We start from the raw sequence: 72,089 nt of genomic DNA, 5'->3' as shown, positions 1-72,089 counted from the left end.
TTTTGTAATATTTGATATGGATCTTGATTATTATTTTCATAATTGTAATCACACTTAAAAACATCCATACCAGTTTTTGACTTACCATTTCAGTGAATTATTATTGGAAAAATAATGTTACATACAATCATGATTTATGCAAGCATCTCGCCCTCATTTTACAAAAGAGTGAAATCCACCATTAAATAAATTAATTAAGTATGTAGCATTAGAAAAATAAAAATAAATAAAATAAATTAAGTACTTTTTACTTGGCGGCTTAATCATATCTTATAGATAGTGAGTCACTAAGTGATTGCATTAATTAATATGAATCTCTTTTGTATTTTGGACTCTAGCAACTCTAGGGATATCCAAAATAGCTAGCATGTTTTTGCTTTCTCAAGCTTTTTGGATATTTTGTTTTGATGTTCTTAGCTTTTGGAAACCCTACTAAAATTTTTATATTATCTGCCATGAAAATCTTGAGAGGGAACAACCAACTATAAAGGTTAATTAAGAATTCAGGTTCGGCTTCAATGGTTGAGGCAATTTCTAAGCCTACTTGTGTGAATCTTGCTATGGATAAGCCCCATCTTGAGTTTTTGGTAGCATTTAAATAGTGCTTTTTGCTTTTCTAGACAAATTTTTAAGGGTCAAAAAGCCTAGTAGTTTGGGGGTTTTGAACGTCTAACCTTGAATCCTATGGTCCCTTATATTTATGTTGGTAGACGATTTCTTTCTTGGAAAAGTGTCAATCAAACATTCACAACTTCTTTGACAACACAGACAGAATATATAGAATATATATGATTGTGGTAATTTATATCCGGGTTGGGTCTCGTTTATATCTCATTTGGAAACCACTGAAGATGTATTGTGATAGTTATGAAACATTTGCTTTCTCTCAAAAGGATACTACATACATGCTCCGAACATATTTGTAATAAAGAGTTGAGGGGCACTCTTAGTGGGCAAGCCCCTCACCCTTTGTCCTGCTAGCCAATAAGGACTAGTATTACTCCATGCATTATGCCTGTGGGGAATGAATGCTGGCCTTTTAAGGTCAGGCGAAAGTTACCATGAAGCTCTTTTTAAAAAACTCAGTCCCTTCCCTCATCTTAGTAAGTGTCTTGGGACTGACCTTTGTTCTATCTAAACAAAACTTCTAGGGTGTGGGTATTTTGATTGTATCTTTGGTTTATCTTATATATAACACTCGCACATTGTGTGGAGACGAACGTGGATCGATAGAGAATTGGTAAACTGGATTCACTTGTGGAACAACTACAAAAACTAAGTTTCAAGTGTTTTTTTCGTCTGATGTAAATATTTTTCTTGAGTCCTAATATTGGTGTCAAAGCATGATTTGTTCTTCCCTGTGAAATATATGCCTCATTTCTTTCTCAGCCGAGTTTACCTTCATGAATAAACCTATGTTTGTTTTTCATTTTTTATGAACTATTATGAATTAGTTCCTCCGTAAATAATGTTTTTACAAACGCTAAGATTGACCTATTAACCATTTAGGAATTGCGCACCAGACATACAAAAGCACATGGCATCAAGAGGTATGGCACGCACTTGGTGCGGTGCGTACTAGGAGGTGCACTGGGCAGCAAGGTACCACAAGCACTTAAGGGTGTTGATGTACCAAGAAAGCCGAGCCATACCACATAGAAGCAGCTGTGGCAGGCGGCGCTTCACACTGCAGTGAATTTATCTTCTTCATGACCACTTTTTATATGAACAATGCCATGAAACTAAACGAAGAAGATGAATTTTTTTGTGTCTTTGCACTAACTAGGTTATTGGACCAAGTTGTTGATAAACCTGCCCATATTGTGTCTTTAAAAAAAAAAAAAAAGGCTTGAGACTGTTTTCATGAGGCCCATTATCTGGGTTTGGCTCATTTTAATTGAAGATTTGATAAATACATGGAACAAAAGGCATCCATGGGTTTTCTTGGACAACTAAGTGCACCACTGGGCTATTACCTTGCTTTGTTTTAGGTGGGACACAAATATTTTATTTCTTATCTATTATGCTGAAAAAAAACTTGATTATTACAAAATTTTTGACATAATTATTTATTCTCTTATATTACTATTTTTTTTTTATCTATGTATTCTATGTTACTACATGAGAATCGGTGAGATTACTTATTTGATTTGAAATTACATGTGATTTTTTTTTTGGTGAATTGATAACATGTGATTATGAAACTATTTTGTCACAAAGTTTTTTAGGTTATTTCTTTTTTAGCCTTTAAATGTATTTAGATTGATACATAGTGGGATTATGGTTGAGACGTTGAATTTTATCTTTAATACAATTTAAATTTGTGCAAAAACTAAGTTAAAAATTAATAATGAGACATTATGGCACAAGAGATAATTATAAAACCTTGCGAATTTTCGATCTTGCAACTTGTCTTAATTGCTTTTCCTTTACTTAGATTGACGTTGTAAATTTAGGTGTGTGATATCTTATTTATGCCTTTTTGTGGTGAAATGACATATACGAGTATTGTTGTCGACTTGAACAAATGAAAGAAATTGGATAGGGAGAACTATGACATTTGGTATCACATGATCCAATATGTGACTAATGAGCCTGAGAAAGGGGACTCAGAACAACATCGAAGGATCGTGAAACCTTTAATTGGCTCAAAAAAGATTGATGTGCATGTTTTACCATGTTAAGCAGCATGCACAACAATATTATCAGTAAGTCTGAGGAGTATAACACTGCTTATAATTTGTGACAAGCACTAAAAGTAAAATTCTGGGGAACGTCAGACATGAGGTTCCACAGGTTGACCAAGAGGTTTAACTCCTATAAGATGTGCTCTAAATACAGGATAAAGTAGTATCTTAGAGTGATATCATTCATGATCAGTAATTTGAACAATGAGCAACAAGTTAGGCAGTAATATGCTTGCTACCCAAATTTTGGAAAATAATTAATTAGAATTGGACACACAATGAGAACATCAAAAGCTTTGATGATGTTCCACGTTACTTAAAGCTTGAGGTTGAGCGCTTAGAAGCTGTTAAGCCCAAACATTCAAGCTATGTGCCTGAGTTTGGCTCACACAAGGAGTTTAGATCCAAACACAATAACACCAGGATTGAGGTAGCTACTGGACATGTGTAGAAGTGGTCAAGATCTTCTAAGCACGACAAAAGAGGGAAGCGCGAGAAAAAACAAGTTCAAGCTAGACTGCTTCAATTATGGAAAGAAATGACATTTTGCACATGACTATACTAAGCCGAAGAAGGTATAGCTTGACTATTCTCTTTTTGTTTATGTAACAAACCATGTGATGATTGCTCACTTATGCCCTTTATGGACTATTGATTTAGGAGCAATCGAGCAGATAGCAGGATATAGAGTCAAATTTGTTGAGTATTGTCGGATTCTAGTTGGAAGTCGTGATATCATCCAGTTGGAGAATGGAGCTAGCATGAAGTTATTGGGAGTTGATACCTACAATCTAGACTTATGAGGTGGTTGCACTCTATTGCTCCTTGATATGTTATACGCTCCGAAAATTCAACAAAACTTACTTTCCGTATTTACTTTAGTTGGACTTGATTTTTGTATTTTGTTTGAAAACAATGGTGTTCTATCTATTTGGACAATATCTTTTTCTGGTTATCCTTTTTTTTTAGACGGTTTTATGATAACGACTTTGGATTATTCAAATATGAATGAATCTACTAATTTTCTTTTTGAATATGATAACCTAGATTCAAATAAATGGCTAAGCTTGGTCATATTGGATAAGAAAGGATGACAATATTAGTTGGAGAATGCCTTATAGACAATCTCGCTAAAATCTCATTGCTCGCATGTGAACATTTTTTTAAACCTCAATCCATTCCATCGTCCCACTAAGTGTCTTGGGGGTCACATGTATTCTTTCTAAACGAAACATCTATGGTGTGAGTATTTTGAGTGTCTCTAATTTATCTATTTAGAACACATGCACCGTGTGGAGACAAACTCGGATCGATTGAATATTGGTAAACTGGATTCACTTCTTGTGGAACAACTACGAAAGTAGAGTTCTAACAATATGATATACAAATATCCACGTGTAATAGAGAACTCTTTTGGATCTTATATTTATATTGGTTATATCTATTGAACACATATTAGTTGACCCATTAACCAATAGTTTAGTGAAAGTTTTTAGGAGCATATGACTCATAGAATTATTATTTTTTTATTTATGAAGCTACCGAGAATTATTAGGAAAACTATAAGTAAAAGGGCAACTCTAAAAGCAAAAAATAAAGGAAATACTCACAATATTTTTTTACTGTTCATTGCATGGCTTAATGAATAGTGAAATATTGAACGGTGTAATGAGCAATAACAATATTGTGCAAATTCCATCTTTTTGTCCTTGAGATTACCCGTACTTGATTATTACTCTTATTCATATTGTTAATTATTATTTATAAGAGTTATTTTATTTGAAAACCGATGTGCAAAGCACACCTTCCATTTTATTGACATGGAAATACTTGATTTGTAAGAGATTTTAATTTTAAATTTTTTTAATAAATCAAGTTTTGCCATGTCAATAAAATAGAGGATATATTTTGCACACAAACTTTTAAATAGAATTTTTCTATTTATAATTTTATATTATTATGCTCATGGCATTATTGATAACATGATATGAGATCTTTTGTTTTCTATCAAGACCCTATTAATGTATTGGTAATAAAACTGAGTGCTTGCAAACACTTTATGGATGGACAAAGTATTATAATAGAGTTTTTTGTACCATCCAAAGGCTGATAGCTGTATTATTGAATTTTATTTTGTTTTCTAATTGACATAGGCATTGGGAGTTGATAATGGGATGGGACAACTCATTTAGAATTTTTAAAAAATATATATTCAAAACAAAATAACGTCTGAGAAAAATTAAAACCTTAGATTCCCTCTACCCTTTTATATTTTTGTCGTTAAATTTTATTTTTAATAAGTCATGTAGTACTACAGTGTGGTGACACATGTGTACATCAAGAGTCAAAGTGAGTGGCATAAATTAAGTAGCATAATAACATATATATATATATATAGGTAAAAATTGACCTATTAAGCTGAATATTTCGCTCTTATGAAAGAAAACCGATGGAAGAGAAGTAGTTATATACTCTTTGCACAAATACCATTTAAAACCTTATAGCAAATTTATAGAAATAGAAGAAACCATCATTGTGTTGGACATGGAAGATGAACCCACCACCTTCTCCTTATCCAATTGCTACACTTATGTCTTTATTATTATTTTTTTCAATGATTTGACATAAAATCTTTGTTTTAGGATTCTTGGAAATCCAACACAAATTCCAAACAGTTCATCTTGATAGACAGAGTCGTCCTAATTTATATATTCTTTCCATGATCAAAATTACCATCACATGTGCCTCTTGAGCTTTTCTTACAATACTAAATACCACTATTTTCCTAGTTTATCTGGAAAACCATTTAAATATCCATAAAAATTTCTCAAATAGCACTTACCTAGAATGTTAATGTAGTCTCAATAATTTTGCTATCAATTATTTTCTCTTTCTTTGCTTTGTTTGCTCACCTTTGGTAAGATAGAAAGTTTTTGAAATAAGGGAAGAGTTGATCACTAAAGCTTGATGTTACAACGATTTATTCAAAAATGGAAACCACCAATTGCTTTCATTGGTTAAAATCATTTTGACTTCCTAAAAACTTTATCATAACTTTCTTTAAGGTGTTCAAGGGAGACATAATGAGATTATTGTTGAGACAATTTTCTACCAATTTATCACCACCACAGAGCCACATCGTAGGCCACATGTGAAACACAGAGAAGATACCGGGTGATTCCAGTAGGGATACTTCCAATGCCTAAGTTAGAAGATGATACTAGGGTTTCTGTAGAGTGTATTCAATGAATAAAGTTTTACTTGCAATGGTATTTATAAAGAATGAAATACATAATTTAGGAAAGGTAACCCATCAAAGTAGATTTCTCAATGCAAGTGTCATCCCGATATAGACCTCTTAGCATGGGATCTCTTGTTGGAGTAGGTCTCTTGCAAGAGGTGTCCTACTAGTCTATTGGACAACACGCTTTTTCCGTTGTCCAAGAGCGATCCTCGCCTCGAGATATTTCATCAACATCCTTTTTCTTCGGGATATGCCTTGCAGATTATCTGGAGTGCATCCTTTAACACGTGCCCTCTCACACGCTTTGCTTTAGTCGTCTCATATGTCTTTCGTTGCCTGCACTATACTTTTCATACTTGATCCCATCACAGAGAAAGAAAGCATCAATCCAAGTGCAACATCCACCGTTCTTTTCCTCTAAAGCCATAAAGACTGCATCTTTTTTTTTTTTTTTTTTTACTGAAGTTGTTCCAAACACCACAAACGATTTCTCGAATGTTGGAATTTATCAGGTTTCCAAGTAGTTGGACTCTACTTGAGAATGAATGAATTGTAATATCATGTATGCAGTGCAACAACTTTGTCAGTTCATGCACTCACCTCATGATACTCTTTTACTTCTCAGGTGGTGGCAAAGAATGAAGCTTGGGGATGTGCCCCCTGAAACGAGTTAAAGAAAAAACATTTATAATATAAAGAAAATGTTGAAAGCTAAAATCTTGACATTGGCACATTTGTGATTGTTAGTAGTGGATACCCCATGATCCATGTTGTGTTCACATGGGTGAGGAAGTTACAAGTAGCTAATTAACTCCACTCCATTAAGAGTTAATTAATTCTCCACTACTAGCATTTAAAATCAAGAAAATTAATTAACAACTCATTAAAAAACTCTAGAAGTGAGAGTTTTACATACATTAATTATAAGAGAGTGAAAAAATGAACGTACAAAAAAGGCTCTCCTCTCTGTAAAAGTTTTTAGAGCAATCATCTTGATTAAATCTTGATCTTGAAGTATAGAATTATTTTAGGAGACTCTAGTAGCCTCCTAAGTGATGTAGAGATACAATCACAACAAAGTATCGTGGGCTGTAAGACCAACAAAGATATGGACTTGTGGAAATTTGGCTCCACTTGAGGTCATTCGAATTAATAGTATTTAACATTGGTATAAGATCTTATGCTGTTTGTTCTCACCCATATGAATATGATTACATGTTGTTTGACTCTTTAGAATGAGTTTATAAGCATGTAATTGATGATCTGTCATGATTGTTAAAGTTTCGGATTTTTTATTAGAGGTTATTCTATGACATGCTTAAGATCGAATTATCTATATGAAAACATTCCTTATAATGTCAGAAATATGTCTCTTAAATTTGGTGAAATTTTGTTGCATGTAGAGGAAGAAATCCGAAACGCTAATTCTAAAGTTAATGTTTGGACAATTAATTTAATCCAAATTTTAACAAACCAAATGTTATTTTCTGGAAATGAATTTTATATGGTTAGAAATCTGTGTTTATAAGATTTAATTTGACATATCATACATTTATTTAAACTTAATATGAGTAAGTTATGATTGATTGAAAATAGATGGTCGAAATAGAAAAAAATTAGACAATTGGGTTGAGAAAAACCAGAAATGTATGTATTGAATTGTTATTATTAAATGCATGTCCACATCAAGGATAGCTTAAAGGGTAGGCAACCTCTAAGGCTCCAGAAATATTAAATAATTTTTAAAAAAATAAATAATTTAAAATCTACCATGTACGTTGCTAGTAGGAATAGCGAAAGCTTTTATTGCATTGGAATAAAAAAAAGTTGACTTGATATGATTAATTCATTGAAAATTAAAAAAAGTAACTTTCTTTGGTACAACATGTATAGAGTACTTCTGTCGATTTATTTAGGGAGCAGATAATGTTTATTGTATGGTTTCCCAACACTACTATTCAACCTTATTGATCTCATTTGATATTATTGTCATGGTACCAAGTTCTATTATTCTAAACTTTATATTTTTCTTTGTTATTCATTTGTTCATTGATATTAAAATAATATTGTTTATAGTTATTTATCGTAAGTTTATTTATTTTATTTGTGTGGTTTTTAAATATGTCTAATAGAAAGTATAAATCTGAATATGAAAAGCTTTTTTTTTTTTTTTTAAAGAGAGATAGAAAAATCGATTCAATCTAAAAAAAAAGTAGCCCTTGATAAATTTGTTATTAATATTAGCCAAATTTTAGGTTAAAAGTATTAAAAGAAGTTTTGCAAATAGATACTGGTACTCCCATAGAAACATTAGATTATATTAAAAAGTTAGATTCTTTTTCAAATCTATGCATTTCTTATAGAATAATATTGACAATACCTATGACCGTTGCATCCACGTAAAGAAGTTTTTCAAAATTAAAACAAACTTTTATATGCAGTTATTTTTGCGTGTCCTTGCATACTCCACTTATATGATTTGTTGAGTCATTTTTTAAATATAAAATAATTTTTTTGGCCAATCACATCATTAGAGTGCACAAAAAATACGCAAAAGTAATTATATGTAGTAAAACTCTTATGATAATACTACACTACTATTCATTATTTTATCATTATTTTTTACCTATTTTACATTAATTTTTATTAATTTTTATTACTATTCATTACTATTCAATATTTTATTATTACTTTTTTACTATTATTCATAAAATACTTGAGATTACCTTATTACCCAAACACAACCTAAATGGATTGGCAATCTTATTTATCGAAAATAACATATTAACAAATATTGAATATAAAAATTTATTAAGTTGTTTTGCACCTCAAAAGGGTGGAGGAATGATTTTTAAATAAATTTTAAATAAATTATTTTTTGTATAGAAATTATTTAATTATCTTAAAAAGTCCCATTTTGAACTTTCGTTTAAAGCCCCATTTTATGTTGAATCGGCCCTGGTCCATATTGAGAATATATGTCCTTAAATTTGATGATCTACTAAACCCTTTTCATTAGTTGAGAATATGAATTCTCTATCCATTGAACTAACATGCATACCACTATGATTAAATAGATAAAGTTAACATTAGTAATTTGTTATACTCATGTATAATAAATGTATTTATTTTTATGTGAATGGATAAAGTATAGCTTATAAGTATATCGGTGACATGACATCCTTATTTATTTATTATTTTTCTAGAAGATTCGTAGAGGATTTTCTTCGAAAATGTAATATTGGAAGTGTAATTTTATTATTGAGACAATGTAAATGGATGTGTTTCGTGTCTATCGATATACTTTAAGGCCACCTTAACATGATGCACCAAATTATCAATGAGGTTTCGAGTGGAGCCTATGCGCAATGTGTTTAGCGCAATAATTATGAATTTTTCATATTTGATGAATGAAGTATATGTGCGTGAGTCTTGAGCTTTTTTAAGACTATTCTATAAATTTTATTCAAAATTAATTAGATATAGTATTTTGACTTATATGGTGGGAGATGATTACTAACGTTTAGGCCTCATTTGGATAGTGAGATCAGATGAGACTGTTTTAGATGAAAGTTGAATAAAATAATATTAGAATATTAATTTTTAATATTATTATTATTTTGAAATCTGAAAAAGTTGAATTATTTATTATATTTTGTGTGAGAATTTGAAAAAATTGTAATTATGACATGAGATGAGATAAAACCATTTCTGTATCCAAACGAGGCCTTAGCAAAATTTTCGATCTCACTATGTAGAAAGGAATTCCATGGTCTAGTTAAATTTTGGAATAAAATTAAATATATGTTAATGTTAATCTCACACGATGAATTCAATGATAATGATCACTAATAACGTAGTTACTGACCTTATTAAATGAGAGAAACTAGATGAGACTAATTATGACATGTGGTATAGGAAAATCCAATATTTGCTTAATGAATAAGAGGTCCTAGAAAATTTGACTCACCTTACAATACCACTTAAAAAAGAGAATAATTTCCAACATCGTCGTGATATGGAAGCCTATCAAGTTTGGACAAAGAAAGATCGGTGCGTGCGTTTTACCATGCTTACTAGCATGCATAATGATTTTATTGGGGAGTTTGAGAACTGCCAAACTATTCAAGATATGTGGAACTAGCTGAAAATTGTCTATCGGGAAACATCAACTACTAGGCTCCGTGCTCTCACTTTAAGGTTTGAGCAGAATGTTAGGGACCCTAAACATACCATGATTGAACATTTGAAGTTGATGACCTTGATTCATGACCTAAAGGTTGCTTGCAAAATTTCAATGATGAATAGCAAGTTATCATTGTTATACGATTTTTACTTGAGTCAATATAGGGGCAAATGAAGCTCTTTTTAACATAGAATATTAAGAGTTTTGTTGATATATCTCGCCATTTGGTAGAGCACATAGATGTGCACCGTAGTACTCTTCTTATTTTTCAAGCTAGAAAGCGTAAGTCATTCAGGCCTAAGCACAATCAACATGGGAGATGTATCGGAGCGGCAAATAGTCTTGGGTCAAGAGATGGAAATGTAGTAAAACGTCATAGAGGCAAGAGTACTGGCAAGAACAAGTCCAAATTGAAATAATTGTAAAAACGTGGTACACTTTAATCGTGAGTACAGAGGTGAAGAATTTATCCACTAAACACAACTCTCTCATTACTTATGTTTTTTCACATATTTTTACTGCTATATCAATCCCTGAATGTATTGTAGACACAAGAGCAACCAAACATGTAACTTGAGATCGAGTTAGATCCATAGATTATAGAAGAATACCAGTTGGCAGACAGTATGCTATATTAGCACCTACCAACTCAAGATGCATTTGAGGCGCCTCTTACTTCTGCATGATGTGTTTTATGCACCTGGTGTTCAATATAATCTATTTTCAGTCATATCTTTGTTGAAATTTGATTTTACTTTTCATTTGATGAACCTCAGCTGGACTTTTATTTGGATAGAGTTTTGTATGGACATGGTTTTCTTTCGAATGGTTTCTTTATGTTAGATTTAAATAATTCGTCATTTTCTTTTATGGCTTCAAATGATAATGATGTTTTTTCTATTTCATTGAATGACATGCTAGACTAGGTCACATAGAAAAAGATAGAATGACTAGACTAGCTAGAGAATACCTATTAGGGTCTCTAGCTAATATAAGCCTACCGGTGTGTGAGTCTCGTTTAGCTAGGAAGGCATGTAGAAATCCTATTGGAAAGGCTCATAGGACATCTTATTATTTAGATCTACTCCATTATGATATTTGTATACCTATGAATGTGAAAGCACAACATGGTGCATCTTATTTTCTCACATTTATAGATGACACTCACGTTTCAGTTATGTCTATTTGATCTCTCATCTCTTTAAAGTATTAGACTGCTTCAAGTGTATTGTGGCTGTGGTTGAGAATCAGAAAGAAATGAATTTAGAAATTCTACAAACTGATCGAAGTCGTGAGTACTTATCTAAAGAATTTGAGGGATTATGTGAGGAAAATGACATAACGCAGGCAATTAAAGATTCCTGGTACACTATTACAAAATGGTGTTGCGAAAATAAGAAATCATACCTTATTGAAAATGGTTTGATCGATGATAGTACAAGCTAACTTGCCAATATCATTTTGGGGGATGCTCTTCTAGCTGTTGCCTATATTTTAAATTGTGTGCTTTCTAAGTCTGTTCCTTCAGCCCCATATGAATTATGGAATGATGCAAAATTAAATTTGGAACATTTGCGGCCTTAGGGTTCTACAGGTTATGTTTACACTACTTCCCATAAATATGAAAAACTTGGCCCTAGAGCAAATAAGCATATCTTCATAAGATATTCAGAGAGTTCATAGGGCTATATAATGTATGGTAAACATCCTAATGGACGAATGAAGAAAATATAGTTGCGTGATGTCACATTTATTAAGAATGATTTTTCTAATACTAGTAAAGCAAAGAAAAGTATTGAGCTTTTTCAATTGCAAGAACTTGAGGGAGTCACACTATCTTTTGGTGAGGGTGGAGAATTATGACATCTCAGAATTGCAAAAATAGTGGGAATGACTTGCCTCCTAGTGGGAGTGTTCCACTAATGTGAGTGAAAATCTTTTATGTGTGCTCCGTGTGACTTTGATGAGCTTGCATCTTATAAGGAAGGACTAAGTTCACATGTTTCAAATAAATGAATGGCTGCTATGAGAGATGAGATGAGTTCTATGGAAAAGAATCAAATTTGGGAATTAATTGATCTTCCAACTGGGCGCAAATCTGTTGGAAATAAATGAGTTTTAAAAATTAAGCGTCAGGCAGATGGATCAACTGACAAGTATAAGACATGACTCGTGACAAAGGGCTATGACCAAAGAGAGGGTATATATTATGAAAAAATATTCTCCCATATGGTGAGATTTGCTTCCATTTGCCTCATTCTAACTATATTTGCACATTTAGATTTGGAACTTTTCTATATGGATGTGAAAACCATATTTTTCAATGGAGAACTAGATGATGAGATCTATATAGACCAACCTGTTGATTTTGAGGTTGAAGGACAAGAGCATAAAGTATGCCAACTGAAACATTTCATTCATGACCTTAAACAATCATCTAGATAATGATACTTTAGATTTCATGAGACCATTACTTCAATTGGCTTTGAGATGCTAGAAGAAGACCATTGTGTGTATGTCAAACGTATAGGGAAGAGTTTTCTAATTTTATCTTTGTACATGAATTAAATTTTCTTAGTTGCAAATGATATGAAGATAATTATCACCATAAAAGAGTGATTTTCCTCTACTTTTAGATGAAGGATATGGATAAAGCAAAATATGTGCTGAGAGTTAAAATTCAAAAGACCGATCTAGAAAGCTTCTTAGTTTGTTTCAAGAAACTTACATTAAGAAAACTCTAGAACGATTTTGTATGCATAACTCTAAACCCATAGACACTTCAATTAAGAAGGGTTATACATTGAGCCTAGATCATTGTCCTAAGAATGCTGAGGAAAAGAAAGAGATGATCAAAGTTCCTTATGTAAGTGCAATTGAAATTTTGATGTACGCTATGTTATGTAAACAAACCTCGTTCTTCGATAAGATGATTTTTCGATACCTTTGTGGAACAACAAACCTCGTTCTTTGCTATCAGGGTGAAGACATGATAATGAAATTTTTTAACGATGCTGATTGGGCTAGTGATAAAGATGAGTGTAAAGCCACAACAGGTTATTCATTTATGCTTAGTAGGGAGTTGTTTCTTGGCGTAGCAAGAAACAATCATTCATTATTTTGTCAATAATAGAGTTAGAGTACATTGCTTGTTTAGCAGCTGTACAAAAGACTGTTTGGTTGAGGAGATTTCTTCAACGCCTAGAGGTTACGGCTCTTGTAAATGAAGTCGTTAAGATAGACAATGATAATATGACAGCTTTGACATATGCCAAAGATCCCAAATACCATGGCAAAACCAAACACACACACACACACATATATATATATATATACATTTTTACTACATTCGATATGTTGTTGCGCAAACTGCGATAATCCTACAACATATCTTTACTAGGAAGATTGATCCTCTTATAGTTACTAGTAGAAATGTTTTCCAAACTCCTAGGAGTTTGGGCTTCATCGGATTTTATATATGTTGTATTAAGTATAATTTAGACTTTATTGTACATTTGACAATATTAGTATCTATTGCACCGGTAAGATTATTGTGTTTTTCTTATATTATAAGTTAAGTGATAATAAGTTAAAAACACACATTATAAAGATGTCACCAGGAAAATATTAGTCCACTCACATGGATGATCACCTTGGCACTTGAAGAGCGAGCAAGATGGTACAAATTAATTATTTTGAATTTTGGAAAGCGAGCAAATAAACATCTTAATGCTTCGGTAGCATTCAAGGTAAATTTAAAAAACGGTTCCTTAGCTTGGCTAAGACGAGACTTTTAAGAGTTGTTTATGAACTATTTGCACAACTTCATAAAGCTTGGTTAAAGTGAAATGTGAGATTTTAGAAATGCGCTAGATGATTGATTGTGCAAAGAAATTCAAGTTAGAGCCACTTTGTGGCGACTAAACTAAGATTCCTATATCATTTGAATGTGATAAGCCCAATTGAGTGGAAGTTTAGCCATAACATACATTCATATTATATGCAATATAGATGACCTTATTAGGGAGTGTTTGGATGAGCTCCTACTCCATCACTATGTGAGCCCTAATAGATCAATAAATGATATATTCCTATGCCATTAAACCTGGAACTATGTCATGGGATGAAGACTTGATGTTAGTACTTTAGCATGTTCTCTTGGGGCCACAAATGATACAGTCTCACGAAGAGTGTCTAGGAAAGCAATTAAGTTTAGTTGAATTGACATGAGTGTCTAGAGAAGATCATTTAGATTCTTGTTATTTTATGTATCATAGCCTGGGCGATTATGCCGTTTTGACTCAATATTATCATGGGCATATTATATAATATATGGTCAAGAATTGCTGTAAGTTGCAAATATGAATGTTCACCCAACCTAACCCAACTCGAAAATACCATTTCGACTCAACTTGAACCAGGGCCATTCCGTTTAGTTGTTACCCGATTAACCGATTTAGCCGACCCGAAAATACTTTCGAAAGATTGGGTGTTCCGACCTGATCCGTTTTTAAACAATTTTTTTTTTAATTTTGTTTTAATATAAATAATATATATATATATATATATATATATATATATATACTAGAAATCAAGTTAATGAAATGAGTCAACAAATCACCTTTATAAGTCTAAAGCTTGGTAAACTAGCAGAATTTTATCTTCACAACAAAGAAAAGATCATACAAAGTGGTGTTGATGAAAAGAATAGGCCAAAATTTAAGTGGGCGGTCAAAGAAGATGTCATGTCACATTAATTGATAGGACCATTTGCATATTCTTACATTCGTGGCATTTCATTTTATTAGTCTAGGACATGCATTTTTTTTTTTTTTTTATGTTTTTAGTTGTTTATGTTTTCAATTTTTAAATAAGAAAAATAATATAAAAAAATTTCTTGTTTGTTTCTAATTTGTTTTTGGAAGTGCATGCTTGATATTTCAAAGTTTTGAGCACGTGTTCTCACAAAATAAAATTTTGAACTTATGCATCTCTCTACTTTGAGTAGTTCACTTTGTGCATACTAACCTTATGGGTCATCTTGACAAAGTTTATTTACAAAGCACTGTGAGGAACTAATATGCATGCACCTTATAATTAAGTTTCATATTTATTATTGAGATGCTCACTATAGAGGGAGTTCATGTCTTGAATTAACTAATACTAGTTGAACCTAATACAATAATAAAGAAATATTCTCTTGCCAAATACAAATAGTTGATCCATATAGAAAAAGTCGATGTTATATCATTGCGAAAAAAGACAAACACCATATTCGGATCTATCTCTTAAGTCCTTATAGAAAGAATCGTGGCTCAAATCATTATGGAAAAAGATGAGCAACAAAAATGGATATGAAAGGGGTTGTGCAAACTAGTGTTTAAAGGAGATACTCATGTATCTAGGCTCTAGCATAAAATTTAACTTTTGAGGTAAGCGACAAACTATTGGGAGCATATATAAGAAGAAAATACTCATAAATAATATTATCAAAAATATATTGAAAAGAAAAAGAAATAAAGAGTTACTTTTCTATATAAGTTTGTTCACTCACACTCACATGGATTTTGACATTGATGATCTTATGAGGTGTGAATATCCATGGTGATTGTTGCAAATAAGAGGGTGTACTCTATTGAATTTTTTTTTTTGTGAGTGACATTATGTTTGAACTAAGATACATCTAGGCATGTTACTTGCCCCATTGCTTATATATATAAAAATAAAAATTTTGTTTATTATTTATTTATTTTGGTTTATATAAAATAAATTTGAAAATATAAAATATATTGAGGTATGGGTCAATGTTGGGAGCTCTTTTTACATTTGTTGCATAAGTCATAGTGGTGGGTTTCTATTTTGCTTCTAAGTCCCAGGAGGACTTTATCGAGTAACCCATGCACGGCAATAGTCACTTAAGTGACTTAAGTGTTTTAACCCCACATGAAGTACATGTCCGAGACTTATCCCGGATATTATTTTCTTTTCACTTGCCAGAACTCACCCAGATACACAACACTCTCCATTCTCCAGGCCTAGCTATATTCCACTTCACACTTATCGATTTCGTACTTCTCGTGATTAAGACACAAAACAAATACTTATAATCTACATTTCTTCATCACGATAAGGTTTATATCTCAATCAAATCCTTCTCCTTCTCAAAGTTTAGGGTTCAGTGCATATTGGAGATTGGGTTGTTGATTTTAGTTATGTGAAGTTGGGTCTTGGATCTTGGTTGGGTTGAGTAGACATTTACACATATGATTACATGGATCTATATTATGCATGTATTGAGGATGATTTTTGGTGGGTTATTGGATTATTCATGTCGGTTTTAAACTAATGCCCATCAAGTGTTTGTTTTTATGTCTCAACCAAGATATTTCATTCATTTTACCATGATTTGACTTGCATTCTTGCTTATACATCCAGTGCTTTTAATCCATAAAAAGTTGAGACACATAAGAGTTGTTCATCATGTCTTTATTAGTGTCTTTATCTCAGCTCACATAAATTATATTTATTATCTTATGAGTCTTTTCATATTAGTGACAAAAAGAGAGAGATTTAAATGTGTTGTTGAGGGGGAGTTAAACGAGCTGAGGGAGAGTTGAATGAGTAAGTGAAGTAAGTGTATTGCTGAAAAAAAAAGGAGAGGTTGTGGGGGACCAGCAGAATATTGAGGGGGAGAACTATATACTTGAAGGGGAGAACTAAGTACTGAACATGGTTATTGATGATGAACATGGTTATTGATAATGATTAAAATACTATTTTAGAAGGTTTAGATTACATCTAACCTTTGATTTTTTTTAGACTAATTTCAAAAAGTGTTCTATGTTATTTCTTCTCATTACTGTACTAAAATTTTCTTCACGAGATCTTAGTCTGCTAGTTGTGTTTGTCTCAGGTACACTTTACATTCATCAAGCTGGTTTTGTCACCAATCCGTCAAAAGGGGAGATCGTAGATGTAAGACATTCCTCAAGTTGACTTTGTCACCAATCTGCCAAAATAGAAGATTGTAGATATAAAAGTTTGGTTAGGACTAGGTGACTAAATTGATAAGTTTGTATAGGATTATGTGACTAAAATAATAAACTTTATCCTATCATTAACTTAGTAATTTTGGATGAATGTAAATTATTTATTGACTTTATCTATAACAATATTAAGTTTATCTAAGAGGTATTAGAGGTTGTTTAGATAAGTCATAAGTGGAAAAATCGAATCCCAAAGAATCTGCACTTATCTAGAGAAGAGGCTAATCTGAAACCTGTTACTGTAGTGAAGAGTTATTTTGAGTGTCAACATTGCGTGAAGAGACGTCTTCGCGGTAGATTGGTTTTACAAATTACCCACCAAATTATAAATAGAAAAATCGAGTTTCAATGAGTCTAAAATTATCCAGTTAAATGAAATATATATCTAATAAGAAGACTCAATGCCAGGTGTCAGTAGAATCGTTTCCCAGCAGAGTTCTCCTGTTAGTAAATTCCTACTACACCTGAAAGTCCTAACAGACTGAGCTCATTAGCAGAATCCTACTACAAATCAAACTCCTATCAGATTTGTTCCGTCATCAAAATCCTACAGCAACTGGAATTGATTTTCAGATTGTTTATTTAAGGGATCCTATTGGTTAGGATCTATAGAAATTCAGATCTACATATTTTCTAGAACACTTTTCAGTGCATATTTTGGTGAGAAAATTTCTTAGAGAATTTTCATATTGTTTCTCTCAAAAAGTGTGATTGTGCTCCATGTTGGAGAATTGATTGGTCGAGTTTCAGCCACTGGAGTTCCATGAGAAAAGCCAATGTTTGAAGATCATTAAAGGTTCTGGCTGCTACTGCGACAGAAGACAAATGAGTCATTTGTCTGGTTAAGTAAGAGTGTCAATTGACAAAGGTTTTGTAATTGAGTTTTACTTGTAATTGATTTTCAAATAATAAAATCGATTTTTTTGGGTTTCGCTGCCCCGTAAGGTTTTACCTTTAAAGAGTTCTTTAAAGGGTTTCCCTTTTATACCAATTTTGGTGTTATGCAATTTATTTTATGTTATTACTTAATTATTAAATAATTGCATGATTAACGACTAACCAATTTGTTGAGTGAATTGGTAGATATTTCCGTTGCGTTACAATACAAGGGTACTTGAATAATTTCATAACCGATAAAAAAAAGGTTAAACGAGTCAATCAATCCTGTTACCGAACCTGAGTGTAAACTGGTCAGGTTTAAATGCTAGGTCGGGTAAAAAAAAAAAAAAAAATTGGACTGGTCAGGTAAGCTCTTTTTTGTTCATCCCTAGTTATAAACTTGTGAAGGATTAAGGATCCTTGACCTAGTGAGATCAAATAATCTAGGGCATAGACGAGATGTTATGAGTAATGTACTGTATTAGTAAGATGGTGATTTAACATAGTATTCCTACCCTTTGCCTTCTCGTTAGGATGCTTCATTTTTTATATGAGGGATAATTGATTGAGAGGTCAAGGGGAGATTGTTAATGGGAATAACACCCATTGTAGACAAGTGGAAGATGTTAGTAATGTGTACCCCATGACTCATGTTGTGTCCACATGAGGTGGGGAAGATACAAGTAGTTAATTAACTCCCTACCACTAAGAGTTAATCACCCTCCCCCCCTCCTAACACTTAACTTCATGGAAGTTAATTAATCATTCGTTAAGAAATTCTGTAAATGAAAGTTTTATGTACATTAATTATAAGAGTGAAAAAGTAAACGTATAAAAAAGGCTTTCCTCTCTCTCTACATTTTTCTAGAGTAACCATCTTGATCAGCTTTTGATTTTGAAGTGGAATTATTTTGGGAGACTCTAGTAGCCTCCTAAATGACGTAGAGGTGCAATCAAAATAAAGTGATGTGGGCTGTAAAACAAGCAAAGATCCGAACTTATGAGAATCTCGCTCCACTTGAAGTAATTCAAACTAACCTTATTTTACAGTGATATATGCAACTCTTGTTATTAGTAACATCTACTGTAACATCAATGTTATATAGTCACGCCCAAATTAATAGTTTGAAATCTTCCAATCGATGGCCCAATTGACCCTTACAAGACACAATTTTTATTTTAGTTTTTATTTTATTTTATACAGGGGTGGGGGTTCAAACTTGATTCTCTTATTAAAAGATGTCTTATGTCATCTGATTCAAAAGACCTTGACAATTTTGATTCTTAATGATATCTATAGCCATATGACATCACAACTCTTAATAAGAGCTTACCATCTCCAATAATGAAAGTAAGAGAAAACCTTATGACCGGTTGGGTTCATAACCCACTAAAAACAGCCCGCCAATAGTGTTCTGCCACGTATGCTTCTCAAGTCAGTGATGGTGTGACCGCACTTCACTCGATTATTTGAACATCTATGTCTAGCATTTGAATTTCCAAGTTCCCTTTCGAGATGGTGTGACCCCCAACTCATCGCCAAGGACTCCTCTCATGACTGTAGCATGGAAACGGATAGCTTCAACGAATGGTTGCATTTTTCTTAAACCCTAGCAACAGATTCCCCAAAGGGTTCCACCGAATGGTTCCATTTTTCTTATTTTTGAGAATTCTTCTTCTTCTACTTCAGGCTAGAACATTTTCTAGTTTCTTCGATTAAGCAATTGTTTTTCTCTTCAAAATACTCTCCCAACCTCTTAGACTGGAATAATCAAAATACTCTCCCTACCTACTAGAATAATCAAAATAAAATCAATTGCAAATATGTTAGCAGTTTTGAAAAATTATATAAATAGGGAAAATTTCAATGCAGAATAGAGAACGACCTCTTCAAAGTTCGAAGCATATAGGAAGTTTAGGAACATACGGATCCATCAGAAATGGAGAGATCTATTTCCCAAGATTTCTGTTCAAAAGCCTCTTATCTTTACAACACTTTCTTTCATTTCGAGTCCATGATAAAGAGATGGATGAAGAAGAAGATTGAAAGCCATCCTATCAATTTCTTTAAGTTGCAAAATTTTATTAAGCCAAATTGGCTATACGGGTATGGGAAAGTTAGATCTTTTGATTGAAGAAAGATCTTGTTATGCTTTTTACATGTAGTGGTTTTTTTACGGGAATGGGTTGAAATCTGTTGGATTGAGATGGTGGTGGTTGAACTTCCAAAGCTCTTAGGCGGCGGTGTAGACGAACGAAAGAGATGACTAACCCCTCGCAGCGAGCAGTGATTTTCAATTTCGACGGAAGAGATGGCAAGGTCTCGATGAGATGAGTTTCGAAAGGTAAGGCTGTGTGATTCGAACGCCAAGGGCTGTGTGACCTAGCTTTCTGATCGTGTGTGGCTGCACCTATACCCTTTTTTGTGTGATTTCTGATGTGACTGATGATGATATGAGGACTGATTATCTCTGATAAACGGCTGGACCGCTTAGAAGCGGCTTTGATGAAAGTAAATATGGATGCAAATTAAACGTAAATGGATGGCTGACAGAATGTGAGAAATTCATGGAGAATTGTGGAAGAGGATTCGTGGATCTTATGTTATCTAAACAATACATTTGGCTATGCAACAAAACCTTACTGTGCAAATTGCAACTTCTCAAAATTGCATAGATGATTTTGCAGCTATATCGTCGTAATCTTGTCAAAACACGCTATCTAAAAATAAGGAGAGAGTATTTCTCTGAATTAAGTTGGAGAAGGCATTTAAAAAAAATTAATCTTTTGAAAGGACAAGTGATTGTCACATGCTTATAAACATTTGCCATGTTTATTAATTGGAACTCCATTTGAGGAAAACTTTCTCCAATAAATAAAGCTATGAATAAGACTAGAACGGTGCAGATTTTTGCTCTATACCATTTTCAAGTCTGTTTCGCGAATGGTTTCTACATCAAGGTGTAATGATTGGCCGTATTTGGCCCCTAGTAGACGTTTTCTTTTCAGAACATTATAAACTTTCTATAACTTTTATCACGAAAATATTACAAATTCCTCTAAGAAACTTTTCAACTCATTTTATTTAATTATTACAGTCCTTTTAAATTCTTATACAAAATAAAATAAATAATTTTAATTTTTTCAAATCTTAAAATAAAAATAATATTAAAAAATATATTCTAATAATATTTTATTCAATTTTTAATTTTAATCTCAACTCATCTCTTCTCATCTATAAAAATAAACGAGACCAATTATTTAATGTAATAAACACTAGTTTGATTTACACTCGGAAGTTAGATTTTTATTGGAGACGTATCAATTTGTAAGCCTCCTTTTTTTTTTTTTCATAATTGTCATCTGTTTAAATCGTTTGATAAAACATGTATGTATCAATGTCAACATCAAAGCAAACAACTTAGAACGCAAAAGAGACAAGCATTTGGATTAGGACTAAATAATTCAAAATTTAAGATTTGAACCGAATTCTTTATTTAAAGAAATGAAAGAAGAGGAATCTATTTCCCTGAGGGAAAGTGACATGAGGAAGTGTAGATTGACAATCTCTCTTTTTTTTGAAGGGAAACTTTCATCATTCATTTATTAGAAAAATTTACATATTTACATATATGAAGGAATACATTCTGGGATGTCCTCATATCAAATATAACATCATAAACCAAAATAATGTTTTTAGAACTCTACTAATATACTATTTCATTTTGTGACTGGTCTGATCTTTACTATTGCTGATACTCTTTACAGACAAACATCCAAGTGACAACACTCTCTACCTAAACAGAGACTTAACCTTTTATAGAAAGAGATAACTCAACATCTACAAACAAACGTCCGAGAGACGAATTCTTTTTTTTTTTTATTTTAATTAATAATAAAGAAACCAAAAAGGAAATTAGTAAAAAAGATACTAAAAATGACGAATTACAGTTTGGACTAACTTCGGTAGATTTTGAAATTTGTGGAGGCCTGTGAATGCAACACATTTGTCTTTTTTCATCTATAAATGTCAGATCTGAAAGGTCGGGTGGTAATGAGTCCGGTGATTTAGTGCGTGTGTCGAGAAGAGTTGCCGGAATGGATGGTATGTGAGGACCACGCACAGATGTAGGCGGTGCATGAGAACCACGCATAATGATTTTTGCAAAACCACCACTTTCTTTCGAACAATTTTCGACCTGTGAATCTGTTTTATGTCATGAGTGCCTCTCAGTAGTTATCGGAAAGCTGTAAATCTATCTTTTTCGATCTTGAAGAAAGTAAAATAAACTAAGCAAAAGAAACATTGATAGACAATATGAATAAATGGAGGAAGGAGGGAAGGAGGAGAAGGCCTCCTCTTCCTCCGGTAAAAATTAGATCTGGAAAACCTTTGAACTTTTATGAGAGAGAGAGAGAGTGAGTGAGTGAGTGAGTGAGAGAGATGTGGGGCCGATTGGCAATATCGTTTGGTTACACAAATAAGATGAAATGAAAAATATGTGAATAGTAATGAAATAATTTGAGTTGAGATATTTTATGAAATTTTGAAAAAGGAAATAGAAATATTGAATAAAAATATTATAAAATTAAAATATTGTTATAATATAATTTTTTAATATTTTTTGTTATTAAATTTAAAAAAGTTGAATTATTTTTTATATTTTTATTTAAAAATTTAAAAAAAATTATAATAATTAAATAATGATTAGATAAAAAAATTAAAATTTAAAAGTTAAAAAATATTAATATTTAAATATTGCGATAAAATAAGATTACATGAATTGAGATCGACAGTAAAATCAAACAGGACAAGAGGAAGTAGGAGAAATCTAATTACGGCGAGAAAAGGACAACAAACGTAAATTATTTAATTCAACATATATTTATATATAAATTTAAAATGTATAAGAAAAATAAAAAAGGAAAAGAAATCCACCGATTAATCGTACGGGCAGACGGATCCAGTAAGAACCGGCCGAGTGGACACACAATAAGTGAGAGCACAAGTAAGACAAAAGGTCGCATCGATTGATTTTATTGCAACACTGTATCCGAATAGTAATGCTTTTGTACCTTTCACTGTGTATAAATAGTTCACGGGCCCATTAAAATTAATTAAAAAAGCATAATCGAATCGAAGGAGTGCAAAGTCTTCCATCCACAACTCTGAGGTACTCTCTTAAGTATTAAAATAAGTAAATAAACAATTGAAGAAAATAGTCATGCATCTATCATTCTCAACTCAAAGCGACCTAAAACAGTCAAATCAGTATAGTATAGTAAGAGTATCTCAGTGTGAAAATCATTTCCTTTCTCCAATAATTCCCAACAATTTCAACTGTTGCAATGGAAAATACAATAAACCCTGAAAAGCATGCCCCAAGACAAGATGGGATTTTAAGCATTTTAGTTTGGTCATTTCCAGCTCAAGTCATTTTGTGGAAACACTACAACCTGTGGCCACAGATCATTCAGAACATGCTCGCCCGTCTTTAAACCCACATCAACGTGAAGTGAAAATACTAGTCACGTGTTCGCACCATAATCACAAAATTAGTCCAATCAGGCTTGGGAGTGTCACTGAGCTGAAAACTCAAGCAAGCAATTGTACCCCCATAAGCTGGTATTTATAAACTTCAACATTTCAGCCAAATTCACCACACCCGTTGAATTATTGAAGTACTGAACAAAAGGTAAAGATCTAGAATTCTGAATTACAGCATATAAGGTAAAGATTTTTCAGAGCGATGCCCCACAACTTTGCAAAGACTTTTGATTTTAGATGAAAGTTTAAAATATTATGAACAAATTAGACAATCAAAAATAGAAAACAATTGAAGCAAAAGTTAATAAATGCTAGAAACAAAGTTCTTAAGTATGATTATGTTTCTAACATAGGCAAGATGTACTCATTCTCATTCTCTTGGTGAAAAAACTTGCAGTAAAATTGAAAAGAACATGATGCATACAAGAGCAAGCACCAAACATTGAACATCAGATAATTCTGTAAAAAGGCTTTTCAATTTATTGGTATAAATAAGTTGGCTGTGGATGAACTTTGAAAGTTAGGACAGCAAACAAAGATCACAAAGTGACTCTACTTAGTGCCTCCCAAAAGAAAATAAAATGCAGAAATGTAAAAGCAGAAACCTGTCAGAATACAGGCATGTTAAGAAAAGAAAACCTAATTTTAAAGCTATCTTGATGACAATTAATTCTAGTCAATATGATAAATGCACATAGAAGCACCCTGAAAAGCCTGATTGAATCGCAGATATGGTACTTCCCTTTCAGTCAATCCAAGACATCTTTAACAACCCATAACAGCACAGTTGTACACAAACACACCAACATGCTCCTTCACACCCAGAACCTTCCAGTCCAAGGTTCCATTATTGACCCCTGATTTGGGACACCAAGAGTTCAGCACAATTCCTTCACCCTCTGGGCCTCTTTGGCCGCCCACAACCAGAAGCTCCTCTCCACAGGCCTTGAAAGCAAGGCCCCAGCCATTTGCTAAATCAGCCCTCACTGGAAGCCTTCCCAACACATCCCAGGTCTTCTTCACTTTGTCGTACTTCTTCACCATGTTGGTCGAATGCTCGATTGCATACAACTGGTTATCCACAACTGCCACAAGAGGAGGAGCCTGACTAGCCCCATTGGCAAATGGATACATATCCTCGATTTTCCTCCATTTCTTTGTCTGAAGATCATACTCCTCCCCACAGGTCAATGGAACAGCAGGATTTAACATCCCACCAATCACGTAGAATTTGCCATCCATAAAAAAACCAGAGCACAATCTACGTGGTGTGTGCATACTGGGTAACATTTCCCATGTACCAGATGAAGAGTCATATAATTCAGCAGATTGCAAAACATTGCCGTGTTTATCAGTCCCTCCTGCAACAACAGAAATTGAACCAAGGCTACTTGACCCGAACAAACAGCGAGGGCGGTTCATCCCTTGGCACTTGACCCAGCTGTGACAAATCAAACTATACTTCCAAATAGCAAAATCCAAGAACTCACGACCAAAAACCAACAATTCACTACCCACAGCCAAGGACTCCTTATCGGCATGGTTGAAACACTCATCGCAAGGCATTCTAGGCAACGTCATCCATTTCTTTCTCACAGAATCAAACACTTCCCACCCTCTTGGATCACAAAGTAAATATACCCAGTGCTCCACAATCCCCATCTGCTTTCTCAACCCATATAAACACCCACTTTTAATTATACCATTAAACTTTGTATTAATACAAGATAAGGATGTGTAGTCCGATCTACTTGCCAGAGCAAGGCAATTCAATGCGACATCATCAACAAGGCCCGGGAGAAGCAAATCACTTGGTCCAAATCTGGGTCGACCATCATTCACTCCTCCCCATGAACTCATGTCCGAAATAGCAGTCACCTCCCTCCTCCCCTCCGCTTCCTCCACAGAAATAATCCTAGCAAGCTTTGTTTGTTATATTAAAAGCAAATCTCCACTATACCCCCCAACAAAAGAAAGCTACTTTCTCAAACAAAATTAAATCTTGGCAAACGGTTCCCAAAAACTTCTTCTATACCACAGTTTCTAAATCTTGTCCCAGTACTCCGAAAACAAAAACCGAGCTTTGCACGCAGTCGGTCTCCATGTGTTTATTCTTTCCATCAATATAACAAATAAAGTATACTCAGAAAAAAGAAAATTCCATTGATGCAACTTTGATGGACAAGTATTTTCACATTTACCGCAATCTCAGCTCAAGTGAGTCGATTATGGAAACACGCGCATCGTCTGTATAAGATTCAGACTTCTGGTGACACCGCCGAGCTATATTGCTTTTACGGAATATATTCTTGGCTGATTTCCCGCAATCCAAACGGAGTTACCTGAAATTCATGAAAAAGTATAAATTAACACAATTTAATTTAAAAACATAACAAAAGCATTCGGTTGCTAACTAAAAATAAAAATAAAAAACAAAGCATTTGGTTGAAGTTGAACAGTGAAATGAGCAAATATGTTACTCCATTACTATTAGACAGGTGCGGTTGGATCCAGATTGAAAAATAATATCGTGATTCGGATCCAAATTGTATGACTGTTCGGATCCAAATAACATGTTCTGTAGAGATAAACGAACGTTAAACAAAGGAAGTCAGTCCATACCGGAAAGTGTGGAATCCGGGTCGGATCTCAGGACTCGGTTCCCCTTATATTTCACGGGAAATTTATTTCCGCCAAACATATCGGCGGAGCCTGGCAAGGTAGAGAGAAAGGAGAGAGCGGTCTGAGGTAACTTGGAAATGGAATACAGTGAGAGAGAGGGAGAGAGGGATGGTGTTTGTTGAAAAGTTGGGTGGGTTATAAAACTGAAATATATTGGGGATTTTTGCGGTAATGGCCCTACTTTTGTGTCTATTTATGTATCTATCCTTGATTTAAGTCATAATATCATATGCTGTGCGGCCTCCTCCTCTCCTTATTATTATTATTATTATTATTATTATGAGGTTTTCTACACAACCTCCACCACACTCCACACTCCACACTTTTTTAAATTTTTTAAATTTTTAATATTTTTTTAAAATTTTTTTTTGAGTTTATTCTTTTTAAATTATTTTAAATTTTTTATTCATTATTTATATAATAAATATTTAATAAAAGAAAAAAAAATAAAAATTAAAAATAATATGGAGTGTGGAGGTTGTATGAATAGTAGGAGGTTGAATAGATTTTTTGTATTATTATTATATCTAGCTTCTAGATTTGGACACCACTTTATTTTTTAAATTTTTTATTAATGATTCTAAAAACTCACCATTTTATCGGGTATATATTGTTTTAAAATATGTAAATTTTGAATATTCTCTTTTAAAAAAATGAGATTTATTATTAAAAAATTAATTTTTTTATATGAATATCAAATTTATCTATTTTTTTTAAAAAGAATATGAGACTTACACACTCTAAAACTATAAATATTATTTTTCTTTTTTCAGTCGCAATTAAGTTCTCAACTTTTATCTCTCTATTTTATTTTTATGAACAATAGATTTTTTCTAAAGTTAAAACCCACAATCTCTATCACTATTTTGTAGGAGTGAAAATCGATGGATATGGCAGTTTTTGAGAGGAAGACCGACCGATGGGTAGGAGTAGGGGTGTCAATATGTGACACGACCCATTAACCCAACACGAACACGACACGATAAAAGCGGGTTAGGGTTTACTCTTAACGGGTTCGGGTCAAAACGGGTTGACCCGTTAAGACACGATAGCTTAACGGGTTGATAACGGGTCAACCCGTTATGACCCGTTATAACCTGTTATGACCCGTTAAGAAAGTTAAAATTACAATTATACCCTTATACCTAAAAAATAAAATTGTTGAGATTTTAATTTAGATATTTTTATTGTTTAGATTGTAATTTTGGACTTGTAGTTAGTTTTATATTTTGTATAGATATTGTGATTTTAACATTTATATAAAATTATGCTAAACTTAACTAGATTAAGGAGGTTAATTTTGGGTTTGTTTCAATCCATTTACATAAATAGGTCAAAACGGGTTGACACGACACGACCCGTTATGTTATTGGGTCGTGTTAGGGTTTGAGATTTTGACACGATAAGCTTAACGGGTCGGGTTAGGGTTGACCTATATAGTATAATATACATGTCTTGACACGACACGAACACGACCCGTTAACACGATTTGACACCCCTAGGTAGGAGGAATAATGGTCGTACCGTTCCGAGTAGTTTCTCAGTCTATTCTCAGTCAGCAACGAAGCATGAACTTGGTTATGTGAGAGAGAGAGAGAGCGCCTCTAGAGAAGGGGAGGGGAGGGGAGGTTGAAGACGATTTGATAAAGTGAAACGACATCATTTGATTTAAACTAAAATGAAATGGCGTTGTTTTATCTCAAATATAATATATATATGTCAATTCGGCAGTTTGAAACTAGTTCAGACCATAACTAAACCGGCCGACCTCGATTTCTTCTATTTTCTACGCCGATCGACAAGTTCTTCATCGATTTTGACTGTTCCTGACTCCAGCGGCCAGTTCCTTCAGTGATGGTCGGTCCTGTTGATTCTTGTACACCCCTACTATTTTGGAGGAAGGCACGACTTAAAATACGTACATAAGCTTTTTTTGATAACTGTATTGAAGGAGAATATCGGCAAATTTATCAACACTTCTAAGTAACGTTTGTCTTTAATTCCTTAGATTCCATCAATTATAACCTTTTGATCAATATATATATATATATATGAAAAATGATAAACATCCATCACTTTTCAACATATATATATATATATATATATATATATTATGCTATAGCTAACAATCGGTTTACAAATAAGCCACGTGTCAAGTAATAGAAGAAGACACTTAAGTGCTGGATCAAATCAATGGAATAAATTATTAATTATATAAGAAATTGACAAATAATATTCCATGTTCTCATCCTCTCCTGACCGTTAAATAATAAGTATAATTGATTTGGCATAATCTTGATGGTTAAATTTTAATAAATAATAAATAATATAAATTTTTAATATTGCAATAATATATATAATATGTCAATTTTTAAGAGTTTTTATATTAATGCAAAACACAAATACTCTTATAATTTGTAAACCCAACAAACATGTATACATATACATATTTTTAAAAAACTCCAACAAATCTTAAGTACTGTTGATCTTTTCCCATATATAATTTATTCCTCTATTTTATAATATATTAATATTAAATAAATATTTATCAACAATATTTATTCCTCTATTTTATATGTCTTTCTAAATAATCTCATGTGTTTATATACAATATTAAATTAATAAAAAATAATTTTATGAATTTAATAAGACTAATTAAGTTATCTTTGCATTTGGTTTTGCATTATTTGCATGCAATCACATCATTTGAGGTGTATATATGTAAAAATTGAGCTCAAAAGCACAACAACTTTCTAGGCCTAGAATTTATTCCCCGGCTCATATATGCTTCTACCAATAATTATGTGCATTTCAACTTTAACTTCACTTGTTCTTCGAATATTACAGAGCTTATTAGTGGAAGAGCCACGTGGATTAGATCATTAAGAGGGCCATATAAATATATATATTTATATAAATTATATTTGTAATTGTAAAACATGTAAATTTACGTACTTCTTTAAAAAAAAATAGATAAATTTATAATTTGTATAAAAAAATTGTTTTTTCAATAATAAATCTCACTTTATTTTAAAATAGTGAGTTTGTTGAACTTATTTGTGATATATGTGATATTTGTAATTGTAAAGCATGCAAGTCTGTATATTTATTTTGAAAAAAATAAATAAATCTATAATTTATATAAAAAAGTTATTTTTTTAATAGAAAATTTTATTTTTTTTTAAAATAGTGAATGTGTTGAACTTGCATATCTTAAGACTGTATCTAATAATATATACAACTGATGGTACATTAATACACAAAACAAAAGTACAACTGTTACTACGTATTAAACCAAAACATTTAGGAGTAGGAGCACTTGGGAGTAAAGTAGGAAAAGAAAAATAATAATAATAATAATAGTGATGAAGAAAAGTAGCATTAATTATTAAATATTAATTCCACCTTTTATATGGTCGGAAAGTGTCATCAAACCCACATGACTACAAGTTTTCCTAATTATTCCTGATCTTCGGATTGGACATTAAAATCCACGCTTCCTACTGCCATAAACTGAAAAGAAAAGTAAAATAATTAAATCGATTATGTAAATGAGTTTTATTATTCATCATTTTTATACATTATATTTTTTATTTTTTATTTTTTAAAAATTTTGTTTAGTTTTATTTTTTTAAAATTAATTAAATTTTTATACTCATCATCTATATACTACACATTTAATAAAAATAAAAAATAAAAAATAAGTATAATGTGTAATGTGTAAAGATGATGAATAAAACTTTTCAATATAAATACTCATTAATGGGTTCTCACGAGCCTCGTTTGAATAGTGAGATGAGATGATTTTAATAAAAGTTAAAAGTTAAATAAAATATTATTTTTTGTTTTAGTATTTAAAAAAATTGAATTGTTTATTATATTTTATATAGAAATTTTTTAAAAAAATTATAATAATGAGTTGAAATAAGATGAAATTATTTTTGTATCCAAATGACTTAGAGAGGTTTGGATTCAAAACTCACCTCAACTTATCTCAACTCATTTCATTTCATCATTACAATTTTTTTAAATTCTCACACAAAATATAATAAACAATTTAATTTTTTTAAATCTCAAAATAATTTTTTTAAATTTTCATATTAAATATAATAAATAATTTAATTTTTATTTTATTATTTATAAATCATCTCTCATTTCTAGAACTAAACCTCTTCTTAATACTCAGGCAAACACGTGTTTGATTGGGAGATGTGATTAATAACAGGTCCATAATAAATGTTCTTAGCTGGTGCCTAAGTACCTCAAAAACCAAAAAAGGACAGAAAAATATAATTTATTACAATCTATCATTTATTTATTTTTCATTGAAAGCTTCGCATGCATGACATGACTTTATGACATAATTAATATCTGCCACTTTGAATGTTGTGATGTTTTTGCATAGTTGTGGGTGCATCTCGTACTTTTATAATTTTCCAAAAGTACATTAATTTGCATATAATAAGTTGGAAACAATATTATAGTGTAAAAAAGTGACAGCCACTAAATATAAATAGATTAATATTTCATTGATCAAGATAAAAAAAAATAAAAAAAAAATATTTCATTCTTAAATTCACTTCACTAATTCCCCAAAAGAAGAAATAATCTTTCTGGCACAATATTCTGTGCTCTCATGCATAGTGAAAGGATTAGATAGCAACATTAACATGAAAAGATGGGAAGGAATCTTATACTTTTATTTATTCCATGCATGCCAGTAGTATAGGACTATGTGAAGAACAATTTAAACAGCCTCCTCCAATGTGCCACTTTTCAACTTGAACTAGCCTAGCTCCTACCTTTTTATAAATGTTTGATACAGTTTAAAAATAAGTTTTATTATTAAAAAAAAAATTATGTGCGTTTTATATTTATTTATTTTTATAAAAAAGAGTGTACAAAATTTATATATCCTATATAAACTACAAAATCATTTGTCTTTATAAATTATAATCTTTCTCATACTCAATTAGCAATTCTGTCCTATTTTGGGAGAGTGATTTCTTACAAATTAGGAAACGATATATGTATAATTATTATGATCAAACCCAAATAAATGAAATTGTACTGAAAGTTTTAAATGGGAAGGGGAGAGTGATCAGATGGTGTGAGTCTGTCAGGAAATCCAAGTGGGATGGGTTGGATCCACAAGGGATCTGACACAAGAAGCATGGGCGCTGCAGAGAGAGAGAGAGAGAGAGAGCTAGGGCAAGAACAAACAGCCTCTTGCTATATAACCAGTGCCGGCCGCCCAGGTGGTCCCTTTTCTTGTGTACCACAACTACACCATATTATTAAATTTCCTTATTGGCGAGAGCTCTGATCATTTTCACAGAAAAAGTTTGAAACTTTTGAATTCCATCTCCTCCTACATGAACAGATCAACTGAAAGCAACAGTAGTACTGTACTGTACTGTACTGTACTGCAATGCATGCAGCATAGAAGAATATGGTAAGATGTTGACCTTATTAATATTGGATTTCAAACCGAAAGTAAAGAGAGTTTGGGATAATGAAATAATGACTAAATATGAACAAGGAAATGATTTAAGGGGGGCTGCATGGGGCTCACACGTGAATATATAATGATTAATTCAAATGACAGATTGATCAGCGTATATTTGCGATCCTAGCTGCAAATTATAGCAGTAGGTGGAGGATCAGGCAGGTAAGTAAGATCATGCATGCATGGCTGGCTGGCTGGCTGGCTGGCTGCGAGTAATGCATTAAAAGTATTATGTAAAGTTTGTCATTTGGCATACGCAAATTCATGATCATCATCTTTGTAACCAAAATGCGCGTGTTGCTTTTTATTCCATGCAGTTTGGACTTATTCATGATCTGCGTTACGCCACTGCCGGATGAGAGAGAGAGAGAGAGAGAGAGAGACGTGTACGTTAATATGGCCAAACAAAATGGAGGCTGATCAAAGTAAACCTAAAGGGATTAAAAGTAAGCATGCAATTCTGCGGCGGCTAAGGATAATGATAGATGCTGCTAATTACCATGTCGGCAGGCAGTAGTTGCTTTATCCTCTTAAACAAGTTACAAAGGAATAAGCTGGTTCATATTGCTTTCAACAACGAATGGCTTCTGACCTAATTCTGCCCCAGAAAATGCAGATTTTGACAGATTTGTTTTGTCTTCTTCGACCCTTTTGGTTCGGAACGGACAAAGTTTTAATAAATAAATAAATAAATAAACAGACGCTGTCAATGGAGGGTAGCGTAGGGGATTCAATCAGACAATTATCACCATGCGATCGATCTGAATTCATTTTTCAGAGATGGATGGATGGATATATGGGTTCAAAGATCATTGAATATGCCTGCAGGAGGTGGTGTTTGGATCAGGATACTAATTCAATGCTTGATCAGTTTTCTTTTGTTGGTCAGAGGACTTTATCTATGATTTGCCTCTTCCTAAAGTGGGATTTTGATGCATTTTATCTTCTTATAGGTTTATTCCAGTGCTTATTTGCTTGTTTTATTTTCCCCATTAATATACTCGAATCGATCATCAAAATGCAGCAAAATAATGCGCCCTGATACTGAACTGTAGGAGTAAACTAACGGACATCCAGCCACGCATTTGCTAGTTTTAGCAATCATGCTATTAATGACAACGAAGCATAGGTTATGACGTTACAACTTTGAAGTGAAAAATATAAGGCCCCATTTGGTTACCGATAATATGGGATGAAAGTTTAATAAAATATTATTTTTTTAATATTATTTTTGTTTTAAAATTTAAAAGACTTAAATTATTTTTTTATATTTTATTTAAGAGTGAGAAAAAATTGTGATGATTATATTAGATGAGATGAGATAATTTATGAAAATATACCATGCCTAAATAACTCGAACATAGTTCTAATAAACGTGAAACAATTGTTGAAACTAAAAAATTCTAATTATCATCCTCTACACCACACCAACATATAATTTGTCATTTTTATCATTTTATTTAAACATATACATATTAATGTGTGAATATGTATGTTTAAATAAAATGACAAAAATAATAAATCACATGTTGAAAGTTATCAATTCCTTGGTGTAACACATACCATGACTTCACAAGCACATGTAATTATGATTTTAGAACTTTGTTACTCATCATCTTCACACTCCACACACCCACACTTTTTTATTTTTATTTTTTTTTAGTTTTTTAAAATTCTTTTTGATTTTATTCTTTTTAAACTAATCAAATTCTTCTACTAATCATTACTACAAATTTGATAACAGGAAGAGGTAAAAAAAAAAAAAAGGTGTGATCTGTGCTATGTGCCAGATGAATAGAATTTTTCCTGATTTTATGCCATAATAATTTTGAGAGATGCGGAGGATGCCATTTCCTCAAAATTCAGAATATCAAAAAAGCACAAGCCTATCAACAGTTTTGAACCACGAATATGGTCCATAAAGAGAGAACGATAAGGCATAAAAATATTCAAAGATACGAACACATTGGGGGCATCTAGCTCAAGGTCAAACTCTTGTGACAATCTGAGACTAAACATAAATCAAAACCAGGCATTTGTCAAATTTAACGATGGTCTACTAATGACACGAAGGTCCAGGCTATGATCTTCAACTTTAAGTTCAGCAATTACAAATAACCCAAGCAAAGTTTTGATAAACGAGAAAGCCAACCAGCTCTCTAATGGCAAGGGAGCAGCTACCAAGATCCCTCTGCACCCACGGTTGGGTTCTCAAATGCAGCAAATCCCCAGAATGTCTTCAATGCATATGGCTGAGAGATAGTTACACCTTCTTCTGTGATCTTCGCAATCTGCAGGTCTATTAGTAATAATTAAAAGAATGCCATCAAGTTAAATTACAATGTGAAGATCTTTTTTTTTTTTCTCTTGTCATATTTTTTGTTATTGGTAAGAAAGTTAAACAAATGTAGTGGATCTAGAAGCCATAACCACATTCATATCAAGTGCACGTGCCATTTGAGCTAAAGTTCATTGGCCAAAATTTGGTAAATGCAATTCTTTTACAACTATTTTACAACCATTTTCAATCAACCATTGCAGCCGTGCAACTTCATTAAAAATGAATTTCAATTTAACATGATTACCCTCCATTTAATATAGAATTGTAAAATAGTGTAAGTTAATAATTTTCCTACTAGAAAACGTGTGAAAAAAAGATAGTTGGTAGATAGTGTCCATAATCAATTCAATTGAACACTTGGCCATAAGATGCCAGATTAGATTGGTTGTCTTTCCCTAATAAGAACCTGAAGAAACACCATTAACCTTAAGCACCAAAACCACTCTAGATGGAAAGTAGAAATGTGCAACGGTGCAGAAAGATATAAAATACCAAATATGGGAACTGAAGCATCCAATTTGTACATCTTGTCAGCCATCCTTGTACAATGCATGGATAGATGATGGGACTGAAGCATCCCATCCGACTTGTACATGACCATGGCTTTGTCTGGTATTTCCCTTTCCCTCCATATTACCCACTTCAGAAGCCCCACCCTCTGTTAGATCCTTTCCAGGGCTCAATACATCTCCTATTTTCAGAGAAGACGCATTCTAGGGTGATACCATGGTGTTCTCCTCCATTCGGAGCTCCCGGGCGACATTTTCTGGTACAAAAACAGATATGGCGTCATAAGTTTTTGTCACCAGCACCTGTGGCACCAGTTTGTCGGCCAGGACACTCACCACCAGCTTGCCTTCTTCCGTCAATGATTTTTGGGTAGTCCCCGGCCAGAGTAACATTGGCTCCAATGACTTATTGGCAGCACCAGAAGAAGACCCAACTTCAAAGCTCAAGTGGCCCGCGGTTTTAACCTACCAGTTCTAGGTCAGATGGCCCTCAGAGCTATGGGCTTGTATCTTCCCTTTCTCAGCCCACGAGCTTTGTGTACCACCGAAGCCCACAATTGAGCCCGTGGACCATTTCTTGCCAGCAGCTTCCTTCACTTTTTTTGCCTAACTCAAGCCCAGGCCCATATCTTGGCTTACCCAACATATTAAACCGCTGACCTTCTCTCTCAGGTCTATCAATTCTTCTTTAAGGTTGTACAGAGTCCTTTCTTCATCATGCCCCTTGATCAGAGAGCCACCATCCCTTCTTGCGTAAGCTCTGGTGGTTGACGCCGCCTCAGGTCTCCTCCTGCAAGTCTCGCAAACAATAACTCTTTCCTGCCGCAAAATACCTATACTGCCCTTCACACTCTGGTTATGCATCCCATCCCTTCTTGGTTTCTCCATGATTTTTCTGGCGTCACCATTAGTGACTGGCACTGAGCATGAAACAGCTTCTGCATACATTTTAGAATTCACTCCCCTACTGTGTCCTTGCTCAGTTTCCGTTTGAAGGTTTCCGCCCCTCCGTATTCCTTTCCTTCATTGTTGCCTGCACTGCCACATAGCCTACGCTGTTCCATAATCATCTTCCTCCATCCTTTGCCTTCCACTTCTTTAGGGATGATGGTAAGGCTCTCTCTCCAACCATCTCCATACTCGATTACATTCAAGTACCTACCATATGCATTGGATCTCTATGCAAGAAAAGCACTTCTGCCTAAGTGGGGTATAAGAATTTGGGTCCAAACCGAAAAAACCGACCTGTTTTGGTTGGTCCGGACCGGACCAATTAAGAAGTCTCAGTCTCGGTCTCGGTCCAAGAAAGTAGGGAAATTCGGTTCTCGGTCCGGTTTCGGGGTGAGGTTTTTTCACCTTGGACTGACTGAATTTATTATATAAATTTTTAAATAATTTTTTCTATGATAAGTAGTTATATAAATTGAAAATAAGTAATTACATAATTTTCTTCTAACCTAATTATTTATGCTTAGATTATATAAAGTATTAAAGGTTATGATTTTTAACATAGGGTATTAACTATTAATTATTGATAATACACATACTATTAACATTATTAATTTATTTTACTTAAGTTAAACACTTAATTGGTTAAGTATATACTTAGTTAGACAACTTAGATTAAATCATTCACTAAATTATTATTCTTTTCATTTTATATAAATTTTTTTTGTCAAAAACTTGAAAAAATAAAAAAAGGACCCAGACCAAAACACCCCGATAAGACCAATTGGACCGAACCAAAGCGGTCCGACCCGATCTGTACTTTTGGTGTAGCAAAAAATTCGGTGTGGTCCAAAATTCTCCTCCAAGACCAATCCGAAACTTATTCAAAAGAGACTTCCTAGGTTGTGCTCAAATCACTTTCCCATCCTTCTTGATTGTGGAGGTATCCATGATGACCCAGGGTACTTCAAGTTTGAACACATGTAGTTGAAATTAGATGGGTTCCGTGATAGAGTCTAGCAATGGTGGTCTTCTTATCAATTTCATGGCACTCCAAGTAACATCATGACATGTAAATTGAAGTCTCTAAAAAAAGATTTCAAGGCTTGGAATGAGCAAGCGTTTGGTAATGTGGAAGAACAAAAGTCTATTCTCTTCAAGGAACTCAAAGGATTGGAGGGAGTAGAGGAGGAGAAGACATTATCTTAAACGAAGAAGGCTCGTAAAATTCAAGTGACTACAGACCTTGAAAGGGTCTCTCTATTGGAAGAAATATATTGGAGACAAATGTCGAGAGCACTTTGGTTGAAGGAAGGGGATAAATGCACCAAATTTTTCTACTGGTTGGCTAATTCACATAGGAGGAGGAACAATGCCATAGAGAAGTTAATGGTTGATGTAAAGGCTTCTTCCAACCAAATTGAGATCACAGATCACATTGTCAACTATTACAAAAGTTTGCTTTCAGAACAATTCTCTTGGAGACCAAGACTAGATGGGCTTCACTTTCACGCTCTTGACTCGCAAGAAGTATGACAACTTGAGAGGCCTTTTGAAGAAATAAAAATCAGAAGTGTTAAGAAGCATGACGGGTGACAAAGCTCCAGGTCCAGCTGGATTTTCAATGGCTTTTTTCCAAACTTGTTGAGAGAAGATCGATGAAGACATAATGCGGGTCTTTCATGAATTTCATGAAAACGGTAGATTTGCAAAGAGTCTCAATGCAACATTTATTGTTCTCATTCCAAAAGAATGGTGTTGTATAGGTAAAAAAAGTATCGCCCTATGAGCTTGGTGAGCAGAATTTACAAAATCCTTTCGAAAGTTTTGGCGAATAGATTGAGCATAATGGTTGAGAAGTTAACATCAAAGCCTCAAAATGCCTTTGTCCGAGGTAGGCAAATTCTTGATTCGGTGATTATTGCTAATGCTTAGGTAGTAAGACTCAAGTCGGGAGTGTCAGGGCTCTTGTATATGCTATATATGGAGGCGGCCTATGATCGAGTCAACTGGAGAATTTTGCTTTACATGCTCGAGAGATGTGGCTTTGGATCGAAATGGTGCTCTTTGATCAAACAGTGTATCTCTACTGTTTGTTTTTCTCTCTTGGTGAATAGCACACCAAAGGGTTTTTATAAAAGCTCACGAGGCTTGAGACAAGGTGATCATCTATCTCTGTTACTCTTGTTTTTGTAATGGAAGCTTTTAGCAAGATGATTTCAAGTGTGGTGGAGGGCGGGTTCTTATTCGGATTCTTAGTGGTGGAGGCAAATTATGGCTCACCTCACATATCTATCTTTTATTTGCCTGTGATACCCTAATCTTTTGTGGGGCTAGCCATGAATATTTGAGCTTTGAGAGCACTCTGTTTATGCTTTGAAGCTGCTTCGGGGTTGAAGGTGAACTTGGCTAAATCAAAAGTAATCTCAATGGGGGATGTTCCAAATGTGGAGAGCATCGCTTACATTTTGCATATCTTAGCTGTCGATGAAATATTTGAGCCTTCCTTTGGGTGCCCCGTTCAAATCGAAATCTATTTGGGATGATATACTAGGAAAAATGTAGTAAAAATCGACTAGTTGGAAGATGTATCTCTCCAGAAGTGGTAAGGTCACTTTAATTAAAAGTGCACTCTCCAACTTGCAAACCTACTTTATATCACTATTTCTGCTTCCCACCAAGGTGGCTTATCACATGGAGAAACTTCAACAATATTTTTTTTTTTTTGGGAGAGGGGGATAAACGATAAGTTTAAATTCCACTTGGTTAAATGGGCCACGGTATGTTCTCCTACCCAGGAAGGTGGATTGGGTATTTGGAACTTGCAATTTTTTAACAAAGCATTGCTTGACAAATGGCCATATAGCTATGTAGATATATACCACAATGAACGGGGAGCATTATGGAGAGCCGTCATAGAGTCAAAGAATGGTGAATCATGGGGAGGATAGTGTTTGAATGAGGTAAGTGGGCCATATGGGGTTGGACATTGGAAATACATAAGAGGATGGGATACATTCACAAAATATCCGTTTTGAGGTGGGTGATGGGTCTAAAATTAAATTAAATTTTCGCATGATGTATGGTGTGGCAATAGGGCACTCTTAAGGAAGCTTATCTAGAATCTATGGCATGGCAATAATGAAATAAGCCTTAATTGCAGACCTCTTAATCCTATCTAATGGTACTCCCCCTGTGGAACATTACATTCTTCATAAATGCACAAGGTTGGGAAGTTGCTGCTTTTTTGGAGTTTTATGATCTAGTGTACTCTACTCGTATGACGAGGGGGCTGAATACAAGATCTTTTGATGCCCTTCTAAGAAAGGGAAGTTCATGATCTCCTCCTACTATCAAGCCAATACCGCATATAATACAAATCCATTCCCATGGAAGTCTTTGAAAGACAAAATCACCCCCCCTAAAAGCTTTTTTTTTTTTTTTTTTTTACGAACAAAATACCTAGGGAAGATCCTCATAATAGACAACCTACGGAAACGCCACATCATAGTTATTGTGAGATTGCTACAACCTTGTGGAATGACTTCTTTGCTTGGATGGGCTTTAGCTTGGGTGATGCTGAAAATGGTAATCAACCTCCTAGCTTCTTGGCAGGCAATCCAGGGCAACTTTTCAGATTGCAACAGTGTGAAAGATGGTCTCAATTTGTCTATGATCGTATATTTGGAGGGAGAGGAATGCAAGAAACTTTGAAGATCGAGAGCGGTCGATGGATGAGCTTAGAATTTTATTTTTTAATACTCCATTGGTCAATTGTAATTGATTTTAGTGGCATGTCTTTTCATGACTTCCTTGTATTGTTAAACTAGCATGCATAGGCGACACTCTTGTATATATATGTCTCATATACCCTTGCATTTTTCTATTTTATGCTTAATAAAATTTTGTTTACCAATTAAAAAAAAATATGATGGGAGTGAGTATATTCCACAAGCTTGGATAGTAAGAAAAATGAATCTTGACCATTTATTATAAACTTTTGGAACCCGAACAAGTACAGAGGAGAAAGAAAAAAAATAAAGAATAAAACTAGAAGTCCCAAAATCTTGTAATCTTCTAAGTTTTTACTTTTAAATAATGTTGCTAGAATACTGGCTTTTCCTCATTGGTTGGAAAAGCCTGTCAATAAAGATTCATCTAGGCAAACCTATTCTTTTTAAGTTTTTTGTTAATTATCAGATTTGCAAGGATAAAATTCTAAAGGTCACCCATGGTGAGTCAAGCCTGCTAAAATTCGTTCATAAGTGCTTTGTTTTTCTATGCCTTAACCAGTGCTTTAGAAACCATGTTTATGATGCCGATGCCCACATTAGCAATTGAATTGGGGAATGCATACAGAAAAGACAGTGAGATTAGAACTGTTACGACTTCTCAAAAAGAATTAGAACTATTATGATGGAGAAACCAAAAAAGAGGATGAGGGAGAATGAGAGAGGTGAGTTCATTCATATATTTGAAGCAGAATTTCACAAATTCCTCTAATTCTTTAAAAACACAAAACAAAATTCAACTGAACTTTATAAATACTTCATTTCAAAATAAGATTTAGAGAATACAAACATCAAGAGTAGTTGCAGAATTTGGTCCAACAATTAGATCAAAAATTAAATGTTTTCCACTAATATAATTGTAAAACTATTACTTATTTTTCTGAGGGTCTTAAAAATTATGAGTTATGGGAAACAATCATGATAAATGATGTAAGGAAACAACAAACCTGAAGCTTGTTGACAGCAGACCGATCACGATATAGCAGTACACGCATACATTTCTCCAGCAACTTGACACCCTCTTCAAAACTCAAGTTCTCGTGCCACTCATCACCGAGAATAGGCCGGGCAAGATGATTCCCAAACCCCATTGCTACATGATTATCCTCAAAATTTACACCTATCATGCTAACCAGAACCAAAAATTACAGTAATAATTGCAGAGAAATATTCGTAGATGCAGATAGTTATCAACAGAGCATCAAACAAAATGGCAAATTAGCACTTACATAAGCTCATTGAGAGAACGTAAAATCTCCTGAAAATCACTTATTTCCCCACTTGCAGTACCAAGAATAGAATGTTTTCCTGTAGGCTTCAATCACTCCATTCACACTCTTGTATCGCAGGGTAGATCCATAGGAGCCTGCCAATTAATCCACCAAGAAACAAATTTATTCTTTTTATTTTATATAAGTAAGATAAGATTTTATTAATAACTAACGAGGGTTAAACCCTGGTACACATAAAGTATACAAGATATCCCCAAGAAAAAAATATATTCATAAATAAGTTTTCCATCACATATTAACAAAAAAGAGTAGTAGTAAGCCTTGATATATAGGTGGTAAGTGACATACCAAAACAATTCCTTCCAAAGTGGTTCCAAAAAAGGGATTCAACTTAGTTGTGGAGCTAAAAAGACGATAATAAGAGACTTCATGGAAGCATGCAATTTTTTTTTTTATAGGTAAAGGGAGCATGTTGCGTGTTAGTATGCTTTTGTATACTTTATAATAATGAATCGGTATTCATAATCATGCCCTTCTGGATACCTTACTCTAATCCAAAAAAAAAAGGTACACGCACACGCACACGCACACGCACACGCACGCATATATATATATAGCTACATATATGCACCAGAGAACGAGTGCGGGCACATACACATACACATACACATACACACACATAATCATATGCATATGCTTATACATATACATATGTTAGAAATAACCCATATTGTCAGTTAATAAGCGATTGTTTTAACAGCAGCAAACTCGATGGTTCATGATGAAGACAACATTAATTTTAACGAAATTAAATTAAAATTCTAATTAAGGACGATGAGTTTAGCAACCTCCCATATCAGCCGCCATAAGAATTCCATCTTTGTATTTGATAGCAACAACGGACGAGCTAGTAACATATGGGTACCTAAACCAATCCAAAAATAATTACATAAATAACTCAGTCTGCATCGTAATATTTGCACGTAGATTTACACTGCAACCTAGTAGCCATTCAAAGCACTCAAGACTTCTAGAGACTGCCAAAACCCAAACAATCCTAACCTTAAATCCATATGAACCAATAGATACATGTATGTAACAGAGAAAGAGGGCATACAGAGTTCTTTCCGAAGCAGATTCAGAGCCCACTAGGTTATGCTGCTTGGCTTGGTTTGAATCCATCATCAGCTGCGTAAATAACAAATAAGGGCACTCAGTGAGAGAGATATGACTTCTGAGCCAAGTTCGAGATTTTTCGGGTTGGAAAATGGGGGAGACGGAAGGAGAGAGACGAGAGACGAGAGAGTAAGATAGTGAGAGAGACGAGAGTAAGAACACTCATTGGATTAGCTAAAGTTAAAGTACATTTTTTATGAATATAAGATGAATTTAGCTTTTAGCTATTCTATTCACATAAGTCTCTACATTGAAATAACCATTTTTTTCATTATATGACAATAAAATAATAAAAGATGAATTTGACTTTGGCTATTCACATTAAATCTCTACATTGGACTATCTATTTATTCATGAGTAATTAATAATTTCAAAAATATTTTATTTTTTTAATTATGAAATTATTTTATTTTATCATATTTTACTATATATTCATGATATTATATATTAATTATTAATCATATTCTAATTAAATTATGGGTTAAAAAAATTATATTTTTTCAATTGTCATTTAATGTTATAACCACAAATGTCTAATTAACTTATCTAAAATTCTATATAAATGTCTTAATTTACAAACCAATCCAATATTTCCCATCCAACTATGTCTTAATTTTTTACCAAATTTTCTTCTACCATATAGTTTTTTTACCAAACTTTCTTCTATCTAATAATCATATCTACTAAATTTTTCATCCAACCATCTTCTTTTACCAAACTTTCTTCTATCAAACAACCATATCTACTCTATTTTCCATTCAACAATATTTTTATTTTCAGGTTTGTACAGCTTCTTCATTTTGAGCAAACTACATTCAGATCTCTCTATCTGTACAACTTCAAATATTAAATACTGGTTCATCCACAAAATACATTAGTAGGACTTTGTATTTCCACAAAATACATTCAGGTCTTATCCATATTTCCACAAAATACAATCAGCAGCTTATCCACATTCTCACAAAATACATTCAGCAGCACAAAATACAATCAGCAGCTTATCCACATTCCCACAAAATACATTCAGCTTATCCACATTCCCACAAAATACATTCAGCAGCCCAAAATACATTCAGCAGCTTATCCACATTCCCACAAAATACATTCAGCAGCACAAAATACATTCACAAAATACATTTGCACTAAAATCAGCACAATGGATGGAAGAATCTGTTTTTTTTTTTTGTTCCCTAACCTAGAGGTAGCATGCTATGCAATGCAATAGCAACCAAACAAGCAAGTTTACCGTAAAGAAATACCACAAACTTCAAATTTCAAAGTAGAGAAACTACCGTAGTTGTAGTTTATTCAAATGTAAACTTGAAATTTAAATTCTTGCTATTCTATTACAACAGGTCTTGTATAAATTCTGTGCAATCCTCACGGAAACAAAGTAGAGAAATATACACAAACAAATTTGTAAAAATTTTTGCTTTTTCTTTGTATACACAAACAGAAACAGAGTAGCGAATTTTTAGACAAACAGATTTCTGTAAATTTTTCATTTTTCTCGCAATACACAAACAAATGTGTAATCCTCACTGAAATATATTTACATGCAACCCCTCAATCATAAACAGAGACAGAATTCAAGATACACAAACAGCTAAACACATCCACAATCAAAGATTAGGGTTTGGAGAAAAGGAATGCGAGGGACGTTGGAGAAAAGGAATGCGAGGGACGGCGAGGTGCGGAATAAAGTTAGGGATCATCAAGAGAATCGAATCTTATACATGGAAAGAGATTACCTTAGCTTGGGAGAAGCGGATCGGCGAGAGAAAGAGGGGTTTTGGTCGTTTCCGTCAAGAGTTGGAGTGCAGTGGCGCAGTGGTGCTGTGCCGTTGTTGCCGACAAGACGTGTGGTGGTGGTGCGATGGTGGGTCTCTATGGTCGAAGATGGGGTCTTGGTGCGAAGGGCGTCTGGGTTTTGCGAGGGAAGGAAGAAAACCGTGGGAAGGGAGTAAGCGAGAGTTTACATATAAAATTGAGGATCTGAGACTGACTTGTTTGGTAAGAAAGACGGGGGTTTGGGGGCTAACGAGAATAAAGCAGCTTTGGGCCTCTTAAAAGTGAAGCCCCCGGCCATCATTGCTAGCGTGGGCTCTATTTAAGTCCATACAAAATCGGATCTATTTAAGGATTCGTTTAGATAGTGAGATGAGATAATTTTAGATGAATTAAATAAAATATTATTTTTTAATATTATTATTTTAAAATTTTTAAAAAATTGAATTGTATATTATATTTTGTATAGAAAATTTGTAATAATGAGATAAGATGGATTGAGAGTATTTTTATATCCAAACTGGGGATGGTTCAAAAATCTTTTATTATTCTAAAATCATTAGGGTAGTTTACTACCATATTACTACTCATTTACTACTTATATGTATTTGAAGTTTTTTTATTTTTTTTAAGTATTTTTTTTAACATCCTTAGTCATTAAGAATAAATTTTAAGAAAATATATAATTTTACTAATAATCACTTCCTTAATCATTAAGTAAAATAAAAAATTTTAAAAAAATAAAAACAAAAAGAATTTTAAATAGATAGTAAGAAGGTAATAATCCTATCATCCAGTTACATAGGATGTAATATTATAGTCAATCATTCTTCATATCATGATTATTTCGTTTTGTAATCGGGCTTTTTTTTTTAACGCATCTTGTTGTTGATTAATAAAAAGCTTAATATGGGATAATATAAGAGGAACGAGGACCACTAAAATCACACGTGGATTTTATATGATGTTTACGGGCGTACTCACATTAACACTATGAACCTATAACCTACCTAATGGGCGGACTGGTTATTTATGTGAGATTTTATAAATATATTTAAATATAAACTATACATAACACTATTACCACTATTCAAAATTAATAATTATAATAATTGGTCAATATATAAATACATAAAAAGTGGATAAAATATATATATATATATATATTTAAAATGAAGCATGCATATATTTTATTTTAGGCTTTGAGTGAATAAGCAAATATGTGATAAAAGCTGTTAGTATACACAACCACTTTATAACAATTTAATATTTATCTTCTTCTATTATAAAAACGTTTATCTGTATATAAGCAATTATTTGTGTTCGATGTCTACATTACATTTTTACCCTTGAACTTTATGTGGGTTAGGTTGTATTTGGGGTGAAACATTCCCATCCTTATGATGAGCGTTTGCTTTGCTTTGCCAAATGATATCTCTATAAGTGTGGACTTAAAGCTATGTGATTATTACTACCCACTACAAGAAAAACGAACATTTGTGACGAATTATTTGCGATAAGAATGACTATTTATGAACCAAAACAGATTTATTTTTAGCAGGAAATAATTATTTTTACAGAAAATAACTGGCCACAAATAAATAATTTTCTTGTAGTGACTATAATGGCATGGGTGGAGTGCCCGCCATGTTGATTGTGAGCACTTGTTACTCGCCCAATGCGAGATGTTGGTGCTCGCTTCATATGTCAGCACTTATGTTCACATCAAGTGTGATTTTTTCTATCAGGGTGGTTGCTTTTTTTTAAGGCACCAAAAATGGGTTGCAACACGTGATCATAACCAAGCAATAGAATGTGAGATGGAGCAGAACAGCCAGTAAACAAAAATAACTTGGTTTGCAGTGCCGTGGAGTTAGATGTGGTGACAAATTGACAAACCTTAGAATGATGCCGAAGAAGAGAAAACTAAGATTACATTGGCGATAGACGCATAGGCCCACATAGATAACATATGTGAGTTTGCGTTTGTATTCGATCAAGAATAAAGTTGTAAGCTTTTCATATTATGGAATGGAATTATAAATTTTGTACGAATTATGAAAAGTTGTAAGTTTTGACATGAATTATAATACCATCTAAATTTGTTGTCTATTTTCACAATCTTACATAAGCACGAGACCAATAATTCCTATAATATCAAATTATTATTAGTTATTATAAAAAATTTAAAACTTAAAAAAAAAAAGAATTGTAATTTATTAAATTGAAAATACAAAATCAATACCTTTGTCTCAGAAGTCCATTCAATTTCTTTAATTTTAGTTATTTTTTTCTATTATGGAATGAAAGTTTTAAATTAAATACCACTTGTTTAAACCCAGGACATAACATGTTTAAATTTAGATAAAAGTCAAACTTAAATTTTATATATGAGATGATACGGTTTTATTACATAGAAAATAAAGTACCAGTCAAGTATGTAGTATTATAGCAACGTGTCGCTATAGTTTCATGATTTGCAACAAAATCACATCCTTCAACAACAAAATTTTCTATTGCTTATGTAGACCCCTCATTCAACAAAAGTCAAAATTGCAAAAACTGAAATCTTCTTATACTTGTTTGATTCATAGGGGTGTAAATCGGTCCGGTCTGATTCGAGGGGGTGATTCATCATTTTTTCCAACCGGATCGAACCGAATACTCATAGGGATTGGTAGCTATCGGTCCAGTCTAATTATTTTGTTATTTTTTTTTTCAAATAAATTAATAAAACAATATATTTAAATTACTAAAATTAAAATTAAGTGAATTATTAATATGGATTATGTAACTAACTCATTAAAAAAATATTTAACTATAACTATATTTATGATGTTGATAGTTACTACTTACTAACTTAGACCCTTTAGTATGCATAATTATTAATAATGTCATACATTTTATATATGATTAATGAATATCAAATAATTTCATTTTACATAGATTATTCATATTTTCTTACAACTTATGTATTTAAAAAATAATTACCTAATTACTTTAATTAAGTGTAAATAGTAGAGTATGTGTGACGTATTAATTATTTACATATAATGATGTAAATTATCACATGATTTATTATTTATTATTAATTAATAGCATATATTATTTAATATTGTATATGGCCTATGATAATAAATTAGATGAAAATTACATTATTAACTTATATAATTACTATATAAAAATAATATATTAAATTATTAAAAATAATTTTAAAAACAATATATATGGGTTCGGTCTGGTCCAATCTGGTCTAAAATTTGTAGACCTTGGGACTGGACCAAATTTCATCGGTCCACATATTTTTGGACTGAGACCGACAGATCTAGAATTCCGTTTGGTTCAGTCCGAACTGAAAATTTTGGTCCAATCGATTTTATCAGTCTAGATTGAATTATGTACAGCCCTATGTATGAATTAGAGTTTCCATTAAAATAGAAATTTAAAAATATATTAGTTAAAATTAAGAAGGGTCTAAATGTAAAAATAAATTATGAAAAAATAAAAATAGCTTCCATTTATATCTGTTAGTATCAAGTCAAGGTTAAAAAGTTCATGTTCATTTGTTATATTTATTGCATTCTACATCTGTACTATTCTAAATTAAATGTTCCATAACTCCTTTTTAGTTGATATTTTATTCAAATCTCAATCATGCATAGAGAAAATCTAAATTAAATTATGTTGAAAAGAATGCAAAATATTATACAATACAAGTATAAAATATATAAAGTTATCATAACAAAAAAAATAATAATAATAACTGAGAATAAATGACAAACATATACATTAAATACCTTTAGGTAGGTCGTTGAGGATTCTATTATATACATTATTTTTTTTACAGTAACGACCATCGTAGTCTTTTTTGTGGTAAGAATTTTTAACCCTTCTCTACTTTTAACTATAGAGTTGACAACATATAGTTAACCATAACTAAAGCCTGGTTTATTTTCAAATCAGATAAACACCATTATTTTCAAACTTTAAAAATTAAACAAACAAAACTTAACAGTGCAATCAATGAAGCATATCTAGAATTCATTTTCCTCAAACCCCAATCTACTGACACAGTGATTGATATATCCACAGAAAATTATATGCCAAGAAATATGCAAACATTTTGGAAGACATTTAATTGAGTTATTTCATCAAACAGGTTGTGCTCATGTTATGTATGTGTAGATGAGCCGGGTTTTTATATATGTAATCAGCCGAGTTCATTATGAGTTATAAGTCTAGTTTAGCCCTTTAACTATGTTGGGTTTTTGTTTATATTTGTTGTTATGTTATTTATTTCTTGTGAAGTATCTCTGTATCTGATTTAGTAGAGTTGGTGGCATAATAATAGGTTGTGGTCCAGGTGTTTTGGGGTATTGTTACTAGCGTCCTGATTGTTCGATCTAGTATTTACTTCTTCTTGTATTTATATTGAAATGTTGAATGATAATATGCATCAGATCAGTAATTCTGAATTATTGTTAGAGGTCTAGTTTCCTCGAATTAACCAAATTATCATTGTTTCTTATTTATAAGAAAAACGGTGCTTGTAATAATGGTATCAAGAATAGGTCGTTCCACATGGCTGAAGACACACATTACTCTCAATTGGCAGAAGCTCTTGCTGCTATTAAAGGGGCTCATGAGGCTCAACAACAAAATCAAGAATCATTACAACGAGTAGTAAATAGTCAGGTGCAGCAAATGCAAACTATGGCTTCTAATGTTGATACTCCGGTCCATATAGCTGGCAAACAACATGATGAACTAGCCAACATTTCAGCTATAGGGGTTACTAACCCCTTGTTTGAGGAATGCAGTAACATTCAAACAAGAGCTATTCGCCTAGACATTCCACAGTTTGACAAAGGTGACGTCGAGGGTTTGATTTAGCATGTAAACTAATTTTTCAACTACCACAACACTAACCCCCATCATCACATTTTGTTGGCTTCCTTCTATATGGAGGGTAAAGCACTAACATGGTTTCAAGAATTGGAAGTTACGAGTGGACTAATCAGCTATGATGGGTTTTTTCATGCACTTCTTTCTAGATTTGGGCCTTCTCCTTATGAGGACCCTACGGAGACTCTCATTAGACTTCGACAAAATGGCATGGTGGAAGCTTACAAATGTGAATTTGAAGTCTTTTCTGATCAACTTCGAGGATTGACAGAGTTGTATAAATTCAGCTGATTCCTTAGTGGTCTTCTGGAGGATATTCGATTTATGATAAAAATGTTGAATTCTTAATCTCTAACTGATGCGTTTGGATTGGCAAAAACTTGGGCCTGGTCCTGTATGTCTAACACTCAGACCGCCACCCAAAAGGGAGAAAAAGACAATTATTCACATTCAACAACTTTCACCTACGCATAGAAGTTTAAAAAAATTTGAAAAATCAATTAAACAGGACCGGACTGAATTGGTGGGTTTGGCCTGTTGTGGTATCTAACCGGTCCTAAACCAGTATGGTACATGTTTTCATATTTTAAAAACCGGTTTAAACCGAACCGGAGCCATATATATTTATGATTTTTTTATATTATATTATATATATATTATATGCTAAATTGCTAAATCATATAACATGAAATTCTAATCTTATTATTCAAGTCTATTAATCTTATAACATAAAATTAATATAACATAAAATTTTAATCTTAAACATAAACATTAATATTAAGTTATTAATATAAACTTAATTTTGATATATATATATATATATATCAATGATAGATATATTTTTGGCATTATAAATTATAAAATATATATATTCTTTTTGCAAATACGTTTTTACACATTTGATCATATATACTCGTATTAAAGTCTAAAACGTATATAGATTATAATTAAATTCAATATTATACAAGTATATGTTAATTATTATAAAATAATGTACTTATTCTATAATATAAATAGAATAATAGTTTAGTATATGTAAATATCATATTATTACTAACATAGATAATTCGTAAAACTAGACCAAACCAAAACTGAAAAACTAGAAGTTTTTGTTTTGGTAGTGAATCGGTCTAATATCGGTTCTTAAATTTTAAAAACCGGTGTATACCAATTCAGTTCTAAAAAATGTGTAAAATTGGACCGGTTACACCCTCTACACAGACGAAAGAGCGATAGGAACAAGGCTTGTGTTACAATTGCGATGAGAAGTGGAACCCCGGTCATAAATGCAAATTAGCTCACCTTTTCATCATGGAGTGTGAAGATAACAGTGAAGATGATGAGGTACAAACCGTAACTCAAGTTTAGAAGAGAGAAGGAAACAAAACGGAACCTGCGCTCGAAGTGGTTGAAGTGGAACTAGGAATTTCTATTCATTCTCTCTCGGGAACACCTAGTCCAAAAACCATGCGTCTGTTTAGTAAAATCCAAGGGAGTATAGTAGTTATTTTGCTAGACACTGGTAGCACACACAACTTTATGGATCTCTCTGTTCTCACTAAGACTCAACTACAAGTTCAACCTATTGGAGGCTTGTTTGTGAAGGTAGCTAATGGGGACTCTCTTATCAGTATCGGGAAGTGTAGTGATATGCATCTAAAAATGTAGGGAAATATTTATTTTACAGAATTCTATGTTTTTAATTTAGGAGGCTACGATATTGTGCGTGGAGTACACTGGCTTCAAACTCTCGAACTAATATTATGGGATCTGTCCAAGCTTCAAATGGGACTTGTTTTTATGGGAACAACAGGTGTTGCAAGGTATGACTCTGACTAATATGTCATTGATTGATGGTGATAGGTTTGGTAGAGCTATTAAAAATGATAAGAGGGATTTAGTTATTCAACTGCTTTCCTCTCCTAATCCTACTCTTTTTTCCATGCAACTAGAACCTTCCTTATAAAAACTTTATCAGGAATATCAGTGTGTTTTTTAGGAACCAAAGGGATTGCCTCCACCACGAGCCCATGGCCACCACATCAACCTTCAACCAAATACCCAACCAACCAGTGTAGGACCCTACTGCTATCCCTATTTTCAAAAACATTAAAATATAAAACATTGTCAAGCATATGCTTTCTAATAGCATTATTTGACCTAGCCATAACCCATTTTCTCCACCTGTTTTACTTGTTCACAAGCAAGATGGCAACTGGAGACTTTGCATTGATTATAGAGCTCTAAATTGAGAGACCATCAAGGCCAATTTTCCCATACCAATTGCTGATAAACTATTGGATGAGCTCTTCGAAGCTACCATTTTCAGCAAGCTCGACCACAGATCTGGGTATCACCAAAAAAGAGCACGCCCTAATGATATCCCAAAAACTGTCTTTCGCAACCATGAAGGTCATTTTGAATTTTTAGTAATGCCCTTTGAGCTTACTAATACTCCAGCCACCTTCTAAGGTTTAATGAATGACATTTTCAAGCCTCATTTAAGAAAATTTATACTAATTTTCTTTGATGACATCATTGTTTACAATAAAACCTTGGACGACCATGTTCATTACTTGCAAATTGTCTTAATTCTAAAACAACATAGGCTTTATGAAAATGTCTAAATGTTGTTTTGGATGTTCTGAGATAGAATACCTAAGTCATTTTATATATAAGGATGGAGTACAAGCGATCCTTTAAAAATGGAATCCATGCTCAAATGGCCCTTACCTACCGGCCTAAAATCTCCTAGAGGATATTTGGGTCTCACAGGATACTACCGAAAGTTCATCAAGGGATATGGACTTATAGTTGTAGCTCTAACTACCCTCCTTAAAAAGAATGCATTCCATTGGACATAATAAGTAAAAGAAGCCTTCAACTCCCTTAAAATGGAAATCACTAACCCTTTTGTTTTGGCTCTACCAAACTTCTCTAAATCTTTCATTATTGTGTGTGATGCTTTAGGGAGTGGCATATGGGTTGTTTTAATGCAATAGGACAGGTCGTTGGTTTATATGATCCATGCATTAAGGGGAAGAACCTACAACTCTACCTATGAAAAGTAACTTGTGGCCTTGGTGCTAGCAGTGAAGAAATGGAGGGAATATTTATTGGGACAGGCCTTTAAAGTGCAAACAGATCAACAGACTCTCAAAAATGTTTTGGAGCAGAAATTTGGGACACCCATGCAACAAAAATGGGTTACCAAAATTATTTGGTTATTACTTATGACTTACAAGTGTAGTACTGAAAGGAAAAAAAGAACCGGATTGTTGATGTCTTAACCAAAAAATATAATGATCAAATAAATGGATAATTTGAAAATGAGGTAATAATTTTGGGGAGCAATATGTAGTTTACCTCTTCTTTATTAACAGTGTGATCATTTATCAAATAATCTAAATTAATCTTTTGACACCCATATCTTGTCATTTGAGGTATTGAATTTCAGCTCCAATTCTTGAACAAGATTTTAGTTATTTATGTAAAAATAAATAAGAAAAAAGGTTTTGAACTTTTGTGTATTGGGAACTTTCCTTGTCTCTGAGTTCTACTAGCTACTATTCAAACTTCAAATATACAAAATTAACTTAAAAAAATATATCAGAAATAAAATAATTTATTAAAACTATGTCCAATTCTAAGAAGAATCATAATCTTCCTTCTATTACATTTAGTTTAGCTTCCTCAAAATACTCTAATGTAATATTAAAGATGGGACGATTTGTAATTACTACCAAAATGTTGAAAGGGTGATATATTTACAAACAGTAGTTAGTTATATGGTTCATACATCAATAGTGTAGAGTCGATGGTTCCATAAGCTACCTATCTCAAATAGTTGTAGAGTCAATGGGTTCATAAGCTCTCTAACTCATGTGGTTACTCGTGAACTTTCCTTCTCGTTGGGAAAGAAAGAAGGGAAACAAGGTGGATACCAAAGAAGGAACTGCTAACAATGGTTTTTGTTAAAACCTGATTTTTCATACAATGGGTTGAAAGTCAAGCTTCTTGAGATGCCAATCATGCATGAAATTTAGAGGATTAATAAATGTTATTGATTTAGGTTAAATGGAATTAGTAGCTCGAGTAGTGTCTGTGTCTCCAAACCTTTCTTAATGGCAATCAGATTAATCCACTGTTTCTTCTAGAATTTATGGTAGACTTAAGCAATGTAGTGTATTTTGTATGAATTTAGTAGCCATGCAATTGTTCATGTGAGGCTTGTATTTTGATCTTTCAAGCATGTTGTGGCAAAATTCATTTTAGAATTTGAGCATGTTGTTTCATAGGAGTTAGGATGAAGTTGTAACAGATTGGCTTGTATCTGCGAATGTTTGTGGTTTGAATCAGTGAAAAGGTCAAGGCAACTCCATCATCAAATTTTAAGTAATGTAATTCTCGTTTCATTATTTTTTCAAAAGGACCCACATAAAATAAGTAATGTTTGTGGCTTGTATTATATTCTAACATGACATGTCAGTCTGATTGAGTTCGAAGAAAACCAATCTGTAATATTTCTTTCTTTATGCCAGGTTAATAATCATTTCACTAAATGTAATATTTTCTGAATTTTAAGGTTTATTTACATTGTCTTATGATATTTTCAAGTGGTTTTGATGTGTTGTACAGTGGAGGAAAAGCTATATTGGTGCTAAAAGTATGCACACTAGAGGAAACAAGAAAATGAGACTACTTAGATTAGAATCTTGAATTTTGGAATATTGGATTCTGGAATGAATATTATGAGACTACTTAGGTCGTAATAAGCTGCTTTGTAATGTTGTATCCAATTGGAATGAATATTATGACTCAATATTTTACTAGATGACTGAATTTAAAGATGATTATTTGATGGCAATGTAAATGGTTTTGCGTTTAGTTGTGGAGGGATTTTTGTGTATATAATCGTTGTGGATTGTGTTCAAGTTTATGTGTATAGACGGTTTTGTGTCCATTAGGAACAACTCCTTGCTTTAACGTATCCTCAAATAGTAAAATTGCTTTGCAGCCAATTCCACGTTGTGCAAACCCATTAATAAAAGCGATCCAAGCTGTCCAAGCTACCACATTGGGTGAAGAGATGCCACTAAATGATTTAAATGGTGTTTTGATCAGGTGGGCATGAAATAATTGTCCTAGTTGAAGAGATCCAAGGCATGTACAAGCATGAAATAGATTAGAGAATGTCGATCTAGTAGAGTATATTGATAATCTGTGCATGGTCACATATAGTTTGAAAGGAAAACTCTAAATGCAAGCGAGTTTCTGGACCCCTTGTGCACCCCTAGTCTATCTGGCATGCCACACGCAAAAGGAAACGGTGCATTTTGATCTTACAGAATGAAGAGTTGGCCAGTTGGGGGACGAGCGGGAGAGGAAAATAGGAGGGGAAATTTCATGACCAGTCCGAGAGATGAAAAAGGATGAGAATCTCCCTAATGGTTGCTCGGCACCCATTGACCAGTCCGAGAACTCTAAATCCTAGAAATCAAAATCCATTTAAATTGAAGCATTCTCAGAGAGAATCATCAATTTGAAGTTGAAAATTAGGATTTTGTTGTTTAGGGGCCATATGCTTTGAGCTAGTTAAACCCTAACTGCAATGCAATGTAACTCAAACTTGTGCTTTGGGATGAGCAAAAGAGAATATTTGGAGCGAAGTTGTTGTAAGATAGGGAATTAAGCAGTGAATTTGAGAAACTCGAAATCCTATCAGTACATCGGAGCGGCAAATTTGAAGCAAAATCCAGGAAAGTGTGCTCAAAATGCAAACCCACTAGATTTTCCAAGGTTGGAGAGAGAGAGAGAGAGAGATGAGAATAGATGTAGCTCGCAGAGGAGATTAGCTAATATTTCACGTTAAAGATTAAATACTCATGATGCAAAAATCTGAGTATAATTTCTTTTTCTTGAATACTTGCTATGCAAAAATCTGATTTGGAGATCAAAATGTGATTTGGAGAAGATGAATAGGTTCACCAAAATCTGGTAGAATTTCTTTCTTTCCATCCTCTGTCTTTTTCTTCTTCTTTTGTTTTTTTTATTTATTTTTAATATAATATAATTATTGATGTCAGAGGGTGCGCAAGGGATGCGCCAATTCGTCTGTACGTAAAAGCACCGAGTTTGAAAGCCTCTTCATGGTGATGATTTTGAATATAACCCGACATCATTAAATTCCATGTCACTGAATTTCTTTCCCCTTTGGTTTCTTCAAACAGCCCCAAAGCTTTATCAAGTTCACCCTTCCTGAAATACATTGAAATCATAGTATTCAAAGAAATTATAGTTTTTTGGGTCATTCTACTAAAAATCATCTTTGATTCCTTGACTTGACCGCTCATTCCATAACCTTTCGTCATCAAATTACATGAGATTGGATTCATTTCAAGCAGTCCATTAAAAATCAGTTCAGCATCTTTAATCCTACCCATCAATATAAGTCCCCCAATAAGTGAATTGGAAGCATTTAAACAAGGATTTCCCATTCTATCATACACCATCTTGGCATCCTCAACAGCCTTGCAATCACAATACAATTCAATCAATGCACCACCAATCGAGTGATCAAACTCAAATCCATATTTTATCAAAAGTCTGTGGACAATCCTCCCTCCGATTAGGCTACCCAATCTCCCACAAGCCCTTAAAACGCAATCCAAAGTAAACTCATTTGGCATTACCTCACAACTCCTTCTCATCCTCCTAAACAACTATCCATCCTCACCCCTCACAAATCCGGAAATCAATGTAGTCCATGCCACAACATCTCGGGATGGCATATTTTTAAAAACTTCCATAGCTTCACCCATTAAGTTACATTGCACGTACCCTACAAGCATCAAACTCCATAGCAAGTCATTTTCATCATGAAACTCGTCAAACACCCTCTTAGCTCCTTCAATCTTAGTACAACTAGCGTAGAAGTACAACAATGAGCTACCCACAAACTCAAATCTTTCAAACCTAGATTTCAAAACCAAAAAATGAAGCTCTTTTCCCTCGTACACCAAACTCGAACGCACGCACACACTTAGTATAGAGGAAAAAGTAGTCTCATTTATTTCCAGAGGTGCTGGGCAGAGGGAGGGTTGGGGGAGAGAATGGGAGACACAAGGGTACGGGGAGAGGATGGTCCAGAGGCGGGGATGGAGGTGGGGGAGAGGATAGGCGAGACGAGGGGGTGGGTGGAGGGAGAGTGCAGATGGAAGGAACGCGAGGGATGGGAGAGGTCTGTTGGGAAGATTCAAATGGGTGGAATCTAAGAGAAGCGTGAGTTTTGTTGCAGGGAGAAATTGGTAATTTTGCTAGGGTGTAATGGCTACTGCCAAATAGTGGCTTCTCCCAAGAATTTCTCAAACCTAAAAGATGGTCAAGTCCAGTTTCCCACCCAAAAATCACACACAGAGTAAACAAAAGTCCATGCTGGATGCAATTAGCAAACCCTAGGCTATCCAATATTTTCATCATTTGGGCAGAGGGTCATTACCCAATGAGAAATGATGATACCGTCCCTTTTTCATCCTCCCAACATCCCATCACATGATATTGAAATTTAAAGATTGAAGACTATTTGTTATATTCCACTTAGAGGCAAATGAAATCATTTGATGCCACATCTTGAGAAGATGATAAAAATGATGATGAATAAAATTTCTTACCTGAATACTCACCCTACCTAAACAGGATCATGAGAAGAGTGGCTTGGAAGTGATCGACCCTCAAGAATGCAATGCACGTAAGCCAAACTTAACAATGGGAAGGGATGGAAGGCAAAGCACAAAGGGAACAAATTACTGTTTCTCAATCAGATAACAATGTCTAGATTCAGGACTGGCACAATACATGCTTCTCTTTTAAATCATGATAAAATCCCCAACTCCACCAAGTACTGAATCTCTACAGTATCATTTCCAACCCAATAATCCTAATCACCAACTCACTTCTTGGACATATATTTCAATGCACTTCAAAAAGGTTGGTTTCCGGAATTCAGTGTCCTGATTTACCTCCATGCAAATCAGATTGCTGCGTCAAAAAAACAAACAAACAAAAAGGGGAAAAAACTTACTTTTCTACTATACATAACGTGAGAAAACAATTTAGTCGGTAGGAGTTATTTGAGTATCATCATTGCTCCCATCAGATTCTTCCCTCTGCAGGCTCTTTCGCTTGCACCAACATAAATGCTGAGGAATTGGCCCATCTTCCCCAATAACCCAGGTGTGCTCCGCAACAGCCTCCAATGTCAATCTCATGTTTGGTTCTGCAAAATAAAATGTTTTAAGCTGAATTGCAGAGGCCCCAAGAAGACACCAGACCATGCACATAGACACCGACACACATGAGAAGACAACGAATATATAGGAAATCGTATGATGAAATCCAGGAACTATTAAGGCATCATGGTTGGGAGAAAAAACAAATTGTTGGTGAGGACACGAACCTTTGCAAAGAAGTCCTTCCAGCAAGTTCTTCAGCCGGGGGTTCATGGCATCGGGGAGAACCAAGGGGCTATTAACAATCTGGAGAAGTAAAGACCAATAGACAATTCTACTGAACATAAGGCCTAGGGAGCAGAAAACCAGAGTAAGTAACAAGAAATATAGATGTGGATTTGTGCACCTTCTCATAAGTATCCTGCAGTGTCTCCCCAAGAAATGGATAATGTCCCAGAATCATACAGTACAAAGTTACTCCCACAGCCCACGTGTCTGCAGCTTTGCCATGATAGGTTAGACCTGTTAATTGAGCCGGGGGGGCGGGGGCGGGGGAGGGGGGAACGAAAGACATGGTAAATACATAAATACATCCCGTCCATTAACTCCAGTGTCACTTAAAAGTGTATTTCTAGCATGAGAGAGAACCCTAACCAAGACAGCACTCAGGGGCAGTGAAAACAGGAGTCCCAGGGGACCGACGAAGCTCATCATTGTCATCCTATAAATGAAATCAACACGAAAAGGAGTGAGAAATATTGTTAGTTCCTTATGTAACCAACATAGTATACTACCAGAAATGATGTGGTTTGGACTATAACGCAGCTGCTTCTGTTGCTAAAAGGATGTCAAATGCTAATTTTTTTGAGGTCACAAAGTAAAACTACTACTCAATAAAGAGCAATAACAGCAACTCTGGCTCCCCAAAGGAGCTAAATATGAAAGAGTATGACTAAATTTATAAATACAGCACGACAACACTGTTCCCACAACATCATTTTAAGCAGAAGTTTCAGAAGCAATTTTATGATGAGTAATAGGTCAAGTACATAGGAAGTATACGAAAGCGAACAACTTTAGCAAAGGTCAAACACTTTATACACTATCTTGACGTGGACAAGCCATCTTCAGCATCAACCCAAAAGAACAGCATAAGCAACCACTGTCAAATACTTTCAATAAATTGAACACAATTGGGCTCAAATCAATCCAAACAAAGCTTAAATCCCAACAAATTGGGCTCAACTGAGCTGAAATTCATCTTTAATAATCAAGTTATATTCTTATGAATTCTATCCAAATCTTCTCTCGTCTCAACTTAATATTTTCCACTTTAGTTGGATCAAGTCTTTTTTTACATAAATGCAGACAGTCTTCACAGCAGAAAGCAAACCATCTCAAGTAACTTTCCCTCATGTCCCTCAATTAATGTCACTCCCGTATTAATTGATGTCACTCCCCATATTTTATTTTCATTCCTCATCCTATCTTTGCTCATGTAACCATTTCTCCGACATAAACCCCTAGGGGTTGGCTCAAGTGATAAAGACCTTGGGCTTGGAGGTATGCTCCCCCCGTGTGGCACCCCATATGATAAAAATAATGATAGGTGGTGTATGGGATCCCACATTGCTTGGGAAGGAGAAGTTCTTGCTTTTTATAAGGTTCTAATGGGGCTCCAATTGTATCATTGACTAGTCATTTTGGAGTATAGACTATGTGGTTTAAGCCTTCCATTGGGACGCTACACCCCAGGTCTAAGATTCAAATCCCTTGGGTGCAAACAATCTCTAGGAGCCATTGAACTGGGGGATTTTTCCCTTGAATTATCCGAAGTGCACTTGCAGGAATATCCTTGACAAGGGCTTGTGCAGCCTCGGGATTAGTCAGGACGCTGTTCCTGGACACCCAATGCCAATCCAAAAAAAAACCCATTTCTCCGACATAACATCCATCTCAAAGCTACTTCCATGTAATTGATACTTCACCCAAAATATTTGTTTGGCAAAATCATGACACACAGCAGTTGAGAACCCGCAGTCCTTGGTAGCGACAATCACATTCCATTACCTTCAATTGATTTCTTTTTTTTTGATAAGTAATCAAATATATTGTATTCATAGAACTAGGCAAGGCCCAAGTACACAGGAAGTATACATGAAAAAACGCCTAGCTAGAGGTTACAATAGAAATGATAAGATCATGGACATTAGATCCGTTACAAACTATAGCCCCCGCCCATAGGAACAATGACTTAAAAAAGAAAGCTTTAAGCTCAGCCAAAGTTCTCTCATGATCTTCAAAACATCTAGCATTTCTCTCATTCCAAATACACCAACACATGCATATTGGTATCAATCTCCAAATTGCCGCTACCTGAGAGTCACCATGAAGGCCTCTCCAACTTGCTAGAAAGTTCACCAATCTACAAGGCATAACCCAAGACAGACCAAGTCTTGAGAATACATCATCCCACATAGCCTCGACCACCTCGCAGTGTAGAAGCAGGTGATCAACTGACTCCCCATGCTTTTTACACATACAACACCAATCTAAGACAACAACCCGACGTTTCCTCAAATTATCTGTAGTGAGGATCTTGTCCAAAGAAGCTGTCCAGACAAAGAAAGCTGCTTTTGAAGGAGCTTTCGTCTTCCATATGCTCTTCCATGGAAACATAGATAGACCGGGATTCGTGAGCTTCTGGTAAAAAGAACTAACAGAGAAAATACCTTTCTTAGAAAGATTCCAAAGCAACTTGTCTTCGGAACCCCCTGAAAAACTTGCTGAATATAGAGCCACAAAGAACTCTGAAAAAGACTCTAGTTCCCAATCATGAGCTGCCCTAATGAAATCCACATTCCATTGAGGGGCACCATTTGAAAAAACCAAGATATCAGCAATCGAAGCCTCCTTAACTCTGGCAAGAGCAAAGATGGCAGGGAAGGTATCTCGTAAACAATGGTTGCCACACCATTTATCAAGCCAAAAACGAACACGCAAACCATCACCTACCACGAAATGCTCGTGACCCCGGAAGGTCCCCCAACGGCTTCTAATGTTTTTCCACAAACCCACTCCGTGAGGACCACGTACCTCATTCGAGCACCAGCCTCCCCAAGCTTCTCCAAACTGAGAATCTATAACGGACTTCCAAAGAGCCTCCCTTTCATTTTGATACCTCCACAACCACTTACCCAAGAGAGCTTGATTGAAATTCATCAAGTGTCGAATCCCCAACCCTCCCCCCGAAATTGGGGTACAAATAGTAGACCAATTAACCAGATGGAATTTGAACTCTTCCCCCAAGCCACTCCATAAGAAATCCCTTTGTAACTTCTCAATGCGATTAGCCACCTTTACAGAAAGCGGGAACAAAGACAAGAAGTAGGTGGGTAAGTTAGAAAGAGTACTTTTAATCAAAGTCAACCTACCACCTTTCGATAAGTAAAGTCTCTTCCAAGCAGCCAATCTGCACTCCACCCTTTCAACTACATCGTTCCAAATCCTTTCAGATTTAAAAGGAGCACCCAACGGTAAACCAAGATACTTCAAAGGAAGTGAAGATATCTTACATCCCAAGGTGGAAGCTAGAATCTCCACATCAGGGGCAGCCCCCACTGGCACTATTTCCGACTTTGCAAGATTAATGCTCAATCCTGACACAGCAGCAAAGCAAAGAAGAAGCACCCTCAAGTCTTGGATTTGTCCAAGATGTGCACCACAAAAGATGAGCGTGTCATCAGCAAATAATAAATGAGAAATGTGGAGATTGCCATTCCCCACCGAGAAACCATGGAGCAACCCACCATCCACCAGACCCTCAATCATCTTGCTGAGCGCTTCCATGACAAAAAGGAAGAGGAGAGGAGAAAGCGGATCTCCCTGTCTCAGGCCACGGGAGGAGTTGAAGAAACCCACCGGCGAGCCATTAACCAAAACAGAGAAACGAGCTGAAGAGATACAAAATTCTACCCATTTCTGCCATTTCCCCCCAAAACCACATCTTTCAAGAATGTAGAGGAAATTCCAATTTACATGGTTGTATGCTTTCTCCATGTCTAACTTGCATAGCAGCCCAGGTTCTCTAGACTTCAAACGACCATCCAAGACTTCATTTGCAATAAGAATCGAGTCAAAAATTTGTCTTCCTTTGACAAACGCATTTTGCGGTTTTGAAATAAGTCTTTCCACCACCGAGCTTAGTCTTTTAGCTAACACTTTGGATATAATCTTATACATTCCATTCACAAGACTAATGGGGCGAAAGTCTCTCACGTCCGTAGGCCCCACTTTTTTAGGAATGAGGGCTAAAAATGTGGCATTGATACTCTTTTCAAATCTAGCATTAGAATGAAAATAAAAAAAAACTTGCATAAAATCCTCCTTGACCACCTCCCAACAAACTTGAAAGAAACCCAAAGTAAAGCCATCCGGACCAGGAGCCTTATCACTTGCCAGACCTCTGATAACACTACCCACTTCCTCTTCTGTAAAAGGCCTTTCTAGCCATCCTGCACACTGCTGGTCTAATGTGGAAAAAGACAAACCATCCACTCTCGGTCTCCAAACATGTTCTTCAGATAATAAATTATGATAGTAATGTTCAATATGGTTTTTGATAACCGTCTGATCCGAACAAGCTACCCCATCTATCATCAGTGTATCAATAGCATTGTTCCTCCTGTGAGAGTTAGCCATCTTATGGAAGAATTTCGTGCATCTATCCCCTTCCTTAAGCCATAGAACCCTTGATTTTTGCCTCCAAGAAATCTCCTCCATCAAAGTAACCCTTTCAAGATCAGCTACTACCTGGCTTTTACGAAATTTCTCAGATTCAGAGAGGATTCTAACCTCCTCCTCACCTTCCAGACCCTGTAATTCCTCAATAAGAGAGCGTTTCTGCTGAAATACGTTGCCAAAAACTTGCTCATTCCACTGCTTCAAGTCTTGTTTCAATGCTTTCAATTTTTTTGCCATAATAAAGCTTGGAGAGCCTTGGAAACTATAGGAAGACCACCATTGTCTGACCCTGTCTACAAAGCCATCAGATTTAAGCCACATATGTTCAAATTTGAAATACCTTCTACCCCCTTGGATGCCTCCACAATCTAAAATGATGGGGATGTGATCGGAACATAAACGGGGTAGTCTTCTTTGAGCTACATCCGGGAAGTGAGACTCCCAATCGGAGGTAAATAGAAATCTATCTAACCTCGACCAAGAAGGAACATCACGGGTATTGGACCAGGTGAACAAGCCTCCTGATAGTGGAATATCCATGAGCGCCTGTTCAGAAATGAAATCAGAAAAATCCCTCATAGCAGGAGTGATGAGGGAAGCTCCCGACCTTTCGCTTGGAAAGCGCAAAGTGTTAAAGTCCCCCCCGATGCAACTTGGTAAGTCTAACCAACTAATGACCCCCGCCAGTTCTTCCCACAAAAATCTTCTCTCAGAATCAATATTAGGGCCGTAAACACCTACAAAGGCCCATTTGAAGCCGTCTTCAAGATTAACAAAGGAGCAAGTAATCGAGAAATCACCCACACCCTCTTCCACCCATTCCACCACCCTTGTATCAAACAAAATGAGGACTCCCCCAGAAGCTCCTCTAGAAGGTAAATAAGACCACCCAACATGCTGCCCTCTCCATAAGCTTCGAACTACTTGTCTTGTGATAACTTCCAACTTAGTTTCTTGTAAGCAAATAATATCCCCTTTCCATTGGCGAAGTAAATTTCTGACTTGGAGCCGCTTATTAGAATCATGCAGCCCCCTCACATTCCATGATATTATTTTTGGCTTCATGGAACAACCGTTTTACCCCTCCCCTTGCTGCACTCCCGAGTAGAACTCTTCTCACCTCCATCCTCTTTCATAGCCCAATCAAGCCTTCTGAGCTCTCTGTCCCTCTTTTTTGCTGAAGCCACAAAATGATCGGACTTGGATTGGGCGTTCACAGCCTCTACAGCCGTAAGAAGGGCCATAAATTCAGCTTCAAAATCCCCATAGGAGATTCCTACCATATGCTTAATCTCCATAGCTCTATGAATAACCCAGTCAGACACATTGGGATGAAAAGAGAAGATTGGAGTTGGTTCAACCTCCCCCTCCCTGTTATCAGAAAACAAAACCAAAGTTCCAGTATCTTCTACCAACTTCAATCCCGAAGAAACTGCCAACACCGGTATAGAATCCTCCACCAAAGGGTCAGGCATAGGGACAAAGGGTATCGGCGACATTACCTGCGCCACCACACAAGGAGGAGGACCATCCAAGAGCTCCCCGAGTTCCAACACGCTAGGCACTGGACCTTGGACAACCTCGGGAGAATCCAGAGAAGCCAACTCTTGGGAAAACACCTCTGTGGTTGCCGTGAGCCCCCCAGAGACCACAGAAGGTACCGGCGACGACTTCTGTGCCACCACAAAGGGTGGTGGCCCTTCCTCGAACTCCTCGAGTTCAAGCGATATTTGCGCAGGGCCAAGGGAGGTCTCGGGGGAAGACTTCTCTTGGGAAAACGAAGCTGAGGCCGCCGTCACTTGAGTCGACGGCGTCAGGGAGGCCAAAGGATTCTGCTTCACGGCAGAAAAATGCGAAGGAGCGGATGTACACAGCTTCGGCGAAAGGTCTGCGACCTCCTCCGACACTAACTTCGTCGCCCCAGAAACCTCCGACGAACCCACAGCCACCTCCGACGAGAGCGCATCCCTCGCCGTCGACCCCTGTCCCGCCGCCGATGGAGGAACTTGGGAAGGGGCTTCTCTGGAAGGAACCCTGCGTCTCCAGACGATCGACGGGCCCTGGACCTGCTGACCCGAAGCAATGGGCCGAGAGGCCACTGAGCAGCTAGCCTGTTCATGAGGCCCAACAGAAACTTTCTGGGTCACTGGCAAACAGGCCCGCGAGACAAACCCAACAGACTGAAATTGGGCTCCTGAAAAGAAAGCCTGCGGAAGTGGCCCATCTGCAGCCACTCCTTTGCCCTTAGGCCCAGATGCAAGAACCGGCCCAATGGAGGGGCCTTCTCCCTGGCCTGCTACAGGCAACCTCTCCCTCTGAATAGTCTCCTCTACACTGCGTTTAATCATTTCCATATTAAGAAGTAAGCCCCCCACTTGCGTCTCCATATCAGCCAAGGCATGTTGCAGAGTTGACAAATTAGGCCCCGACAAGTACCTGCCCACACACACCTCCTCACAGTGCGACGCCCTCTCCAGACTTGACCCCTTTGCAGGTTTTGACAAGGCCTCTTTGTACGAAGAGAGAGCAAGGTATCCCTGCGGTGGAGAAGGAGGCAACCATGGAAAGCTTCCTCTGTTTTTTCTACCCAGAACAGGGGAGGTTGCAGAAACCTCCTTCAGCAACCCTCCAAAGTTTCTCCAACCAGTCCCTTCCCTCCCTTTCGGGATTACTAAAAAGCCACGCCTATTCTCTTGGCCAAACTCTGATAACGAGAAAAATCTCCCATAGTAGTTACGTTGCCTCTGCAATACCAACACCTGCGAGCCATTTCTACGTGATCTGATGAACACAGAGGAGCCATCAAAAAGAACCCCTTCCTCCACCATGGCAGCCAACCATCCCAGAGAAACTTGATCAATAAAAATGTGATTCACAGCACGACAACTACTCTCAGAAATTCTCCACCACCTTGCGTTCATCTTTTTAAACTCGAAACACTTCTTTTCAATAACAACATTCCTACACGACCCCATCATAAAAAAACCACTTGAAAAGAACTGAGACTACTAAGACTAAGTTAAAAATCTACTCTGGACCAACCAGCAAAAACACTGAACCAACCAGCAGAAACAAAAAACAAACGAAGAAGAAACATTTTTCTCAAGTGTACGGAGAGAAAAACTTTCTACAAACACTCAACTTTCTACAAACACTTCAATTGATTTCTACTGCAGCAATTACCATATTTGGAACTGTAGCAACTGATCGAAGTTGTCTCTCTCAGCTAAGCCTCTCTTCTTTTAAAAGAAAAATAAGCTCTCCTTGCTGCCGCCACCCCCACTTCTCTCTTTGCAATTCATTTTGATGAAAGTTGGCTGCTTAAGCTTGACCTTGTAACACTCTGAAGTATAGGCACCAATGAGTTGGTTTATATTTCCAGTTGTGGTTTTAACCCACAGACCATGCCTACAAGTTCAGGATGCTGATTCCTCTTACTGAACTGTGATCAAATTACAAGTAACCAGCACAACTTGAACATCCAGCCCCATGACTCCTGCTTGCAACAAGTTTCCTTCCCCAAGTTGCAGTCCTCAGTTAACTCTATTATCCAGTAACCCTAGCACCCCGGTCTGTAAAATTTTCTATATTTTATTGATACATCAATATCTCCTTTCCATGACAGTAAATTTTGCTTTCGGAATTTGTTCTAGACTAGCGAGTGAACAGAACCTTTTCTTTTGTTAGAAAATATGAGTTTTATTAATGATCAATGGAAGAAGACAGGACATGGTTGAACTACAAGGGGGGCATGCAACAAATAAACCCAGTGCAAGAAAAAGGAAAGCTAGCGGTTCATAGGTTAGCAGACATCCAATAGTAAAGCAAACTAAGTAAGAAAGCTGTCGTGTCAGACTACATCAAGGAAGCCGAATCATCTTCCACAAAGTCTCACAATGCCAACTTTCAAACCACCCCCACCAACATGCTAAAAGATCTACCACATCACAGTGCAGTAGAAGATGATCCATTGATTCTCCATCCCTCTTACACATGCAACACCATTCTACTACCATGACATGACACTTTCTAAAGTTATCTAAAGTAAATATGTCATACCCCATACTGAATGATGAGTATAAGCAGTGTATGGGATTACACATTGCATGGGATGAAGAAGTTTTTGCTCTTTATAATGATTCCAATCGGACTCCAATTGTACTATTGATTAATCCTTTTGGAGTAGGGGCCCAAATAATGCTTAGAGATCCCTTGGGGAATTACAAATGGTATTAGAGTCAATCTCAACCAGAAATGTGGGACTTAAGCATACCACCTACAATGGAATGGCCCAACAAGGAAATCGAGAATTTAAGGAGGGGAGATTGTGATATCCCCCATATTGAGTGATGAATATAGGTGGTGTTTGGGTTCCCACATTGTTTGGGAGAGAGAAGTTTCAACTCTTTAAAATGATTGACTAGTTCTTTTAGAGTATGGACCCAAACATGGCTTGGGCTTACCTTGGGGAGTTCCAGTCGGCCATTCATGTAAAGAAGGCGGCGCATGTTAGGGCCTTGCTCCTCCAAATGGTCCTCCATGGAAATAAAATGTTGTCATAAGGTATTGAAGGATTAAAACGAAAGGGAGTTCACTTGAAACACCTCTCTCTTCAATATTCTCCACCACATCGTCTTCACCACCCAGTTGTAGTCGAAGATAATAAAGCCAAGGCATTTTTAGGAGGCAAAGCCAATTTGGGAAGGTATGTAGAAAAAGCTAGGTGTCATTTGGCAGGATGCACTTCACTTGTAATCTGTTATATTGTCTTCTTGTTTTTATAAGTAATATCACATTTGCTATAGTATCATGGAAAATAAATATAAGGCATCTAAATTGACCTTATCCATCAGTAATAGAAAGAAATCTTTGATAATTCTAGAAATATTGCAGATGTCAAAAGCTAAACTACATCCACGTGTTTATTGTAAAGAAGTAACAATGTGTGTGTAATGGAGGAAAGAATCATCACTGATTTCTAATGGAGTAACTATTCTTTGGCTAATACTTTCATCCATTCTCTCACAAATGAGCACAAATATTTTACCCAAAGTTCATAAAGAATAATATTCCGGACACCATAGACCTTAGAGTGCATTTGTCCACATACAAGATGTAAAACTACAGAAGAAGAGCTAAAGTGAGGTTTGGGGAGGGATGAATCACTTTTTTGTATTCTACCATCATGCAAATTAGGGCTGCAAATGGTCTTGTCCGGTCCGGTCCGGTCCGGCGATGGACCAAATATTTTTGGTCCATCATTTTTCCGGACCGGACCGGACCGAACATCCAAAGGGACCGGACCGGACCGATAGCTATTAGTCCGGTCCGGTCTAATTTTTTTTTTTTTTAAATAATTAATAAAAAAAATTTATTTAAAATACTAAATTAAATTAAGTGACTTATTAATGTAGATTATGTAACAAACTCAATAAAAAAATATTTTATATGGTCAATGATAATAAATTAGATGAAAATTATATTATTAATTTATATAATTACTATATAATTAACTAATTGATATTATATATTAGTTAATTCATAGAATATTAACAAGTGTTAATAACATATTTAAAATTTTATATTGTTAATAGTGATAGGTTAGATGAAGATATATATAAAATATTGTTAATTTATAGAATATTAACAAGTATTAATAACATATTTAAAAATTTATATTGTTAATTGTACAATTATTATATATAAAATATATATATTTTTTATTTTTCATTCAGTCCAGTCCGGAAAAACCCTGGACCGTGAACCGAACCGAAACTTTTCGGTCCTCTAAAATGTGGACCGAACCAAACCGGTCTAAGTCTCGGTCCGGTCCGGTCAGTCCGTTCGGTCCGACCGGACCGTTTATCACCCCTAATGCAAATCATCAACAAATCAATATCACAAGATAATTCACACCAATTCGTTAAGTAATCTGAATGAGTCTAAAGGTGAAGCAGTTTCATTACCTCAAACACCTGGCTGACACTGAAATCACCTATCTTAACTGTACCATTGCGAGTAACTAGCAAATTATCAGGTTTAATATCGCCATGCACAATATTCTGCATTTTAAAAGGGAACATAATCAGATTAATCATGATGCCAAAGCCAATCGATTTCACCGACGAAAGAAAAATTGTGTAAGAAAATCATATAACTTGTCTTGAATGCTCCAATTCCCCTTTTCCTTTTTTCTTCTTTAAGCTCCCCACTTTCTCATTTTTGCTCAAGTATTCCACAGTTCAAATATTGTCATGCATTCAATGCACTTAACTATCATCAAAGTGTCAAGATGTAAATTTTTGCCAAAATATTGAAGTAAACTGCGATTTTACCAAATTCATTTGTTAATATGTAAACTAATCACCCAAAGAGAATCGAGGAACTCCCATACTGATTTAGAAAATCAGAAAGAATGTTCTCACAATTTCAGAGGTGGGTTTTAAGATGGGAAAATCTACAGAAATAACAATGGATGATAGGAGCAACTTGCTCTGGCCCACTACAAAAGATAATCATGTATCATCATAAAACAATAATATCAGATCTTAGGAAAACTGGAAGATTCGGCCAGACATATTTACTTTTGGAAATAAATAATATTAGTCCAAGCAATCACTTGACTCAGGCACAAGACATTGTTAAATGGATGATATGATGAGATGAGGGAACCAAAGCCCAAGTGTATAAGATTATCAAACCAAACCAACTAATTAGCACAGTAGACATATCATCCAACGCTCAAAATCAAGGTAAAAAATAGACTTTCAAGATCATACATGAGCATGGAGATACATGAGCCCTGAAACTACATCCCGCATGTACTTTCTTGCTGTGATCTCGCCTAAGCCACCTGGTGGACCTGAACCCTCGCAAACCCATTTGCCTTCCACAAACTCAAGAACTGAACAAAACAAAAAAAATACTCTTACAATCAAGCAAAATGCTAACCAAGTTCTTCAAATGTTCATATTTTCATGAAAAGTAAATATCACAAAATAGAGAACCTTCATTTTTCAAGTGAAATTAGGGAAAGAAAAAAACAAGTGGCAAATGCATACCCATATAAAAATGATCTGTGCTTGGGTCATCAATCACCTCAATGAGATTGACTATATTAGGATGATCCAACATTTTCATAATAAGAACCTGCAAGGAAAAATATAAGTCAGGTATTCTCTAATAATTCTAACGCTTACAAAAAAAAAATCAGATCAATTTATGTAATTAGTCACTCGTTTACATGACGAAAAAAAAAACTTTTTTTAGAAAACCAAATATAACAGGGCATTATGCTCTTGTAACATGGCTTGTTAAAATTTGTTTGTTCAAGAAAAATAACTCACGACGCTAGAGATGCTATAACTAGAAATAGCATCAAGAACCTTAAGCAGTCTAAGGAATAGAAATCTAATAATAGGTATGAGAATAATGATCCTGCACAACCACAAGACATGAACAAGTAGATGGATGTGAAAGTGGTACGAAACTAGAGAATCGACCACGATGACAGCAAAACTATGCAAATTTCCTGATCCAGAATAGGATAAATCACAAAATCAAAGAAAGTGAGCAGATACCTCGCGAAGCACATCAGTCATGGCAGTCTCTGAGGGTGCAACTCGTAGCTTTAATAAATGAGACTTGTGAAATGCCTGTCATTCAAAAATTATGCTAACAAAATTTAAAAGCGAAACCTCTTTTTGATAAGAAAGAATAAAGTGTTATTAATTGAAAAGAGGCATAGCCCAAGTACAAGAGTAATGCTAGACACAAGCCCCAAATGTAACAACCTTGTACAAGCCTTTTGTAAAAATGTGGGTCCCATCAAGAAAAATTGAGTTTTTCACACTTTTTCATAGTGGGGTCCACTTTTTTATAAAGGGCTTGTGCGAGGCTTGTGCATTTGGAGCTTGTATATATCATTTCTCCAAGTACAAAGGAAGTATACACAGATTACACCTCATATTACTTTAAATAAAGAAAAGTAATTTTATAAAAAGCACTCATCTGGTATTACTCCAAACTGTTTTAAATACTTTTCCAAATTGGGATAAATACAGAAATACGAGGACAGATAGATTAGCCCAAATAAATCCAAATAGCCAAAATATTCACAGAATGCTGCCGTTTACAATAATAAGATGCACATTACTAAATTGAGACAAAAGAAGACTATGGAGAAGAAACTTATTCGAGCAAGAAAAAAAGACCTTAATTGCATAATGCTTCCCATCCACGCTGCTCCGATATAAAACCTGTTGCACATGACAGGAAAATGCTAAGGAAACAACAGGAAATGCTAAGAAGAAACTTCTTGAGAGAGGTAAAATAATGCAATTGAAATTATGCTCACCACTTTCCCATAGCTACCAGCACCAATTTTATACTCACGAACATACTCATTGACCATCTTATTGCCATTTTCATCCTGAAAATGCACTAAAAGCTTTTAAAAATAAATTTTGATAGAAGCGGAAAGTGCCAAAGTGAGGAACAGCTATTTCTGCATGTAAAACCAAATAGAGCACGAGCATGAATATGCCCACGCACATATCCATAAGCTAACCAACTTATCAAAAAAACATATATCCATAAGCTAACCAATATTAAAATAAACTAGCATCTCAATCTCGCATTTAACCCCATTATAAAATGAGAGTGATGGAGAGAGTTTCTAGCACACATGAAAGTCACAATTAATGCCATGACAATGAAAACATTAAAACCCTTCAATGACAGAATGCTGTTAAAACCTTACTGGGAAACTGTTAGAATATAGGTGAGGCCTTCTTGATGAAATACAGCTCTTTAGAAACTAGCACTTCAATGACAGCATGGGGCCCGTAATAAGAACACTTGTATAGTTGCTAAAAGTAATAGGATAAGGCTTGCATCATGCAAATTAGACTTAAATAGATACCTCTGTGCGGAAAATCTTTTGAGTTTCCTTGACAGGATGTTGCCTGCAAATCATTCCATTCTGTTCCCTGAACCTTAAAATCTCTTCAGAACGATTGGCGCGACTGTGCAACACAGCATCATCTTCACGAGCGGTATCTGTAACATCACCATTGTATGAACACTCATCATCATCTTCAATATCTTCATCCAACAACAAATCCAAGGAATGGTGATTATTGAAGCCAGAAGTTGGCCTCAGTTCTCCTTTAGGCCTTCTGCTAAAACCAAAGCCAAAGCAACCGCAGCAGCCTATCATTCTCGCAATAATCTTATTCTTACTTAACATGAGAAACTCGAACCCTGAAGTAGTTATTTTAATTATCAGCAACTGAAGGAATTTATCCCAACACCTGTATAAAAAGGCACACCCAAAAAATAACGAAATCTCATATTCCAGGACTCAATTGCAAGAAAACCTCCAGCTAGATTTTTAGTATCTTGAAACTGTTTTCACGGCAGAAATATACATCGCGCCACTTAGAAGAAAGACTGCAAACCTGTTTACAGGAGGAGGAGAAGGCTCCAAGCCCAAATCAGCTTTGCAATCCTAGCGGATGCCATTCAGCCAAATGAAAAAAAGGGCTCATATTGGGGAACCCGTTACGATTCAGAGCCAGCATCTCGGCATCTTCAATTTATAACAACAAATGCAGGCTCAAACCACACCCTCCTCCACCAACAGTACGTTGACCTTTTCCTTTTAGAAAAGGAAAATAGAATTAAGAAATCCAAACCAAAATTAAAAAAAGTAATAAAGATAATAATAAAAACACGTCAACCCAAATACTAGTCGAAAAAATAAGGGACAAAACTTGCATAGGACTTTCAGAACCAATAGGCACTGCACACAATGATAAATCAATTCAACATAAATGTAACGGAACATTATTAAGATTCAAAATCCTACCTGCTCTTCGGCAAACGTATTTTCGATGAACCTATTCCTAAAGCCTCCAAAGCCAAGTTTTCTACCAAAAGAACGAATTTTGGGAACAAAATTCAAAAGTCCAGTTAAACAAATCCTCCCCAAACTTGTCGAAGCCAAAATTACAACTTTCGGGGATCAGGATTCGAAACCCTAGATTGAACTCAAATCTATAAATCAATAGACCATATAACTGATAGTAGTAAGAACGATATTTAAAAAAAAATAAATAAATAAACTAGATTGGATCAGAAAGCAGGGAAAATTTGGGGAAGTAAACAACGGAACTCTAGATTTAGGAGGGAAAATGGGATCCAAACCCTAGGTGAGATACGGCTAGAATTCAGAGGGGGGGGATCGGGAAGAAATGGAGGTTTTGGGGGAAGATTTAAAATTTTCGAAGGGAGTTATTGGAGAATTAGGAATGTAACTGGAGATTTGCAAAGGCAAGTTCGTAGGGCACAAGAATAGCAAAACTTGAGGCGCGTCCGAGGATTCCGCGGTGGGTCCGCCGGTCCGGTCCCATATAACTACTTGCATTAAACTAGATGCAAAACACCTGTGTCAAGAAGGTTCATCCAAAGGCTAGCTTTTTGCCAACTCACTGCCCACCGGTATGATTTTTATAGAAATTTTACAAACTATTTCATGACCTATAAATCTATTTCTGACCTTATTTTTTTTCAAACGCCGGTCTTTATTTAAAAAAATAAATATTTTAATCATAAAAATAATTTACAAAATAAGGTGATCAAATG

The 72,089-nt window shown here is 34.9% G+C and overlaps 2 protein-coding genes and 2 pseudogenes across 6 annotated transcripts; all 4 read right to left on the bottom strand.

Moving 5' to 3' along the window:
• Positions 1-24,044: 24,044 nt before the first annotated feature.
• Positions 24,045-26,399, bottom strand: LOC108990100 (F-box/kelch-repeat protein At5g60570). Of its 2 annotated transcripts, XM_018963953.2 has the most exons (3): positions 26,213-26,399; positions 25,792-25,932; positions 24,045-25,703 (listed from the first exon to the last, which is right to left on the bottom strand). In XM_018963953.2, exon 3 carries the CDS (start codon positions 25,448-25,450, stop codon positions 24,356-24,358), a length of 1,095 nt encoding a protein of 364 aa, XP_018819498.1. In that variant the 5' UTR covers positions 25,451-25,703; positions 25,792-25,932; positions 26,213-26,399; the 3' UTR covers positions 24,045-24,355. The 2 variants fall into 2 exon arrangements, with proteins under 2 accessions (XP_018819498.1, XP_018819497.1); XM_018963952.2 differs by having other exon boundaries at positions 24,045-25,932.
• A 7,294-nt stretch (positions 26,400-33,693) lies between these two features.
• LOC108990101 lies at positions 33,694-43,817 on the bottom strand (annotated as a pseudogene).
• Positions 43,818-53,355: 9,538 nt separating this feature from the next.
• On the bottom strand, positions 53,356-56,327 carry LOC108990069 (annotated as a pseudogene).
• On the bottom strand, positions 56,249-71,825 carry LOC108990099 (serine/threonine-protein kinase GRIK2). 4 transcript variants are annotated; one of them, XM_018963948.2, is made up of 13 exons: positions 71,314-71,825; positions 70,904-71,103; positions 70,366-70,756; positions 69,799-69,873; positions 69,656-69,700; positions 69,023-69,097; positions 68,504-68,591; positions 68,222-68,346; positions 67,409-67,504; positions 57,354-57,420; positions 57,106-57,221; positions 56,927-57,005; positions 56,249-56,746 (listed from the first exon to the last, which is right to left on the bottom strand). In XM_018963948.2, exons 3-13 carry the CDS (start codon positions 70,690-70,692, stop codon positions 56,583-56,585), a joined length of 1,257 nt encoding a protein of 418 aa, XP_018819493.1. In that variant the 5' UTR covers positions 70,693-70,756; positions 70,904-71,103; positions 71,314-71,825; the 3' UTR covers positions 56,249-56,582. The 4 variants fall into 4 exon arrangements, with proteins under 4 accessions (XP_018819493.1, XP_018819495.1, XP_035541181.1 ...); XM_018963950.2 differs by having other exon boundaries at positions 70,366-70,706; positions 71,314-71,821; XM_035685288.1 differs by having other exon boundaries at positions 70,366-70,706; positions 70,904-71,097; positions 71,314-71,821.
• Positions 71,826-72,089: the final 264 nt, after the last annotated feature.

This window comes from Juglans regia, chromosome 14 (assembly GCF_001411555.2).
Source record: "Juglans regia cultivar Chandler chromosome 14, Walnut 2.0, whole genome shotgun sequence".
NCBI classification, from domain to species: domain Eukaryota; kingdom Viridiplantae; phylum Streptophyta; class Magnoliopsida; order Fagales; family Juglandaceae; genus Juglans; species Juglans regia.
The sequence above is the reverse complement of the archived record's forward strand: the minus strand, read 5'-3'. Positions and strand labels throughout refer to the sequence as shown.

Excerpts from the sequence above, each read along its gene's own strand:
- LOC108990100 (XM_018963952.2), bottom strand. The coding sequence starts at position 25,450 with ATGAGTTCATGGGGAGGAGTGAATGATGGTCGACCCAGATTTGGACCA.
- LOC108990099 (XM_018963948.2), bottom strand. The coding sequence starts at position 70,692 with ATGTTAAGTAAGAATAAGATTATTGCGAGAATGATAGGCTGCTGCGGT. Across the intron at positions 69,874-70,365 it reads AAAAGATTTTCCGCACAGAG|GATGAAAATGGCAATAAGAT; the intron begins GTATCTATTTAA and ends GTGCATTTTCAG. Across the intron at positions 56,747-56,926 it reads GGAAGGACTTCTTTGCAAAG|AACCAAACATGAGATTGACA; the intron begins GTTCGTGTCCTC and ends TTTATTTTGCAG.